The following is a 72,089-nucleotide window of genomic DNA, read 5'->3' as shown; positions in this document are numbered from 1 at the left end:
CCTGTTCCTGCTCCCCGCACCAAGTCTGTGGTGCGTTTCGTCAGCCCTGTCCGGCCCGTGCCTGCTCTCCGCACCAAGGCTGTGGTACGTGTCGCCAGCCCGGTTCGGCCTGTTCCTGCTCCCCGGCTCAAGTCTGTGGTGCGTCTTGTCAGCCCTGTCCGGCCTGGTCCTGCTCCACGCACCAAGCCAAGGGTGCGTTTCGTCAGCCCTGTCCGGCTCGTCCCTACTCTCCGCACCAAGTCTGTGGTGCGCGTTGCCAGCCCATTCCGGTCCGGTCCTGCTCCACGCACCAAGCCAGGGGTGTGTATCGTCAGCCCGGTCCGGTCCGTTCCTGTTCCACGCACCAAGCCAGGGGCGCGTGTCGTCGGTCCGGTTCCGGCCAGCGGGGCTGGACAGGACCAGGGGTACTTTGGGGGGTTGGAGAGGAAGTGGGGAGGAAGCCCGGAGCCGGAGCCGCCGCCGAGGAGGAATGCCCACCCAGCCCTCCCCTGTTTGCTTGTATTTAGGCGCGGTCGCAGTTCGCGCCTTTAGGGGGGGGTACTGTCACACTCTGGCTCTGGGACTTTTTATGTTTAGTCAGGGTGTGTAGATTTCCGTGTGTTTTGTACTGTGGGTAGTGTCTAGGTGTTCGCGTTCTATGTTTGGTCAGTGACTCCCAATCGGAGGTAACAAGTGTCAGCTGTCGGCTCGTTATCTCTGATTGGGAGCCATATTTAAATGTCTGTGTTCACCTTGTGGTTGTGGGTTTTTGTTCTATGTTCAGTCGGTGTACTGAGGACGTTACGGATCGTGTTTTGTTTTGTCGTTTATTCAACATTAAAGTCATCATGTTCACTCCCAACGCTGCGCTTTGGTCCTACTTCATTGGCGATCGTGACACCGCCAATCTAATATCCCAAAATTATTTTTGGCTGTAGGTAAGAATGGAAGAAATATTCTGAGCAAATAATATAAAAAATGACAAAAATAATAATAATAATGCAAAGTTGGCTAGGAGCTAGCCATCGTGCCTACTTACTAAGATCTCTAACATTTACAAACAAGTTAGCTTATTAGTTATATGTTGATTAATTCAACTTTTTTCAATTGTTAACTTAAAACTACTATTCTCTCCCCCCCCCCTCCTCCCTCTCTGTGAATTTTGAAAAGAAGGTTGACGACATCCGATCCTCCTTTGTTAAGTCAAATGACACTGCTGTTCCTGCTCACACTGCCCTACCCTATGCTTTGACTTCTTTCTCCCCTCTCTCTCCAGATAAAATCTTGCGACTTGTGACGGCCGGCCGCCCAACAACCTGCCCACTTGACCCTATCCCCTCCTCTCTTCTCCAGACCATCTCCGGTGACCTTCTCCCTTACCTCACCTCGCTGATCAACTCATCCTTGACCGCTGGCTATGTCCCTTCCGTCTTCAAGAGAGCGAGAGTTGCACCCCTTCTCAAAAAACCAACACTCCATCCCTCTGATGTCAACAACTACAGACCAGTATCCCTTCTTTCTTTTCTCTCCAAAACTATTGAGCGTGCCATCTTTAGCCAACTCTCTTGCTATCTCTCTCAGAATTACCTTCTTGATCCAAACCAGTCAGGTTTCAAGACTGGTCATTCAACTGAGACTGCTCTTCTCTGTGTCACAGAGGCTCTCCGCACTGCTAAAGCTAACTCTCTCTCCTCTGCTCTTGTCCTTCTAGACCTGTCTGCTGCCTTTGATACTGTGAACCATCAGATCCTCCTCTCCACCCTCTCCGAGCTGGGCATCTCCGGCGCGGCTCACTCTTGGATTGCGTCCTACCTGACCGGTCGCTCCTACCAAGTGGCGTGGCGAGAAGCTGTCTCCGCACCACGTGCTCTCACCACTGGTGTCCCCCAGGGCTCAGTTGTAGGCCCTCTCCTATTCTCGCTATACACCAAGTCACTTGGCTCTGTCATATCCTCACATGGCCTCTCCTATCATTGCTACGCAGACGTCACACAACTAATCTTCTCCTTTCCCCCTTCTGATAACCAGGTGGCGAATCGCATCTCTGCATGTCTGGCAGACATATCAGTATGGATGACGGATCACCACCTCAAGCTGAACCTTGGCAAGACGGAGCTGCTCTTCCTCCCGGGGAAGGACTGCCCGTTCCATGATCTCGCCATCACGGTTGACAACTCCGTTGTGTCCTCCTCCCAGAGTGCGAAGAGCCTTGGCGTGACCCTGGACAACACCCTGTCGTTCTCCGCTAACATCAAGGCGGTGACCCGATCCTGTAGGTTCATGCTCTACAACATTCGGAGAGTACGACCCTGCCTTACACAGGAAGCGGCACAGGTCCTAATCCAGGCACTTGTCATCTCCCGTCTGGATTACTGCAACTCGCTGTTGGCTGGGCTCCCTGCCTGTGCCATTAAACCCTACAACTCATCCAGAATGCCGCAGCCCGTCTGGTGTTCAACCTTCCCAAGTTCTCTCACTTCACCCCGCTCCTCCGCACACTACACTGGCTTCCAGTTGAAGCTTGCATCTGCTACAAGACCATGGTGCTTGCCTACGGAGCTGTGAGGGGAACGGCACCTCCGTACCTTCAGGCTCTGATCAGTCCCTACACCCAAACGAGGGCATTGCGTTCATCCACCTCTGGCCTGCTGGCTCCCCTACCTCTGCTGAAGCACAGTTCCCGCTCAGCCCAGTCAAAATTGTTCGCTGCTCTGGCACCCCAATGGTGGAACAAGCTCCCTCACGACGCCAGGACAGCGGAGTCACTCACCACCTTCCGGATACATTTGAAACCCCACCTCTTTAAGGGATATTAGCCATGTGAACCCATTTTGCATCTTATCATAATGGCATGCATCATCAATGCAGCCATAGGCCTACAGTATGATGTCATTGGTTGCCTTATGGGCATGTGCAATGCGCCCTTGTCATCTGAAGCAGAGAATAGCTAAACTCACACATTGTTTGTATATTGTTGAGCTAGCTATATGTTGTCAATTTAAAATGATACCAGTAGATAATGTATATGAGGCTAACCATAAACCAGATTTTCTACATGATTTTTCCGACATATGAAATTGTTTAGTGTAATCCAACCCTTGTATTCTACTGCACATGAAAATAAGGAGCTGACAATTTGTAGGCTAATTAAAATGTCAAAAATGAAAATAATCGGTTGTGGGGAGCGTTGTAATTATACCTCGTTTATTTGCTGAGAATGATTTCAGAATACAGAGATACAATCAGGTCAATGGCATGGAGGACGATTGCAGAGATTGTTGGTGTTGATGGTGGGCGAAGAGAGATTTTCACAACAATGTTTGTTAGTCAAAGCCACAATTTCATTTACCCAAAGTACTCATTCATGTGTATTTTACATGTAGGCCTATGTATTTTACAGGAAGTGACCTATAATCATCAATGTCATGACACAGGTATAACGAAAGAGCCATAAACTATAATATATGAGAATAATCATGTTAAGATACCATAATCCATATGGTAGCATATTACATGGGAAATTCATGCTTAGTGTTTAATTTACAATGTTATAATGTCTGTTCCTTTTTAATTCTATGCTTTGGTGGGCAAATTTCACAATTTAATTTAGTCAACAAATTCACAAATGGTGGCTTTTATCACAGTTTTGAAGTTTAGGTTTTGGTTGATTGAGGTTCATAGCTAGCTCGCAGCACAAGCAAACATTGCAAATCTCTCTTCACCCACCATCAACACCAACAATCTCTGCAATTCTCCTCCATGCCATTGACCTTCTGATTTTGTCTCTGTATTCGAGCAAACGACATCAAATAGAATTGGATGATTGGCTTTCCTCTATCTTTTTTGGTTTTGCTTGCAATTGACAGACAAACAGGCAAACAGCTGCTCCTCACCTGATTGGTTAACGGCAGCAGTGGCTGTGTGACATTTGCATAAAGTTGAGCAGAGCTGAACCACAGAGTTTCTAAACCCAGAGGCACAACATCGCAAGTCTTCCAGGAACTTGACCAAGCAGACCAGGCCGGGGTTTGGGGTTTGAGAAGTCAATGCGAAAAGTGATCTAGATTCGAGCCAATGCTGGTTGAGAGAATGGACAAGTTGAGAGAATGCCAAGAGTGTGCAAAGCTGTCATCAAGGCAAAGGGTGGCTACTTTGAAGAATCTAAAATCTAAAATATATTTTGATTTGTTTAACACTTTTTTGGTTACTACATGATTCCACATGTGTTATTTCATAGTTTTGATGTCTTCACTATTATTCTACAATGTAGAAAATAGTAAAAATAAAGAAAAACCCTTGAATGAGTAGGTGAGTCCAAACTTTTGACTGGTACTGTATATATACATACAGTTGAAGTCGGAAGTTTACATACACCTTAGCCAAATACATTTAAACTCAGTTTTTCACTATTCCTGACATTTAATCCTAGTAAAAATTCCCTGTCTTTGGTAAGTTAGGATCACCACTTTATTTTAAGAATGTGAAATGTCAGAATAATAGTAGAGAGAATGATTTATTTCAGCTTTTATTTCTTTCATCACATTCCCAGTGGGTCAGAAGTTGACATACACTCACCTATACCACCACCTGTTGTTATGTTGGGCACCTACTGTCCCCCAAAATATGTTTTAAAAATGTTTTTCCTCAATGACATGTATGGCTACAATAAAGGTTTAAGGAAATACAGTACAAGACAAAACAGCTCGCTCAATCAATCATGAGAATAAGAGAGAGTGTGTGAGAGAGATAAATCAATCTCATAACTTCACAGCTCACATCCCAAATTATTAGTATTGAGCTGAAACTTTCCACTCATACATGTTCTTCTCTTCTGCGTGTTCAGCGGAAAGTCAACTCTGGAGCACCTCCCAGAGTCAACCTGTGGTCAGGACAGAACAGGAAGAGAAGGCTCTGTGTTGTCTGTAGTTGTGATGGTTGTGGCCTCATGAGTTTTGCTACTGGCTGGCTGGCATCGAAAGAGCATCATTTCATAAGAGAGAAAATATGATGACTCAGTAATGATCAAGAATAATTTATACATAAATAAGAAATTACAAGTAAAATGTAACCATCACTACTGCTTTATGGAACAGCCAAACAGGGTAGAATGGCTTCTCCAAATAGAACCTTGAAAGTTGTTTTTATTTATAGTCATGGAATGCAGTTCACCTGTCATTCCTGTCATGTTATGTTCATGAAGACTGTGACAGGGGCATAAACTTGCACATAATAATACATAATGCACATAATAACTTACACTGAGTGAACAAAACATTAAGAACACCTGCTCTTTCCATGACATAGACTGACCAGGTGAATCCAGGTGAACGCTATGATCCCTTATTGATTTAATTTGTTAAATCCACTTCAATCAGTGTAGATCAGTGGAGGCTGCCGAGGGGAGGATGGCTCACAATAATGGCTGGAATGGAGCAAATGGAATGGCATCAAACACATGGAAAACATGTGTTTGTTGTATTTGATACCATTCCACTGATTCCGCTCCAGCCATTACCACGAGCCCGTCCTCCCCAATTAAGGTGCCACCAACCTCCTGTGGTGTAGATGAAGGAATGAGACAGGTTAAAGAAGGATTTGTAAGCCTTGTGATAATTAAGACATGGATTGTGTATGTGTGTCATTCAGAGGGGGAATGGGCAAGACAAATATTTAAGTGCCTTTGAACGGGGTATGGTAGTAGGTGCCAGGCGCACTAGTTTGTGTCAAGAACTGCAACGCTGCTGTTTTTTTTTACAGTCAACAGTTTTCAATGTGTATCAAGAATGGTCCACCACGCAAAGGACATCCAGCCAACTTGACACAACTGTGGGAAGCATTGGAGTCAACATGGGCCAGCATCCCCGTGTAATGCTTTCGATACCTTGTTGAGTCCATGCCCAACGAATTTAGGCTGTTCTGAGGGCAACTCAATATTAGGAGGGTGTTCTTAATGTTTGGTATACTCAGTGTATAACCCTGCACTGTTATCAGTTTACATTACCTGATTCATGACTATGATAGATTTTCGGATATTTTTCCTCCAATACAGGTAGCCTACAGGTAATTCAAAATGGAATGTTCAATCAATCATTTTAAGGGCAACTTCTAATGGCATATTCCATTTGTTAGGCTTACTCACCACCAGAAAGAGCTATCCACAGATGGTTAACTGGCTATTTGGCGCCCTCTAATGGACCATGTAAAGCGTCGGCAGGACATGTCCCGTTCCCATTCATTTTCAACGAGGGCACGCAGAGAAATGGGCAGACCTGGCTCTCAAGAGAAGACAGGCTATGTGCACACTGCCCACAAAATGAGGTGGAAACTGAGCTGCACTTCCTAACCTCCTGCCAAATGTATGACCATATTAGAGACACATATTTCCCTCAGATTACAGCGATCCACAAAGAATTCGAAAACAAACCCAATTTTGATAAACTCCCTTATCTACTGGGTGAAAAACCACAGTGTGCCATCACAGCTGCAAGATTTGTGACCTGTTGCCACAAGAAAGGGCAACCAGTGAAGAACAAACACCATTGTAAATACAACCCATATTTATGTTTATTTATTTTCCCATTTGTACTTTAACTATTTGCACATTGTTACAACACTGTATATATACATAATATGACATTTGAAATGTCTTTATTCTTTTGAAACTTCTGAGTGTAATATTTACTGTTAATATTTATTGTTTATTTCACTTTTGTTTACTATCTACTTCACTTGCTTTGGCAACGTTAACACACGTTTCCCATGCCAATAAAGCCCTTAAATTGAAATTGAAATTGAAATTGAATTGAAATGTGAGGGGATTGTGGGAAGGTTAGCGGCGAGAACCCTGCTATTAGAGCGGTATAAAAGGTTTAGCTAAAGACAGTACAGAATGGAGATAGGCAGAAACTGCTTCACCAATAGAAAAATCCCCGATCACACTTTTTGGCGATGTCCATGACCACGTTCGGCTAGCTAAATTCATGCGCTGATTGACGTCATCGTGTCTAACGGTCGTCACGCGCCGAATTACGCATGTGCAGGCCGTCAAACCAAGGCACTCCTATATAAAGTTGTTTTTTTACGAAAATTTAAACAGTTCGTCATTTTCCCGAGGTTGTAGTAAGTACATGTTCAACTACTTAAGACATTGGCTCGAATCTAGGTTGTGTCTTTAGAATTTCATGAAAAATATTTGGTACTTTTCGCATTGACTTTTCAAACCCCAAACCCCCAGTCTGATCTGCTTGGTCTGTTTCGCAAACGTTCCCGGAAGACTTACGATCTTGCGACTCTGGGTTTAGAAACTGGTTCAGCGCTGCTCAACTTTATGCAAACTTTACACCAATCAGGTGAGGAGCAGCTATTTGCCTGTTTGCCTGTCAATTGCAAGCAAAACCAAAAAAGATAAAGGAAAACCAATCATCCAATATTTATGATGTAGCTTTGCTAGAATGCAGAGACAAAATCAGAAGGTCAATGGCATGGAGGAGGATTGCAGAGATTGTTGGTGTTGATGGTGGGTGAAGAGAGAGTTGCAAAGTTTGCTTGTGCTGCTAGCTAGCTATGAACCTCAATCAACCTAAACCTAAACTTTAAAACAGTGATAAAAGCCACCATTTGTGAATTTGTTTACTAAATTAAATTGTGAAATTTGCCCACCAAAGCATAGAATTAAAAAGGAACACACACTATAACATTGTAAATTAAACACTAAGCATGAATTTCCCATGTAATATGCTACCATACCAGATGGGATGGCGTATCGCTGCAGAATGTTGTGGTAGCCATGCTGGTTAAGTGTGCCTTGAATTCTAAATAAATCACTGACAGTGTCACCAGGAAAGCACCCCCACACCATCACACCTCCTTGTCCATGCTTCATGGTGGGAACCACACATGCGGAGATCATCCGTTCACCTACTCTGTGTCTCACAAAGACATGGCGGTTGGAACCAAAGGACAGATTTCCACCGGTCTAATGTCCATTGCTCGTGTTTCTTGGCCCAAGCAAGTCTCTTCTTATTATTGGTGTCCTTTAGTAGTGGTTTCTTTGCAGCAATTCGACCATGAAGGCCTGATTCACACAGTCTCCTCTGAACAGTTGATGTTGAGATGTGTCTGTTACTTGAACTCTGTGAAGCATTTATTTGGGCTGCAATCTGGGGCTGCTAACTCTAATTAACTTATCCTCTGCAGCAGAGGTAACTCTGGGTCTTCCTTTTTTGTGGCGGTCCTCATGAGAGCCAGTTTCATCATAGCGCTTGATGGTTTTTGCGACTGCACTTGAAGAAACTTTAAAAGTTCTTGACATTTTCCATATTGACTGACCTTCATGTCTTAAAGTAATGATGAACTGTTGTTTCCCGTTGCTTATTTGAGCTGTTCTTGCCATAATATGGACTTCTTCTTTTAGCAAATAGGGCTATCTTCTGTATACCACCCCTACCTTGTCACAACACAACTGATTGGCTCAAACACATTAAGAAGGAAAGAAATTCCACAAATTAAATTTTAACAAGGCACACCTGTTAATTGAAATGCATTCCAGGTGACTACCTCACGAAGCTGGTTGAGAGAATGCCAAGAGTGTGCAAAGCTGTTATCAAGGCAAATGGTGGCTACTTTGAAGAATCTCAAATATATATGTATAATCTCAAATATATAGTGTGTGTGTGTATATATATATATATATACACTACCAGTTAAAAGTTTGGACACACCTACTCATTCAAGGGTTTTTCTTTATTTTACTATTTTGTACATTGTAGAATAATAGTGAAGACATCAAAACTATGAAATAACACATGGAATCGTGTAGTAACAAAAAAAGTGTTAAACAAATCAAAATATATTTGAGATTCTTAGGGCCTAATGAATTCATTTCAGTTGACTGATTTCCTTATATGAACTGTAACTCAGTGAAATCTTTGAAATTGTTGCATGTTGCATTGATATTTTTGTTCAGTATAGTTAAAATATATATATATATCAACTGTTACTAATGATCCTCAGCAACAACCACGTTTACAGTGGAAGCAAATAAAGATAAACGAAACAATGTAATTAAATGGAATGATAATGTAGGCCATACCAACTGAAGGGAACTAACAGTAAATTGGCAATTTAATATGTGAGGTTATTAGGTTTACTGATGGTCAATAGTGATAGTGGCTAATATTTAATATGATAGAAATAGGAAACAGAGAAAGTCGGGGTAGCCTATAATTAAGACATTCGAGAGCTTCCACTATGCTTCCGCCATTTTAAAGTAGTCAAAATAGTCAACTGGGTGGGGATTTGATTTGATTCCTATGGGTTGAAGCCTCAATGGCACTGTCCATGCTGTCACAGACGCTGTAATGGCACAGATATAAAGATGAGTCTTTTATCTAACTCTATGGTTTGGCTCTTTTTACTAACTCTTATCTTTTCAACTCGTTCAGTAAAAATAACGATTATTTTTCACTAATTTTGTTCATTTGAGTCAGTAATGCCCAGAGCATGCAGGGCCCCTACTGTCCAACGATGAACTGAAAACTCGAAAGAGTCATGATTCTATAAGCCTCTCGTTCACCATAAGGGGCTTAATGGAGCTGTCATTAAGGACTGAGACTTTAAACAATGTACATTTGTGAATTATAGGCATACAAATAGTATTATTTCTTGATACATTTCAAACAAGGTCTAGTTGTGGCCGCAACTGGACTATATTGTGAACAACTTTTGGCGGAATTTTGATACCGCATAGGGCTGCAGGCCAGAAGGTTGTGGGTTTGCAGACCACCTTGGACAAGAGTAGGGGTGGAAATATCTTTATAGTAAAAGCATTGCATGAATCTTTTAGACCTGTATTAGTTGACTAATTGGGTTCAAGCACTGGTGCAGACTTTGTAGGTATGTCATTTGGAGCTGAAGTACAGGTGTAGACCTGGTTTGTATGAATATTCGGGCTGAAATGCAGAAGTACACCTATTTTTATGACAATTGGGGAGGACATATAGCAGTAGACCAGTTTAAAAAAAAATCTACGTATATTGGGTTAGATGTGCAGGTGTACTCAAGTGTAGACCTCGTTTTTATGAATGTTGATGCTTCGGCACTGGGATAGACCTGTTTTCTATGAGTATACCAATGGATGGATCTGGTTTATATGAGTAATGGGGTGTAGGGATACACAATGCTCATACAGGTAATGGGTCCAGATGGATGTCTATATAAGTTTGTGGTAAGAAAAAAGTAAATGGGGATGGGGCACTGTACCACTGTACTATGAGTTTATCTATGAAATGATTAGCATATACAGGTCAGAGGTCACAGGACTAAGATATGCAAATAACAAGGTTGGGGTGTTCAGCGAATAGCTGGATATAGGTTACTGTTGGTGACTTGGGGAATACAGGCTTAAGGGAAGTGGGTAACAGGGCTGAGATAGGCAAGTAACACAGATGAGGTGTATTGGCAAAGGAACTCGGGTCTATGAGTAAGAAATAGGGCATTTAAGGGTAGAATATGGGTGTATCGGTACTTGATTGTGTCAATATTAAGGTATTGTCACGTGGGTGTTAGGGCATTGGGGTAACAGCAATATGTATTACATGTTAGGGTTACTAATGGCTGTCACACCCTGATCTGTTTCACCTGTCTTTGTGCTTGTCTCCACCCCCCTTCAGGTGTCGTCCATCTTCCCCATTATCCCCAGTGCTATACCTGTGTTCTCTGTTTGTCTATTGCCAGTTCGTCTTGTCTCGTCAAGCCTACTAGCGTGTTTTTTGTACTCCTGTTTTCTTGAGCCCTGTTTTCTAGTTTTCCCGGTTTTGATCTTTCTGCCTGCCCTGACCCTGACCCTGACCCCGACCCTGAGCCTGCCTGCCGTTCTGTACCGTTTGACACTGCCCTGGATTACTGACCTCTGCCTGCCCCGACCCTGAGCCTGCCTGCCGCTCTTTACCTTATGGACTCTGCCCTGGACTACCGACCTCTGCCTGCCCTTGACCTGTCCTTTGCCTGCCCCCTGTTTATATAATAAATGTCCGTTATTCGAACTGTCTGCATCTGGGTCTTTTCCTGAGGCGTGATAATAGCACAATATTTGCATAGTGGCATGTCTGGGATTTGTTGGTTTTTTCTTTTTTACAAATGGGTTAATTTACTTGCTCCTGGGTAAGTACATTGTAAATACATGTATATCCCTTGTAACGACACTAATTACAGAGTTGGTTGTTAAAGATTGTTAGATTATAAATACAATATAACTAAAAGGGTTATAACTAATGTTCTCCTGTCTCCTAATTTCTCCTGGTGAGCACCACCAACACAATGAATGGGGAAATTGATTTAAATGGAACTCCTTCTGCTGGTGATTTGCTGAATGTGCAATCTTACAGGAGGACTGTGATTGGTTAACGACATATAATGTCAGTATCTATGTATTAAATGGATCCTTTCTTTAAAAGTAGCAGAGAGCCCTCTCTGGAAATGTTATGTGTTTGAAGAGTATATTGTTCCAAACATAAGCTAAATAAATATGGGTACTTTTGAGATATTAATGATAATATTTTTAATGTAGAATCAATTAATGTGATAATTTTTGCATATTTTAGAGCACACTATAAGGACTATAATGACACCAAGATGTTGTCTGTACAATGTACGGTTCATGGATCATGGATCATGGTCTAACACAGGGGTGTCAAACTCATTTTAGCTCAGGGGCCACATGGAGGAAAATCTATTCCCAAGTGGGCCGGACCGGAAAAATCATGGTATATATAACTTAAAAACAACAACTTCATATTGTTTTCTTTGTTTTAATACGATCAACATACAACATAAAGCTGGAGCCTGAGGACAGTGTGTCCAAAATAGTACAAGCACAACATCAGTATTAATCATAAAACACGTCAAGTTTATTTGAAAATTCTAAAGAAAAAGAACACACAAACACACAATGCCTCAGTGATTAACAGAACTGTTTCACAAATCACAGAACTATATCAGGGTGTCATTTCTCAGGCAGAAATGTAGATAAAAATAATGAAATCCTGTTCCCCAAACAAGTGCAAGAACCACAGAGTCAAGAATAGGTTAAATATACAAATAAAATAAAATCAATTAAAAACAATAGCACATCAACATAAAAACATATAAACATAAATCTGAAAGCGTTGCTTAAACTCCCGTAACAGTCCCGTTATTTTATCTTTGAACCGCTTCATGTCTGCCACATGTTGGGTCGCGCACACATTTTTCAGACAGGGGAAGTGAGCTGCATCACCACCGGCAAGTTGCGTCTCCCACAATGACAGCTTCAACTTGAAAGAACGTATGCTGTCATAATACTGCGTGACAACTTTGTTGCGCCCTTGCAGCTGTTTGTTCAAGTTATTCATGTGCTCTGTAACATCCACCATAAATGCAAGGTCCTGCATCCATTCTGCGGAATGAAATTCTAACACTGGTTTGCCCTTTTCTTCCATGAACTGTTCAATTTCTTCTCGTAAATCAAAGAAACGCCTCAGCACAGCACCTCGGCTTAACCATCTTACCTCAGTGTGGTATGGCAGGCCATAGATGTGGTCTTTCTCTCTGAGAAGGCTGTCAAACTGACGGTGATTCAGGCTTCTGGATCGGATGAAATTAACAGTTTGGATGACCACCTTCATGACGTTATCCATCTTTAATGACTTGCAACACAAAGCCTCCTGGTGCAAAATACAGTGAAAAGTCCAAAAATCACGTCCTCCATTTGCAGATTGCACTTTCTCTCTGAACTTTGTCACAACGCCTGCTTTTTTCCCGATCATTGAGGGCGCACCATCTGTAGCCAGGCTGACAGCGCGGGACCAGTCCACTCCGACCCTGTCCAGCTCGCCGACGAGTGCGGTAAAAATATCAGCTGCTGTCGTTGTATCTGTCATCGGCACCAACTCCACGAACTCCTCGGTGACGGTCAATGTGTCATCAACTCCGCGGATGAAAATGGCCAGTTGTGCAACATCTGTAATGTCCGTGCTTTCATCAATTGCAACCGAAAACGCAATAAATGACTTTACTTTTTGCTTCAACTGGCTGTCCAAATCCACTGAAAGATCGGAAATCCTGTCTGCAACTGTGTTTCTTGTCAGGCTGATATTTGCAAAAGCCTGCCGCTTTTCAGGGCACACAATCTCCGCTGCCTTCATCATGCATGTTTTTACAAATTCACCCTCACTAAATGGTTTTGAAGCCACTGCGATTTCATTAGCAATGAGGTAGCTAGCTTTCACTGCAGCGTCACTGATGTCTCGGCTGTGAGTAAACACAGACTGCTGTTTCTTCAGACCCGCCAACAGTTCATTCACCTTCTCTCATCTCCGCTGTCTTTGAAAGTTGTCATATTTGTCGGCATGAAGACTCACATAGTGGCGACGAAGGTTATATTCTTTCAGCACTGCAACATGCTCTGAACACACCAAACATACAGCTTTCCCATTCAATTCCGTGAATAAATAGGATGACCATTTTTCTTGGAACACTCTGCACTCTGCGTCCACTTTTCTCTTTTTTGACAGAGACATATTGGGGCAATGAGGGTGCCAATGCACATAATGTTAAAAGTAGAAGCCGTAATAAATATTGCGGGCAAAACAAAGTAGCTCATTGGCTGCACGTGCTTGACCTACTTGCTCTGCCCCGGTATAAACAGTTTGCTTGCTTAACACAATTGCTATTGCGCCATCCAGTGGACGCAATTGGAACAGCAGTTTATTTTATAGAAAAATTGCAGCGTATTTTTATACTTTACAATTTTTTTTTTTAAATTTTTTTTTATCATCTCGCCGGCCAGATTAAACCCGTTTGCGGGCCTGATACGGCCCGCGGGCCGGACGTTTGACACCCCTGGTCTAACAGGAGGCATGTGTAAGGATGAGAATTGGATGTTCATCATTGATTACTAATTGCAGACCTATGTCTATAAATTCATCTGTGTCACTAATTGAGATGGTGGTCGCATGTCCTGGAATAAAGTCATGTCCTGTTGAGCTCCATATGATGTCTCATGTCCAAGTCTTATCTTTCCTATAGCTGATGGTCCACTCTATGGACCCTCCAAACGACATGTTACATTTGTGGCAGCGGTGTTTGTTTTTCCATTTTTTTTGTGGAACTAAAAAGGGCCTAAAATGTCCACTTTCGTCATAATTTTCTCAAAAATGGATGTGATACAAATGTAAAAAGCATTTTAAACATCCTTTCTCCCAATGCTGTTTTTATGTGAAAATTGCCAGAACAATACAGTATGTGATACCGAAAGTATTTTTGGACCATGCTGGCATGGAATTGTCCTTTCATAGTCTGTAAGGGTCCCCCTGACTCTCCTCTCATGGATTACAGCAGTCACTTAGGCTTAATTTACCCATGGTGCACTAGCTCACTGTGGTTCAGTCTCTAACCTTTGTATAGTATATATTTCGCACACTCTTTCCTTCTTTCTCTGTTTAGGTGTGTCTCTTTCTCTATTTCTCTCTTTCTCTCGCCCTCTCTCTTTCTCTCGCCCTCTCTCTTTCTCTCGCCCTCTCTCTCTCTCGCCCTCTCTCTCGCCCCCCCCCCCCCCTTAGGCTTAATTTACCCATGGTGCACTAGCTCACTGTGGTTCAGTCTCTAACCTTTGTATAGTATATATTTCGCACACTCTTTCCTTCTTTCTCTGTTTAGGTGTGTCTCTTTCTCTATTTCTCTCTTTCTCTCGCCCTCTCTCTTTCTCTCGCCCTCCCTCCATCTCTCTCCCCCTCTCTCTCCCGCTATGTCTTACCTCTCTTTCTTTCTTTCTCTCTCTCTCTCTCTCCCTCCCTCCCTCTCTCTCTCTCTCTCTCTCTCTCTCTCTCTCTCTCTCTCTCTCACCCCCCCTCTCTCTCTCTCTCCCCCCCCCCCCTCTCTCTCTCTCTCTCTCTCTCTCTCTCTCTCTCTCTCTCTCTCTCTCTCTCTCTCTCTCTCTCTCTCTCTCTCTCTCTCTTGCTAACCCACTGCCCAGAAGATGTCACACACTCCACTAACAGGAAGCATCTGCTCCGCTACGGTCTTGCGTTAGATAAACAAAAAGAGGAAAATCATTTGTTTAGATTATCAGTGACAGCTCATTCAAAAACAATCAAAGTAATCCCACTGGCTGAAACTCCCAAAAGTTATATACAATCATTTGACGATGATTTAAATGCACTGTAGCCTACATTACAAACACAATACATCTATGGGCAGGGATCTGTTTAGTCATTGATTTCCCAATACAGTATGCAGTTCATAGACATACACAACTCGGAAATATGTTGCACATGTTTGATCAGAAGTAAGCATTGAAATGAGGAGTAGAGAAGATTTAAACTGAATTGCTCCGTTTCATTATAGTGTGAAAAGAGTGAATAATTCAGTTTGGTTCCAGGCTAGATAGAGAAGGGGGAATGCCATTGTGCAGTGTGCACTAGCAGTGAAACCCTGCATACCCTGCATTTCACTATAGTTTAAAGTCTAGATCCAGGTTATAAAAGAAGGGGGGAATAAGAATGCCATTGTGCAGTGTGTGCACTAGCAGTAGTGAAACCCACCACATGCTATACTACCCTACATTCCCCGGGTCGGGATCTGGGTTTGAGGGGAGATTAAAGAGGTCGGCATCTGGATCTGTTTAAGCTAAAACACGCCTTCTTCTTCGTACTAAACCCAATCAAGACGTAACGCTGTATATTAGTTTTAGTTTCCAAACTCCTTACAGAGAAAATAAGAAAAAGCCAGATCTGACTGTTGAGGAACTACGAGTGAGAGAGAGAGAGAGAAGTGGGACAAGAAGAGAAGAGAGGGTGGGTCTAGAACTAAAACTGCCATACCTGAAGGATAGCTGTGTGAAGGGGGGAGGAGTGGAAGAGAGGAGTGGAGGAGAGGACGGGGGAGTGGGGGGGCAGGCTGACCACCCTGGACTGCCTCTTCCTGACAGCCCCGCAGCTCACAGAGACAGGAAGTAGAGACACACAGAAAAAGGGGAGGGGGAACGTGAGAGAGAGAGAGAGAATAATACTTTTCTTGTCACCTAATTTCTTGCAAACTGTGCTGGACTGGAGCATGAGAAATAAAGATTTAGGATAGGAACATGGTGTAAAATAGAAAAGGTAGAAAAAGGATATCGGAGAAAAGAGAGAAGGACTTGGAGTTCTCAGGCTACCAACATGAATTGTTCCAGTGGAGTTGTGTGTAACTGACGCAGGGGTTGGTTTGGAGTCCAAACGACATAATTATGAAACCAGCTGTTCTTGCTAAGGAAATCCGAGCATCTGCTGGCTGGGTATGTACAATCTGTTGTAGAACTAGAAGGTCTGCTGGGTATGTACAAACAATCTGTTGTTGAACTAGAAGGTCTGCTGGGTATGAACAAGCAATCTGTTGTAGAACTAGAAGGTCTGCTGGGTATGTAGTAGAAACAATCTGTTCTTGAAGGCCAAACTGTGTCCTAGAAGGCCTAAAAGGACAGGCGTTTAGTCTGTGCAACTTGAGGCTCAAGGCCTCGCCCTCTTTTCTAAACCTAAGAGGAGAAGACATTTCTTTTCTAAACCTAAGAGGAGAAGACATTTCTTTTCTAAACCTAAGAGGAGAATACATTTATTTTCTAAACCTAAGACGAGAAGACATTTATTTTCTAAACCTAAGAGGAGAATACATTTATTTTCTAAACCTAAGAGGAGAAGACATTTATTTTCTAAACCTAAGACGAGAAGACATTTATTTTCTAAACCTAAGAGGAGAAGACACTACTTCAACAACCGTTTTGGTTGTGTACTTCTATTTGAACAATCCTAACTTTGCCAAAGTTTTTGAAAAGCTTGTGTCAAAGATAGCCCGCCCTTAGCCACATGATAGCTTCAAAGCAAACATATCACGTATAAATAGTATTTGATACATACACAAAGCTTTATAGGATATAATTAAGTAAGGACTGCCTGCCAAGAGGTTGGGGTGTGTGGTCTAGATGAAAACGAGAAGAGAGCAGCTTCAGGGGAAAATTGGTTTTTAGATGAACTGAATCTACTGAGAATGGGGGAAAATGTTCCTAACTGGAGAGGAGGATTGCAGACTGGCATGCATGAGTCATGGTTTACATGTTTTTTCATGATCTCTCTACTACCTATGAGAATACTGATCTTGGATCTCTTTGTATTTTAACTGCTAGCCAGAGATATTTCCCAAGTATTTCAGGCATAGGTGCATTATGTACTGCACATGTGACTAATATACAATACATGCAGTGGTATAAAGTACTTAAGTAAAAATACTTTAAAGTACTACTTAAGTAGTTTTTTTTGGGTATAATAATAAGCCATTTTGCAGACGCTTTTATCCAAAGCAACTTACAGTCATGTGTGCATACATTTTTATGTATGGGTGGTCCCGGGGATCAAACCCACTACCCTGGCGATACAAGCGTTATGCTCTACCAATTGAGCTACAGAGGTATCTGTACTTTACCTTACTATTTATATTTTTGATAACTTTTACTTGTACTTCACTGCATTCCTATAGAAATGAATGTACTTTTTACTCCATGCATTTTCCCTGACACCCAAAAGTACATTTTGAATGCTTATCAGGACAGGAAAATTGTCAATTTCACACACTTATCAAGAGAACATCCCTGGTCATCAATACTGCCTCTGATCTGGTGGACTCACTAAACACACATGCTTCATTTGTAAATTATGTCTGAGTGTGCCCCTGGCTATCCGTAAAAAATAAAAAATAAAATTGGTGCCGTCTGGTTTGCTTAATATAAGGAACTTGAATACTTTTTGACATTTACTCAAGTAGAATTTTACTGGGTATTTTTACTTTTACTCAAGTATGACAATTAGGTACTTTTTCCACCACTGAGTACATGATATACACAGCCATTGGTAATATAACCATACGTTACTCATGGCTAAGGGACATTAGTGAGGAAATCTAATCTCTCCCTCACTTCTCTCCATAGGGTGAATGCTGAGCCTCGCTCCCCACCTAGACCCCCCCTCACCCCTAACTTATCCTCAGGGTCAACAGCACCGTTCCCTCCACCTAGACCCCCCCTCACCCCTAACTTATCCTCAGGGTCAACAGCACCGTTCCCTCCACCTAGACCCCCCCTCACCCCTAACTTATCCTCAGGGTCAACAGCACCGTTCCCTCCACCTAGACCCCCCCCCACCCCTAACTTATCCTCAGGGTCAACAGCACCATTCCCTCCACCTAGACCCCTCCTCACCCCTAACTTATCCTCAGGATCAACAGCACCGTTCCCTCCACCTAGACCCCCCTCTCCTCAGGACCACCCCTGATGACTCCCCCGACTCTCCCCTCTAAACCCTCCTCTCCCCCTGTCTCACCCCCACCCCCTGTCTCACCCGCTGACCCCACTCCCTCACCCTCCTCATCCACAACACCCCTTCTTTCAGCATCTGAACCGCTCCCTCCTCAAATTGACTTGGCCATTGACGTCACTGACACCACTGATGTCCCTCATGCCACTGTCCCAGAGGACTGTACTCCCCCACTCCCCAAACCCCTAGCACCTGATGTCCCAAAGGCATCCACTTCCCCCCTCCCCACACCTGTACCACCTCAAGTCTCAGTGCCCTCTACACTCCCCTTTCCTGATATCTTGGATGCCTCTTCAGTCCCAGAGCTCTCCTCTTCAGAGCCAACCGTACCAGCACTTTCCTCTCACCCAGTCCCAAAGCCCTCATCTATGCCCCTCTCTGCTCCCATCTCAAATCCCTCCTCACTTCCTCTCTCCTCTCCCCATGTACCTCCTATAGCAAAACCCCCTACCTCCACTCCCCCCATTCATCCTCTCTCAAAACCCTCCTTATCTCCATTCTCCTCTCCCCCTGTTCCTCCTGTCTCAAAGCTCTCCTCACCCCCTCTTTCTAGACCCTCAGCACCTCGAAAACTCTCCGGTCCGTCCCAGCCGAGACCCCCTGTTCCTCACCCTCACTCGATAGCCAAGCCCTCCTCCCCTGCTCTCCCCAGACCCCCTCTTCCATCTACCAAGCCCTCGTCTCCCCCTCTCCCCACCCCACTAGTCCCTCTTGCACCCAAGCCCTCCCCAGCCCCAGCCTCCTCACCAGCCCCAGCCCCAGCCCCAACCCCAGCCACAGCTCCACCACCTAGCATCAGTATCCTGGAGAAGCTGATCAAAACGTGCCCTGTCTGGTTGCAGTTAGCCATGGCCCAGGAGAAATCCTCACTTATACTGAAGAAAGAAACTCCTGGAGTGAGTGACAGACAAATTATCTTTACGCAAACACACAGGCACATGTTGTAACTGTCTGAGCATAACTAGCCTCACACTTTTATTAATCTATTACTCAAACACCTTCTCATAGACTCGCAAACATAGACGTCAAATACATACACACACAAACACATGAAGGGCCAGACATCTTTATCTGACATAAGGGAATATCTCTACAGTGATGTTTGTTATGATATTGATAGCGTGACTTTGTGCACCCAGATCTTTTTAGTGCGTAAAAGCCCAGACCAGAAGGCCATGGTTCTGTCAGTACGTATTTCTAACCAGCAGGGGGAGCCTCAGGTCCAGGACGTTCTGGTTAAAGAAGAGAAGTCATGTGAGTATCCTAACAAGAGATGATCTATAATGTTGTAATGCCCCTTGTATCAACTTTGTCGTAACCTTTCACAGTTTCCCACTGAAAGGGGATGTCTGTTTGTGTTCTGTCCTCAAACCCTAGTGAACAGTCAGTGGTAAATAGATATGGGGACTATCAGTGTTAAAGCCCTTGGTCCTGCTACCCCATCCATCCACACACACAGAACACATGATGCTAGCCTATCCATCCACACACACAGAACACATGATGCTAGCCTATCCATCCACACACACAGAACACATGATGCTAGCCTATCCATCCACACACACAGAACACATGATGCTAGCCCATCCATCCACACACACAGAACACATGATGCAAGCCCATCCTTCCACACATCTATCCACACACACAGAACACATGATGCTAGCCCACCCATCCACACATCCATCTACACACACAGAACACATGATGCTAGCCCACCCATCCACACATCCATCTACACACACAGAACACATGATGCTAGCCCATCCATCCATCCACACATCCATCTACACACACAGAACACATGATGCTAGCCCATCCATCCATCCACACATCCATCCACACACACAGAACACATGATGCTAGCCCATCCATCCACATCCATCTACACACACAGAACACATGATGCTAGCCCATCCATCCACACTCACAGAACACATTTTTACAGCTGCTATTTGTGACATGTGTGACTCCTGTGGTGGAGATCGGAAGGTGAGGGTATTCACTGTGTCACACACAGCAGACTTCCTGTCCTCTGCTCTTCTGGGCTGTATGTCGACCATACAGGACTTCCTGCTATTCTGAGCTTACCAGATCCTGGCCGCATGTAGGGAGGTATGTGTGTGTTTGTATGTGTGTGTGTGTGTGTTTGTGTGTGTGTGTGTTTGTGTTTGTGTGTGTGTGTGTGTGTTTGTGTGTGTGTGCAGCCTGGTCTCATAGACTAGACAACAAAATAAATATAAATCCAAGCCACCCTACTTTAGTTTTTGCCCTACGTAACCTTCTGTCTTATGTAACCATACCAAACATAACTTATCATACATACTATGTTATGTTTGGTATAGTTACATAAGACAGAAGGTTACGTAGTGCAAAAAAACAAAAGTAGGGTGGTTGGTCGGGGATGGATGGGTAGACATATAACGTGAACGTCTAGCAATTCAAAAGGTTGTGTGTTCGAATCTCATCATGGACAATTTAAGCTAATTAGCAACTATGCAAATACTTACACATTTTAACTACTTAGCATGTTAGCTAACCCTTCTCCTAACCCTAATCTTAACCTTTTAACCTAACTCCTAACCCTAACCCTAACCTAACCTTAACCCTAACCCCTAACCCCTAACTCATAATACATACCATACAAAACGCAACAGACAGTATCAGGCTAATTGGAGTGTCCTGGATTTACATTTACTATGTTACGTCTACCCCTGAGTCCAGGTTGGTGTGTGTGTGTTTGTGTTTGTGTTTGTGTGTGTGTGTGTGTGTGTGTGTGTGTGTGTGAGTGTGTGTGTGTGTGAGAGAGAGATGTCCAGATATGTAAAGTATCCAGTATAACAATATCTGCATGTTCAGAATCTATACAGTAGCTTGCAAAAGTATTCACCCCCCTTGGCATTTTTCCTATTTTGTTGCCTTACAACCTGGAATTAAAATTGATTTTTGGGGGGTTTGTATCATTTGATTTACACAACATGCCTACCACTTTGAAGATGCAAAATATTTTTTGGGGTGAAACAAACTAGAAATAAGACAAAAAAACTGAACTTGAGCGTGCATAACTATTCACTCCCCCAAAGTCAATACTTTGTAGAGCCACGTTTTGCAGCAATTACAGCTGCAAGTCTCTTGGGGTATGTCTCTACAAGCTTGGCACATCTAGCCACTGGGATTTTTGCCCATTCTTCAAGGCAAAACTGCTCCAGCTCCTTCAAGTTGGATCGGTTCCGCTGGTGTACAGCAATCTTTAAGTCATACCACATATTCTCATTTGGATTGAGGTCTGGGCTTTGACTAGGCCATTCCAAGGCAATTAAATGTTTCCTCTTAAACAACTTGAGTGTTGCTTTAGCAGTGTGCTTAGGGTCATTGTCCTACTGGAAGGTGAACCTCCGTCCCAGTCTCAAATCTCTGGATGACTGAAACAGGTTTCCATCAAGAATTTCCCTGTATTTAGCGCCATCCATCATTCCTTCAATTCTGACCAGTTTCCCAGTCCCTGCCAATGAAAAACATCCCCACAGCATGATGCTGCCACCACCATGCTTCACTGTGGGGATGGTGTTCTCGGGGTGATGAGAGGTGTTGGGTTTGCGCCAGACATAGCGTTTTCCTTGATGGCCAAACAGCTCAATTTTAGTCTCATCTGACCAGAGTACCTTCTTCCATATGTTTATGGAATCTCCCACATGCCTTTTGGCGAACACCAAACGTGTTTGCTTATTATTTTCTTTAAGCAATGGCTTTTTTCTGGCCACTCTTCCGTAAAGCCCAGCTCTGTGGATTGTACGGCTTAAAGTGGTCCTATGGACAGATACTCCAATCTCCGCTGTGGAGCTTTGCAGCTCCTTCAGGGTTATCTTTGGTCTCTTTGTTGCCCCTCTGATTAATGCCCTCCTTGCCTGGTCCGTGAGTTTTGGTGGGCGGCCCTCTCTTGGCAGGTTTGTTGTGGTGCCATATTCTTTCCATTTTTTTTATAATGGATTTAATGGTGCTCCGTGGGATGTACATGTGCACGCACCACTTTTCCGTTATTAATTTTTTAGAATCTTTTGAAATAAGTTATTTTTTTCATTTCACTTCATCAATTTGGACTATTTGGTATGTCCATTACATGAAATCCAAATACAAATCCATTTAAATTACAGGTTGTAATGCAACAAAATAAGAAAAACGCCAAGGGGGATGAATACTTTTGCAAGGCACTGTATTTGTGAAGGAGTGCATGAAATGCACTTGGTATGCATGGCCTTGTAGCTACTGTATGTTCAGTAAATGTGTTGGCTTAGAATTGGAACGTGCTGTTATCTTTTGCTCATCTTTGGGTGAGTTTAAGTTTCACTTTGCACATTGATAGTGACCACAGTATGGTAATACATGATATGAGAGAGAGAGAGAGAGAGAGAGAGAGAGAGGGGGGGGGGGGGGGGGGGGAGAAAGGAACACACACTCAAATAGCAAACAGAGAAAGAAGGAAAGAGTGTGCGAAACAGATAGTATACAAAGGTTAGAGACTGAACCATAGTGAGCTAGTGCACCATGGGTAAATTAAGCCTAAGTGACTGCTGTAATCCATGAGAGGAGAGTCCTTGTAAGGGGGACCCTTATATATATATATATATAAGAGAGAGAGAGAGCTTACCAAATTACCGTACAACAGACCACGTATTCACCCTGCACACCCTAATTGACAAACAAGCAAACCAAAACAAAGGCAAAGTCTTCTCATGCTTTGTTGATTTCAAAAAAGCTTTTGACTCAATTTGGCATGAGGGTCTGCTATACAAATTGATGGAAAGTGGGGTTGGGGGAAAAACATACGACATTATAAAATCCATGTACACAAACAACAAGTGTGCGGTTAAAATTGGCAAAAAACACACACATTTCTTTCTACAGGGCCGTGGGGTGAGACAGGGATGCAGTTTAAGCCCCACCCTCTTCAACATATATATCAACGAATTGGCGAGGGCACTAGAACAGTCTGCAGCACCCGGCCTCACCCTACTAGAATCTGAAGTCAAATGTCTTCTGTTTGCTGATGATCTGGTGCTTCTGTCACCAACCAAGGAGGGCCTACAGCAGCACCTAGATCTTCTTTACTGTCAGACCTGGGCCCTGACAGTAAATCTCAGTAAGACAAAAATAATGGTGTTCCAAAAAAGGTCCAGTTGCCAGGACCACAAATACAAATTCCATCTAGACACCGTTGCCCTAGAGCACACAAAAAACTATACATACCTCGGCCTAAACATCAGCGCCACAGGTAACTTCCACAAAGCTGTGAACGATCTGAGAGACAAGGCAAGAAGGGCCTTCTATGCCATCAAAAGGAACATAAAATTTGACATACCAATTAGGATCTGGCTAAAAATACTTGAATCAGTTATTGAACCCATTGCCCTTTATGGTTCTGAGGTCTGGGGTCCGCTCACCAACCAAGAATTCACAAAATGGGACAAACACCAAATTGAGACTCTGCATGCAGAATTCTGCAAAAACATCCTCCGTGTACAACGTAAAACACCAAATAATGCATGCAGAGCAGAATTAGGCCAATACCCGCTAATTATCAAAATCCAGAAAAGAGCTGTTAAATTCTATAACCACTTAAAAGGAAGCGATTCCCAAACCTTCCATAACAAAGCCATCACCTACAGAGAGATGAACTTGGAGAAGAGTCCCCTAAGTAAGCTTGTCCTGGGGCTCTGTTCACAAACACAAACAGACCCCACACAGCCCCAGGACAACAACAACAACAACAACAACAACACAATTAGACCCAACCAAATCATGAGAAAACAAAAAGAGAATTACTTGACACATTGGAAAGAACAAACAAATAAACAGAGCAAACTAGAATGCTATTTGGCCCTAAACAGAGAGTACACAGTGGCAGAATACCTGACCACTGTGACTGACCCAAACTTAAGGAAAGCTTTGACTATGTACAGACTCAGTGAGCATAGCCTTGCTTTTGAGAAAGGCCGCCGTAGGCAGACCTGGCTCTCAAGAGAAGACAGGCTATGTGCACACTGCCCACAAAATGAGGTGGAAACTGAGCTGCACTTCCTAACCTCCTGCCAAATGTTTATTGTTTATTTCACTTTTGTTTACTATCTACTTCACTTGCTTTGGCAATGTTAACACACGTTTCCCATGCCAATAAAGCCCTTAAATTGAATTGAATTGAGAGAGAGAGAGAGAGAGAGAGAGAGAGAGAGAGAGAGAGAGAGAGAGAGAGAGAGAGAGAGAGAGAGAGAGAGAGAGAGGTTGAAAATGTGTGCAACCTCTCGGCCCCAATCTATCCCTACTACATGACTAAGGGATCATTGTGATGTAGAATGGTCCTCTGTAGCTCAGTTGGTACAGCATGGCGCTTGCAACGCCAGGATAGGGTGTGTCGTCCGATCCCTGGGACAACCCATAAATATAAAATGTATACACGCAGAATTGTCGTAAGTCGCTTCAGAATTGATACAGTATCAGTATCTAATATCAGTATTGATACAGTATTGTGTTATAACATCCTTTCCCTCCCCTAACAGTGATCTACCTGGAAGGGTCTGTCCTGGTCTTTGACAACATCTTCAAACTCATCTCCTTCTACTGTGTCAGCCGGTAAGACAAGACTATCCTTCATACCCTACTGCCTGGCACTCAAAATATTCACTTGTTATAAATTAATAATGATTCATTATCTTCCAGGGATATTCTCCCCTTCACTCTGAGGTTGCCTGAGGTCATCGTCCAGGCAACCAAGTATGAAGATATAGAGATGATATCAACATTAGGTTCAGGTACTTTGAATTTGAAATAAATGCTGTATTCACTTTTATATAGGTGTGTCTATGGGGTAGCATCACATTATCTCACAGTAAGGCAAAAAAGTGTAAGAGCATTTTGGTGAAATAGAGGGGAAGTGTTACAACCGTGTTGCTGTGTGAGTGAGCGGATATTCAGACAGTGAGGTGTCCTGTACTAAATATATTATGGCAAGCTTCCTCCTTTAATAGCCACAAAACACAACCCTCCAGATAAAAACAAAACCCCATTTATATTCTCTCTGATGCTTTTTGTTAATTGTAATGACTGATTCTTCATCAACAAGGAGTATAATTTGAACATAAGAGTAACATGAAAGTCTAATGATGGTAGTGTCAGTTTGGGGTTCAGCTCTCTAGTGATAGCGTGATGGTAACTCTCAGTTTCTCCTGTCAGATTTCTGGGTCTCTCAGATGAACAGTTCCTCTGAGGAGCCAGGACAAGGGAGCAGACCAGTAGGGCACGGCCAGGGCCAGGGTCACAGCTCGTCCTGTGAGATCCAGCTGTCCACTGGGACCGGTAACGACCGGCTGTGGTACGTTAACCCCATATTCATAGAGGAGTACTGCAGCAGCCTGGAGGCCTCCACCCCCGTCGCTGCTCCCATCCTCAGGAGCCAGAGCCTGAACACCCCAGGCTCAGGGCAGGGGCAGGTACCCCCCAAGTTCAAACGCCCCCCACCCCGACCCCCTAATGTCCCTGAGGGATTGTTACTGTCACAGGGGGCCAAGCAGGGGAACAGAGGGACGTCTGATTCCCCCTCCCCCCGCTCACCACCCCCACCTATTAGAGTCACAGCCAAGCCAGGGCAGAAAGGAGAAGGAAACAGCAGCAAAGGCAGTGGGGAGGGAGAGAAAGCTGCTTCTCAACTTGTCTCAGAGAGAGAGGTGTCAGTTACAGCTACTGACCCAGTAGCAGCTACTCAGCCTCTACAGCATCTGTCACCGCATGGAGCAACAGCAGGACATCGGCACCCAGCACCCCGGCCACCTCCACACAGGATCCCACTTGTGCCCCTACGGCGGATGCCCTCAGAGAAGCGTCCCCCACCCCCAGGACAGGAGCCGCCCCAGCCGGATGGGGGCACCCTGACCCTCACCACACCCTCAAAGAAGAAGGATGAGGGCAGTGTTGGCATAGTGCCTGTTGCTTCACTGGTGTGCATCGACGTCACCACCAACATGGCAGACGAGGAGAAGGAGTTAAGAGTGGAGCCCTATGCTGGTGAGATAGAGACACTGCAGAGGCAAGGGACATCAGAGACTTCAAACAGCAGTGAGGCTGTTACCGTGGCTATACCAGCCCCTCTGACGAAGAGGGCCGCACCGCCAGTCCCACCTCCCAGAAAGAATAAGCCCTCCCAGGCCACGCTCACTACACCTCTCGCCCCAGACATGATAGGTGGAGGACTTCTTTCAATCAATGCATCATTGGACATCCCCCAGACCTCCAGCACCCCCTTGCCAGCCCGGATGGCCATTTCCATCCCCGAGGGGGAGGTGAGGGAGGCCAGAGGGGCAGATGTGTCCCTGTATGCTCCTGATGGTGGTGCGGCCCTCCCTGCACTGGACCATGACTCTTACTCTACCAGCAGCACAGAGGAGGAGGCTGACACTGTGGCCAGTCGGGCTGGAGGGGCCGTTGGGACCAACAATACCAAAGTATATATATTAATTATATTTATTTATTCAACCTTTATTTCCCATGGAAGTCCCATTTAACATTATTATGCAGCTTAGCTGTGTAACTAACATCATCCTAACTACAAGCTTAATTTGCTGCTGTGCCTTAGTTACTGTATGAGAATTTGTATTACATTTTCCTGTAAAATAATCCAAATAAAATACTTATCATTAAAAACCAGGTGTCAATGAAGAGGACCCCTACCATCATGCTGGACCGGGCCAAGCAACGCCTCTCCATGGTCAACTTCTCCAGTGTGTTCACCAACTTCATGAGCGCTGACCATAAGTTGCAGAAGAGGATCGTGGAGCTGTCCCGGGACGGTAGCTCCTACTTCGGGAACCTGGTGAAGGATTACAGGTAGGGATCAGTTCATCACAAGTTTTTCAGAATCGCTTAGTTGATGGGCTGATTAGGGCCACACATATTTTAATTCAAAGCAGAATCTTGTTAATTTCAACTCATATCTCTGTCCAGCCATGGAAAATGTATCTTAAATTTGTTACATTTCCCCCCCAAAAAAGATCCCTTCAGAAACCCTCAATCGACTAATTAATTAATCTATCCCAGGGTGTATATTCTGGAGACCATGGTGAAGCACAGCTCCAGCACTGAGCTGCTGCAGGAGATCAGGCAGATGATGACCCAGCTGAAGAGTTACCTCATCCAGAGCACTGAGCTGCAGAACCTACTGGAGCCCAACGTCTACACAGAGGAAAAACTAGGCAACTGCTTATTTACTTAATTCTCCTCGATATACTCAACATTCATCTGTCAAAACCCAGCGTTAAAAACTCCATTCTGTAGACTCTTTACATGCTCAAAGTTCCACTTGCTCCTTACTTTAAATATCCTGTTTGACACTGAATATGGCGGGTAGGTTAATTTGAAGATTCATTTGAAGATTAGTGAGAACTGAAGCGTTCATAACATTTTTGGCAAACATGATGGATGTTCCCCTTATTCTCTGTCAAACAGGAGGAAGTTGTTTATCACAGTCTTCTCTTTGTGCGTGGTAAATTAGTCTTTGTAGTGACACCTATAAAATTACAACATGGACAGAAGACATGGTTGTTAGTGAGGGTTGTCTCCGTTGACATTTGATGGCTTAATTGGGTTGCTAGTATACAAGAAGTCCCCTTTGATATACAACTTATTTTGCCTCCAGCGTGAAATGCTGAATGTCAGGTTTTCCTTGCGAAAGTATTCACCCCCCTTGGCATTTTTCCTATTTTGTTGGATTTTTTTTGGGTTTGAATCATTTGATTTACACAACATGCCTACCACTTTGAAGATGCAAAATATTTTTGATTGTGAAACAAACAAGAAATAAGACAAAAAAAACAGAAAACTTGAGTGTGCATAACTATTCACCCCCCCAAAGTCAATACTTTGTAGAGCCACCTTTTGCAGCAATTACAGCTGCAAGTCTCTTGGGGGTATGTCTCTATAAGCTTGGCCCATCTAGCCACTGGGATTTTTGCCCATTCTTCAAGGCAAAACTGCTCCAGCTCCTTCAAGTTGGTGTACAGCAGTCTTTAAGTCATACCACAGATTCTCATTTGGATTGAGGTCTGGGCTTTGACTAGGCCATTCCAAGACAGTTAAACGTTTCCCCTTAAACCACTTGAGTGTTGCTTTAGCAGTATGCTTAGGGTCATTGTCCTGCTGGAAGGTGAACCTCTGTCCCAGACACAAATCTCTGGATGACTGAAACAGGTTCACTGTGGGGATGGTGTTTTCGGGGTGATGAGAGGTGTTGGGTTTGCGCCAGACATAGTGTTTTCCTTGATGGCCAAAAATAACAATTTTAGTCTCATCTGACCAGAGTACCTTCTTCCATATGTTTGGGGAGTCTCCCACATGGCTTTTGGCGAACACCAAACGTGTTTGCTTATTATTTTCTTTAAGCAATGGCTTTTTTCTGGCCACTCTTCCGTAAAGCCCAGCTCTGTGGAGTGTACGGCTTAAAGTGGTCCTATGGACAGATACTCCAATCTCTGCTGTGGAGCTTTGCAGCTCCTTCAGGGTTATCTTTGGTCTCTTTGTTGCCCCTCTGATTAATGCCCTCCTTGCCTGGTCCGTGAGTTTTGGTGGGCGGCCCTCTCTTGGGAGGTTTGTTGTGGTGCCATATTCTTTAATAATGGAATTAATGGTGCTACGTGGGATGTTCAAAGTTTCAGAACAGGTGTATATATACTGAGATCTTTTGACAGATCTGAAGGTAATTGGTTGCACCAGATCTTATTTAGGGGCTTCATAGCAAAGGGGGTGAACACATATGCACGCACCACTTTTCCATTATTTATTTTGTATACTTTTTTGAAACAAGTTATTTTTTTCATTTCACTTCACCAATGTGGACTATTTTGTGTATGTCCATTACATGAAATCCAAGTAAAAATCCATTGAAATTAAAGGTTGTAATGCAACAAAATAGGAAAAATGCCAAGGGGGATGAATACTTTTGCAAGGCACAGTGTACAATATACACTACCGGTCAAAATGTTGGACACACCTACTCATTCAACTTTGTAGAATAGTAGTGAAGACATCAAAACTATGAAATAACACATATGGAATCATGTAGTAAGCAAAAAAGTGTTAAACAGATCAAAATATAATTTATATTTGAGATTCTTCAAATAGCCACCCTTTCCCTTGATGACAGCTTTTCACACTCTTGGCATTCTCTCAACCAGCTTCACCTGGAATGCTTTTCCAACAGTCTTGAAGGAGTTCCCACATATGCTGAGCACTTGTTGGCTGCTTTTCCTTCACTCTGCGGTCCGACTCATCCCAAACCATCTCAATTTGGTTGAGGTCGGGGGATTGTGGAGGCCAGGTCATCTGCAGCAGTCCATCACTCTCCTTCTTGGTAAAATAGCCCTTACACAGCCTGGAGGTGTGTTGGGTCATTGTCCTGTTGAAAATCAAATAATAGTGCCGCTAAGCCCAAACCAGATGGGATGGCATATCACTGCAGAATGCTGTGGTAGCCATGATGGTTAAGTGTGCCTTGAATTCTAAATCAATCACAGACAGTGTCACTAGCAAAGCACCCCCACACCATAACACCTCCTCCTCCATGCTTTACGGTGGCAAATACACATGTGGAGATCATCCTTTCACCCACACCGCGTTTCACAAAGACACGGCAGTTGGAACCAAAAATCTCCAATTTGGACTCCAGACCAAAGGACATTGTCCATTGCTCGTGTTTCTTTGCCCAAGCAAGTCTCTTCTTCTTATTGGTGTCCTTTAGTAGTTGTTTCTTTGCAGCAATTCGACCATGAAGGCCTGATTCACACAGTCTCCTCTGAACAGTTGATGTTGAGATGTGTCTGTTACTTGAACTCTGTGAAGCTTTTATTTGGGCTGCAATTTCTGAGGCTGGTAACTCTAATGAACTTATCCTCTGCAGCAGAGGTAACTCTTGGTCTTCCATTCCTGTGGCGGTCCTCATGAGAGCCAGTTTTATCATAGCGCTTGATGGTTTTTGCTACTGCACTTGAAGAAACGTTAAATGTTCTTGAAGTGTTCCTTATTGACTGACCTTCAATTAACTTTTATGAAGGCACACCTGTTAATTGAAATGCATTCCAGGTGACTACCTCATGAAGCTGGTTGAGAGAATGCCAAGAGTGTGCAAAGCTGTCATCAAGGCAAAGGGTGGCTATTTGAAGAATCTCAAATATAAAATATATTTTGATTTGTTTAACACCTTTTTGCTTACTACATGATTCCATATGTGTTATTTCATAGTTTTGATGACTTCACTATTATTCTACAATGTAGAAAATAGTACAAATGAAGAAAAACCGTTGAATGAGTAGGTGTTCTAAAACTTTTAACCGGATAGATTTTTTCCTCCATAAAGAACTACAGTATAACTGCAGGCAAAAATACAATAGTTAGCAAAAACACTTTAATTAATCAGCTTCCATATTTGCACAAAGAGTATAATAACCAGCAGCATTGAGTTGCCACCTTCCAGTTTCCTCCTTTACTCTTTGCACTGCACAGAAGACTAAGTGTAGCCGCAATGTGCTCTCTCCTCAACTAGAAATGGAGCCCATTGATTTCTAACCAGGGATTTCTGTATTTTTCCTCTCCAGAGGTGATTATGGAAGCTGCTCTGTGCAAGGCTGTGCTGAAGCCTCTGCGGGAGGCTGTCTACTCCGGCCTGAAGGACATCCATGCCAGGGGGGGCTGTCTGAAGAGACTGAGGGAGAACCAGAGTGTGGTCCTGGGTACCACCACCACAGATCTGGGGGTCACCACCAGTGTTCCAGAGACCACTGTCATGGAGAAGGTAGACAGTTATGGGCTGCATCTGAAATTGCACATTATTCTCTATGTAGTGCATTACTTTTGACCATTTGATCACTTTCTATGGCTCCTGACTTTTTGTCTTGTACAGAGTGTGTGTTTTTGTCTGCTGCTGTATATCTACACTGGGTATCATACGTATTCACCCCCCTTGGATTTCTTCACATTTTATTGTGTTACAAAGTGGGATTAAAATGGATTTAATTGTCATTTCTAATCAATTATCTATTCAAAATATATTATTTTTTAAAGATGAATGAAAAATAAAACACTAATATACCTTGATTAGATAAGTATTAACCCCCTAGGTCAATACATGTTAGAAACACATTTGGCAGCGATTACAGCTGTGATTCTTCTTGGGTAAGTCTCTAAGAGCTTTGCACACCTGAATTGTGCAATATTTGCCCATTATTCTTCAAGGTGTTGGGGATCAATCAATCATTTACATTTTTACATTTTAGTCATTTAGCAGACGCTCTTATCCAGAGCGACTTACAGGAGCAATTAGGGTTAAGTGCCTTGCTCAAGGGCACATTTACGTCATTTAGCAGACGCTCTTATCCAGAGCGACTCACCAATTGGTGCGTTCACCCTATAGCCAGTGGGATAACCAGTGGGGGGGGGGGGGGTAGAAGGATTACTTTATCCTATCCCAGGTATTCCTTAAAGAGGTGGGGTTTCAAATGTCTCCGGAAGGTGGTGAGTGACTCCGCTGTCCTGGCGTCGTGAGGGAGCTTGTTCCACCATTGGGGTGCCAGAGCAGCGAACAGTTTTGACTGGGCTGAGCGGGAACTATGCTTCCGCAGAGGAAGGGGAGCCAGCAGGCCAGAGGTGGATGAACGCAATGCCCTCGTTTGGGTGTAGGGACTGATCAGAGCCCGAAGGTACAGAGGTGCCGTTCCCCTCACTGCTCCATAGGCAAGCACCATGGTCTTGTAGCGGATGCGAGCTTCAACTGGAAGCCAGTGGAGTGTGCGGAGGAGGGGGGTGACGTGAGAGAACTTGGGAAGGTTGAACACCAGACGGGCTGCGGCATTCTGGATGAGTTGTAGGGGTTTAATGGCACAGGCAGGGAGGCCAGCCAACAGCGAGTTGCAGTAGTCCAGACGGGAGATGACAAGTGCCTGGATTAGGACCTGTGCCGCTTCCTGTGTAAGGCAGGGTCGTACTCTCCGAATGTTGTAGAGCATGAACCTGCAGGAGCGGGTCACCGCCTTGATGTTGGCGGAGAACGACAGGGTGTTGTCCAGGGTCACGCCTAGGCTCTTCGCACTCTGGGAGGAGGACACAGCGGAGTTGTCAACCGTGATGGCGAGATCATGGAACGGGCAGTCCTTCCCCGGGAGGAAGAGCAGCTCCGTCTTGCCAGGGTTCAGCTTGAGGTGGTGATCCGTCATCCATACTGATATGTCTGCCAGACATGCAGAGATGCGATTCGCCACCTGGTTATCAGAAGGGGGAAAGGAGAAGATTAGTTGTGTATCGTCAGCGTAGCAATGATAGGAGAGGCCATGTGAGGATATGACAGAGCCAAGTGACTTGGTGTATAGGGAGAAAAGGAGAGGGCCTAGAACTGAGCCCTGGGGGACACCAGTGGTGAGAGCACGTGGTGCGGAGACAGCTTCTCGCCACGCCACTTGGTAGGAGCGACCGGTCAGGTAGGACGCAATCCAGGAGTGAGCCGCGCCGGAGATGCCCAGCTCGGAGAGGGTGGAGAGGAGGATCTGATGGTTCGCAGTATCAAAGGCAGCAGACAGGTCTAGAAGGACAAGAGCAGAGGAGAGAGAGTTAGCTTTAGCAGTGCGGAGAGCCTCCGTGACACAGAGAAGAGCAGTCTCAGTTGAATGACCAGTCCTGAAACCTGACTGGTTTGGATCAAGAAGGTCATTCTGAGAGAGATAGCAAGAGAGTTGGCTAAAGACGGCACGCTCAATAGTTTTGGAAAGAAAAGAAAGAAGGGATACTGGTCTGTAGTTCAGTGGGATCGAGTGTTGGTTTTTTGAGAAGGGGAGCAACTCTCGCTCTCTTGAAGACGGAAGGGACATGGCCAGCGGTCAAGGATGAGTTGATCAGCGAGGTGAGGTAGGGGAGAAGGTCACCGGAGATGGTCTGGAGAAGAGAGGAGGGGATGGGGTCAAGCGGGCAGGTTGTTGGGCGGCCTGCAGTCACAAGTCGCAGGATTTTATCTGGAGAGAGAGGGGAGAAAGAAGTCAAAGCATAGGGTAGGGCAGTGTGAGTAGGACCAGCAGTGTCATTAGACTTAACAAACGAGGATCGAATGTCGTCAACCTTCTTTTCAAAGTGGTTGACGAAGTCATCCACAGAGAGAGAGGAGGGGGGGGGGGGATTCAGCAGGGAGGAAAATGTGGCAAAGAGCGTCCTAGGGTTAGAGGCAGATGCTTGGAATTTAGAGTGGTAGAAAGTGGCCTTAGCAGCAGAAACAGATGAAGAAAATGTAGAGAGGAGGGAGTGAAAAGATGCCAGGTCGGCAGGGAGTTTAGTTTTCTTCCATTTCCGCTCCGCTGCCCGGAGCTCTGTTCTGTGAGCTCGCAATGAGTCATCAAGCCACGGAGCTGGAGGGGAGGACCGAGCCGGCCGGGAGGATAGGGGACACAGAGAGTCAAAGGATGCAGAAAGGGAGGAGAGGAGGGTTGAGGAGGCAGAATCAGGAGATTGGAGGGAGAAGGATTGAGCAGAGGGAAGAGATGATAGGATGGAAGAGGAGAGAGTAGTGGGAGAGAGAGAGCGAAGGTTGCGGCGGCGCATTACCATCTGTGTAGGGGCAGAGTGAGTAGTGTGGGAGGAGAGCGAGAGAGAAAAGGAAACAAAGTAGTGGTCAGAGACATGGAGGGGAGTTGCAGTGAGATTAGTAGAAGAGCAGCATCTAGTAAAGATGAGGTCAAGCGTATTGCCTGCCTTGTGAGTAGGGGGGGACAGTGAGAGGGTGAGGTCAAAAGAGGAGAGGAGTGGAAAGAAGGAGGCAGAGAGAAATGAGTCAAATGTGGACGTAGGGAGGTTGAAATCCCCCAAAACTGTGAGGGGTGAGCCATCCTCAGGAAAGGAACTTATCAAGGCGTCAAGCTCATTGATGAACTCTCCAAGGGAACCTGGAGGGCGATAGATGACAAGGATATTAAGCTTAAATGGGCTAGTGACTGTGACAGCATGGAATTCAAATGAGGAGATAGACAGATGGGTTAGGGGAAAAATTGAGAATGTCCACTTGGGAGAGATGAGGATTCCTGTGCCACCACCCCTCTGACCAGATGCTCTCGGGGTATGCGAGAACACATGGTCAGACGAGGAGAGAGCAGTAGGAGTAGCAGTGTTTTCAGTGGTAATCCATGTTTCCGTCAGCGCCAGGAAGTCGAGGGACTGGAGATTAGCATAGGCTGGGATGAAGTCAGCTTTGTTGGCAGCAGAACGGCAGTTCCAGAGGCTGCCTGAGACCTGGAACTCCAGGTGTGGGGTGCGTGCAGGGACCACCAGGTTAGAGAGGCAGCAGCCACGCGGTGTGGGGCGTTTGTGTAGCCTGTGCAGAGAGGAGAGAACAGGGATAGGCAGAGGCATAGTTGACAGGCTGTAGCAAATGGCTACAATAATGCAGAGGAGATCGGAATGAAATGAACTAAACATCTGGGAGAGTAGAGAGCAGGGCCTCCCTCACCAAAAACTTCTACCTCAGAAACTATAATTGTTTCACTGAACCACCCGAACAAAAACTCTACCAACTTCCACCTCTAGAAATCAGAATTGTTGTGAACCACAGCGGTTCAATGTTTAAAGGAATAGACTCAACCCACTTTATTCAGCTAGCTAACTATGACACCATAGCTAACTAGCATGCTAGCATCCAAAAACACACAGTTTAGCACCAACACTTGGTCACAACAAACCACTAATAGTGTGTTAACACACTAAGCAGATAATTCGTGTCCGTGTCTGTTGGCTAGCTAGCAATGGCCACTGTGTTGACCTTGTTTGAAGAACGGCTAGCTAGCTAGCTTCGTGCTACCCCCGGCACCGCCGAAAAACAATGCCAACCCACAGTAACTACCCACAACAGCCCACGATGCCTAGCTATGACGCCATAGCTAACTAGCATGCTAGCATCCAATAACACACAGTTTAGCACCAATACTTGGTTACAGCAAACTACCAAGAGTGTGTTAACACACTAAACAGATAATTCATGTCCGTGTCTAGTTCCTTTCGTAACGCAGCAAAAATTAAACGTTGGCTAGCTAGCACATTAACATTGGAAACAACTCTCCACCGTTGCACTAAACAGATAATTACCAATAAACGTTACCAGTAGCTACCCGCTAGCTAGCTAGCATACCAAGAGTGTGTTAACACACTAAACAGATAATTCATGTCCGTGTCTAGTTCCTTTCATAACGCAGCAGAAAAATTAAACGTTGGCTAGCTAGCACATTAGCTAGCACATTAACATTGGAAACCACTCTCCACCATTGCACTAAACAGATAATTACCAATAAACGTTACCAGTAGCTACCCGCTAGCTAGCTAGCCTTGTGCTTCGCCGGGCTCCGCCGTAACAATACTTAAACAATACGTAATCAATCAAATGTATTTATAAAGCCCTTTTACATCTGCAGATGTCACAAAGTGCTATTGTCACGATCGTCATAATGAGTGGACCAAGGCGCAGCGTGATATGCGTACATCTTTTATTTAGTACACACATGAACAAAACAATAAACCAAACGATACGTGAAGTCCTAGGTTAATACAAAACAAACCTTACGGAACAAGATCCCACGAATCACAAGTGCACAAAAGGCTGCCTAAGTATTGTTCCCAATCAGAGACAACAAGCAACAGCTGATTCTCGTTGCCTCTGATTGAGAACCACCCCGGACAACATAGAAACACATAACCTAGAACAGAACATAGGAAACGAAACATAGACACTACACAAAGAAACTAACACCCTGGCTCAACATACAAGAGTCCCCAGAGCCAGGGCGTGACAGTACCCCCCCCCAAAGGCGCGGACTGCGACCGCGCCAACATAAACCCAACAGGGGAGGGGCCGGGTGGGCATTCCACCTCGGAGGCGGATCCGGCTCCGGGCGTGACCACCACCCTCTAACAACCCCCCCGTAGCGCCCCTGGTCTGGTCTGGCCCCGCTAGCTGGAGCTGGACTGGACATCGGTGGAGCGGATTGCTTAGGCTCCGGTGTGGAGCAGCTGACCGGTACCAGACCAGGCACCGGTGCAACAGGCACGGGCTGTGCCGGACTGACGACGCGCACTACAGGCTTGGTGCGGGGAGCAGGAATGGGCCGGACCGGGCTGACGACGCGCACCACTGACTTGGTGCGGGGAGCAGGAACGGGCCGGACCGGGCTGACGATGCGCACCACTGGCTTGGTGCGGGGAGCAGGAACAGGCCGGGCCGGGCTGGCAACGCGCACCACAGGGTTGGTGCGGGGAGCAGGAACAGGCCATACCGGGCTGGCTACGCGCACCACAGGCTTAGTGCGAGGGGCAGGAACAGGCCGGGCCGGGCTGGCGACGCGCACCACAGGCTTGGTGCGAGGGGCAGGAACAGGCCGGGCCGGGCCGGGCTGGCGACGCGCACCACAGGCTTGGTGCGAGGGGCAGGAACAGGCCGGACCGGGCTGGCGACGCGCACCACAGGCTTGGTGCGGGGAGCAGGAACAGGCCGGGCCGGGCTGGCGACGCGCACCACAGGCTTGGTGCGAGGGGCAGGAACAGGCCGGACCGGGCTGGCGACGCGCACCACAGGCTTGGTGCGGGGAGCAGGAACAGGCCGGACCGGGCTGTGGAGACGGACTGGAGGTCTGGAGCGAAGAGCTGACACAACCCGTCCTGGCTGAATGCCTATTTTTACACACTCTGTGTGAGGCATCAGCACAGGACGTACAGGGCTGTGTACTCGTACTGGCACTACAGCACGTGACACTGGCGCAGGATATCCGGGACCGAGGAGGGGTACTGGAGGCCACGAGCGTTAAGCCGGCACACTCCGTCCTGGCTGCATGCCCACCTTAGCACGACACGTGCGTGGTGCTCGCACAGGACGTACCGGACTGTGCCGGACCACTCGCGGCACAGTACGCAGCTCCGCATACCTCGGAACATGCCCAGTCTCACGCTGCCTAGCCTGAGTACGGGGAGTTGGCTCTGATCTACCTCTAGGCTCCACCAACCTCCCTTCAAGCCCCTCAAACCCGGTGGCCTCCTCTCCTAATCCCCAAACTCGCCCCGTAGCTGCCTCCAGCAGCCCTGTCGTCCATGCCGTGTGCCCCCCCCCAAAAAAATTATTGGGGTTGCCTCTTGCGTGTCCGACGTCGGCCCGGTTGGCGCCGCTGCTCCTCTCTATGGCGCGCCTCCACCGTCTCCTCCCACGGACGGCGATCCATTCCAGCCTGGATTTCCTCCCAAGTCCAGGACCCCTGCCCATCCAAGATCTCCTCCCAAATCCAGGCTGTCTGCTCCTGGACACGCTGCTTGGTCCTGTTTTGGTGGGATCTTCTGTCACGATCGTTATACACAGCGGACCAAGGCGCAGCGTGATATGCGTACATCTTTTATTTAGTACACACACGAACAAAACAATAAACCAAACGATACGTGAAGTCCTAGGTTAATACAAAACAAACCTTACGGAACAAGATCCCACGAATCACAAGTGCACAAAAGGCTGCCTAAGTATTGTTCCCAATCAGAGACAACAAGCAACAGCTGATTCTCGTTGCCTCTGATTGAGAACCACCCCGGCCAACATAGAAACACATAACCTAGAACAGAACATAGGAAACGAAACATAGACACTACACAAAGAAACTAACACCCTGGCTCAACATACAAGAGTCCCCAGAGCCAGGGCGTGACAGCTATACAGAAACCCAGCCTAAAACCCCAAACAGCAAGCAACGCAGATGTAGAAGCACAGTGCTAGAAACGTAGAAACATAGGAAGAAACCTAGAGAGGAACCAGGCTCTGAGGGGTGGCCAGCCCCTTCTGGCTGTGCCGGGTGGAGATTATAACAGTACATGGCCATTAAGGCCAGATCTTTCTCCAAGATGTTCAAACGTTCATAGATGGCCAGCTGGGTCAAATAATAATCACAGTGGTTGTAGAGGTTGCAACAGGTCAGTACATCAGGAGTAAATGTCACTTGGCTTTTCATAGTCGGGCATTTAGAGGTTGAAATAACAGGTGCGGTAGAGAGAGAGAGCATTGTAGAATTTTCTTTTCACCTTGACATTATGTAGTATTTTGTGTAGATCAATGACAAAAAAAATCACAATTGAAGATGCACTATGCAGAATTCGCTCCACCATTTCCTGGTTGCTAAAATTCAAATAGTTCGCTTAATTTCAGTTTATGTGACAAGTACAGTGTGTAGAATCATTGCACCATCTAAACCGCTGTGAAATATATTTTCCATAACCCAAAATATATTATTTTCAGCTGTTTGAAGCTGGTGTACAAAACTGAAAGTAAAAGACGCAAAAACAAAACTTAAGATTGGGAAGCATAGAAATAGTGCATATAGAACAGATCTTTCAATGAGAATGACATATCTATAACACACATTTCTATGTGAATTTGTCTGGGTAGCCCAAAAAGTTACATATTGCAGCTTTTCACAAAATGTGAAAAAGTCCAAGGGGGGTGAATACCCACTGTATATCTATCTATCTACTGTATTTATCTATCTTAGATCCAGCTGAAGCTGATGACCCTCCACTTGGAGTACTCCCCTCAGAAGAAGATTGATCTGCTCCTCAAGACCTGCAAGATCATATATGAGTCCATGTCTATAGGCTGCCCAGGTGAGGCACTGTCTTTGTTGCCTGGTAGATTTTGGTGGTTAAATTATAATGATCTTTGTCATGTTTGCTAGTGTAACAGTAGTCTCACAATGCCATCCTCCCAAGTCTTGTTTATTACTCGACTACCTCCAAACGAACGTCAGGAAGCATGGAAATCAAGGCTAGTATAAGAGTGCAGATTGAAGTTGATGATGATTGATCATTACTGCCTGACGACACCAGTGTCTACAAATACCTGACTGTCGCGTGAACTGATTGAGATGACGGTTGACAGGGAGAGCCCATGGCGTAGATGACTTCCTCCCAGTGCTGATGTACGTCCTGGCCAGGAGCAACATGGCCTTCCTGCTACTGGATGTAGAGTACATGATGGAGCTGATGGACCCTGCACTACAGCTAGGAGAAGGTAGGGACAAACGAAATGCCATACACACACACACACACACACAAAGGCAAGATCACATACACAGCCCACACGCAAACACACACGCGGACACGCACACACATTAACCACTGTACCCAAACACACAGATAGTACCCCTGTTAATGGTGACTATCTTTTGTGTGTGTGTCACCAGGCTCCTACTACCTGACGACCACGTATGGAGCGTTGGAGCACATAAAGAACTATGACAAGCAGGCGGTGACACAGCAGCTCAGTCTGGAGATCCAGGATTCTATCCACCGCTGGGAGAAGAGACGCACCCTGAACAAGGCCCGGCTGTCATGCTCGTCTGTACAGGTCCGTTTGGGCCACCATATGAATAGAATACAATATGTCACTGCAGTATTGTGATATTGGATAATTATGACTATATAAGTATTCTTTGAAATTGTAATTGGCATTACAAAAATCTGATGTCCTCCCGCTTTTTGCTCTGGTCCCATTCCAGGACTTCATCAACGTGTCGTTCCTGGAGGCGGGGTCTAACACTAAGACCCTGGGAGTCCACCCCACCACCACGGCCCAGGATCTGTGTGCCCAGTGTGCTGACAAGTTTGAAGTGCTGGAGCCAGAGTCCTACAGGTACATTCTCCTGCCGTTGTGCCCTTGAGCAAGGCATTTAACCCCTAAACACTACTCCATCTCCATCCAGGCGCGCTGATCTGTGACTGACCCTGTGCCTGTCAATACTGTATGTGTATGTTTCTGGGGTGGTTGATGTAGGCAAAAGACACATTTCCCTTTCTCACAAAATGAACAATAAAGTATATATTCTATTCTATTCTATTCTATTCTATTCTATTCTATTCTATTCTACAGCCTGAGTGTGCTAGTGGAGGGCCACTACCAGCCCCTGGCCCCTGAGGAGTTCCCCCTCACCATCAAGTCTAGTCTCCACCACAGTGAGCCCCGCAAGGCCTTCTACTTTGTCTACCGGCCTGGAAGGACAGAGTCAGAAGGGCAGGAGGCAGAGAGTGAGGAGACAGCTACCGCAGCGGAGCCAGAGCCTGACGAGGAGAATAATCTGATCGAGATATGATATTAAGGTGTGTGTGTGTGGTGCATGCATGCATGCAGGGCCTAGGCGAAGCTCAAATGATTGAGGAGCTGCCCAAGGGAATACAATGGCATCCTCCTCAACCATAGCAGACATTTTAAATGAGACATCGATTTTTGCTTTAGCGGAGCAAAATGGATTGAACTCCAAAATGGACATGATAGTTCTACCAAACCATACAATCTTCAATATAATGCAATCTTCAGGTTTGCCATTGAGAACATGTGGAGACTTGGTGAAAGAAGAGAACCATCACCTCACCTAGGACCTCAGGTCTAAATATCACTCAAGTTTACTTTGGCTTTTGTATGACTTCTATGGTGACTCATCTTGCTCAGTGAGTCTCTGCAAGGCTGCTCAAAGCTACAGCGATAAAGGGGATATTATCCTCCTCTAGTTTGAAAGGGTACAATGACACGGATAATTAAAAGATAAAGGATCAGGACAAGGAGTCTCGGTTTGCATCCCAAATGGCACCCTATTCCCTGTGTAGTGCACTACTTTTGACCAGGGACCATAGGGCACTATGCAGGGAATAGGGTCTAATTTGGGCCTCATACCATGTATCCTGTCTGGTAGGTGTTAGTTTTCATATTCAACAGTTCAAACAGACAATGAGCTGTTCAATGGTTTTGCTAATTGAATTTTGCATGACAATATCCTTGCCAATATTATCTGAGTAGGTTTATATGCTCAAGAAAGACTGCTACTCTCTGTATATCGATATTTGCTGTACTGGATTTGTATACTCTTGCAGCTGTGCTGTGGCTAGGTTTCATCAATGTCCTGAAATAACCTTTGATGTTTCATTCTAGAGGGGATCTGCTCCAATACCATCCATTTAGGTCAAATGCAATTCCCTTAAGTCTACCAGGCACTCATGGTTTACATTGGTTAATGGTGCAAAGTCATATTATACTGTAATTAATGAAACTGTCATCATGACTTTATGTAACATATGTATTTTATTGTTTTTCACATTGCTAAGTGAATTGTGTCGTTTTTCGAAGGTGAAATGTTTTTATGTAGACGTATTAGGAGATGAAACGCTGGATTAATGTTTTTATCCTTTCTGAAATTCCAATGTGGTATCGATAGAATTGAGCCACACACTGAATAACAACATCCCTAATTTACCCGTGTAGAATTCTCTGGGAAATTATGTAATATTGGGTTGCTTTCCAAAAAATCTGAATGAAGTGAAATGTTGAGTTACAAAAGGAGACAGGACAAGTATATATCAAGTTATTTGTGTTGGTGAGTGTATGTGAGATATCTTTCCCTTTGTGACGTTTTGGGGGTACAAAGAAATGAGGGGGTGTGTTGTGTGTCTGTCAGACGGAGAGAGGGAGAGATGGAGAGAGGCAGAGAGGGAGAGATGAAGACCAAAGTATTGCTACGCTAGATGACGTCTAAGAGGTTACCAGTTTTCACATGTAACAGAGTTCAAGCTAGAGTCCTTAATTGAAAAAATAACAAAGCGTCACCCCGCCTTTGTTTTGCTAACAAGCTGATGGATGGGACTGGAGAAATGTAACCACTCTCAAATTCATAGACAGAGCTATGGATGCAAGGACTGACCATCCATGATATCAAAAGCATAGTTGTAACTATGTTTTGAGGCTACACAGTGTTTGTTTACATTTACAGTGTTTACAACCATTGAAGTAAAACAAGCTTATATTCTGGGATCTGATGGGGTATGACAATCGAACTAAGCTCATGAAACATTTATACGTTATATTCTTCAAGAATCAATGGGTATTATATCATTGATTTATAAGTCCAAAAATGGATATAGCAACTAAGGATTCTAGCTTTAAGAACTTGCTGAAGCTCACTCCACAGCTAGCTTGAAATGTCGCCAATGGATCTATCGAAGTCGATTTTTTTTATAGCTCAATTGGTTGTTACGAGCAGAGGATCACTAGTTCGAGCCCGGTATGGGGACAGGGACAGTGGAGGAAGCTATACTGTTAACAGTATCAATCTAGTTCTTGTAGAATTGAGGAGCACATTTTCCAAAAAAGCACACAATTGTATGTACTTATGGGAGCTTGGTGGCGTAAGCTGTAAGGTGAACAGTAGAAGAACACTGTCAAGGATGTTTTGAGATCAGGAAATACGATACAGAGATTTAGAGACGACATGGTTTCAGAATCATTGAATTGGTATTGTGCCACTCTGTAATCTCCTCTAAATGTCTTTCTTTTCTTCTCTATTTGGAAATGTACATTTTAATTTGATTGGATGAAGCTAACAACAGTAAGGAGACAGCACAGAGAAGCTTACAGCGAATAGATGATGGGCGATATAAAAAGATGAAGTAAAAGAGAGACAAATAAGAAAGAGGGTGAGGTTAAGGCTAAGTGGGCGTCATAAGAGTGAGTGTGTGTTGAAACGAGTTGAGTCAAACACATCACACTTACTTATCCTTCTTCTTTCTCTATTCGTCTTCTCTCTTTTTCAGGACTACATTTTTTCGTGCCAGACCCATAGTTACTTCTGTAACAATGACTCTCTCTTAGTCCTGCTCTGCTCGACACAATGACATTGTAAGGAGGTTTTAGAATAGTGTGACCCCAGCATGTCTTTGTAAGGTGGCCTCCCGTTTACTACTAACCCCTCATCACCTTGCTTATCTTGTCCTCTCTCTCTCTCTCCCCCTCTCTCACTTTTACTCATTCCCCCTCTCTTTCTGTCACGATCTCTATCTACCCAAGTGGGAAAAAAAGTGTATTTTAATATATTTAAACCATACTAAAGTATACTTAAATATACTAAAAATGTCAATAATATACTTCAAATACGAGATGTATTTTTCTAGTATATCTAAAGTATAATCTAAAAATAATATCATTACACCCCAATACACTTATTAAAAGTGTACTTTATATTAATAGTTTTTTCAGTCTTTTAGTATACTATAAATATGCTATCATCACACTCCAATACACTTATTAAAAGTATACTTTAAATTAATTGTTTTTCAGTCTTTAAGTATACTATATGTTCACTATCATTAAACTTAAACACACTCATTAAAACTGTACTTCAATTTCAAATGCTTTAATTGTAATTTAGTATTAATTCAAAATACACTTGGAGTTGTTTTTAAGTTGAAGCATTGATTTTTTTTTATGAAATGCTGCTTGTGAGTGATCAAGTACAGTGAGGGGAAAAAAGTATTTGATCCCCTGCTGATTTTGTACGTTTGCCCACTGACAAAGAAATGATCAGTCTATAATTTTAATGGTAGGTTTATTTGAACAGTGAGAGACAGAATAACAACAAAAAAATCCAGAAAAACGCATGTCAAAAATGTTATAAATTGATTTGCATTTTAATGAGGGAAATAAGTATTTGACCCCCTCTCAATCAGAAAAATGTCTGGCTCCCAGGTGTCTTTTATACAGGTAACGAGCTGAGATTAGGAGCACACTCTTAAAGGGTATAAAAGACACCTGTCCACAGAAGCAATCAATCAGATTCCAAACTCTCCAAAATGGCCAAGACAAAAGAGCTCTTCAAGGATGTCAGGGACAAGATTGTAGACCTACACAAGGCTGGAATGGGCTACAAGACCATCGCCAAGCAGCTTGGTTAGAAGGTGACAACAGTTGGTGCGATTATTCGCAAATGGAAGAAACACAAAATAACTGTCAATCTCCCTCGGCCTGGGGCTCCATGCAAGATCTCACCTCGTGGAGTTGGAATGATCATGAGAACGGTGAGGAATCAGCCCAGAACTACACGGGAGGATCTTGTAAATGATCTCAAGGCAGCTGGGACCATAGTCACCAATAAAACAATTGGTAACACACTACGCCGTGAAGGACTGAAATCCTGCAGCGCCCGCAAGGTCCCCCTGCTCAAGAAAGCACATATACAGGCCCGTCTGAAGTTTGCCAATGAACATCTGAATGATTCAGAGGAGAACTGGGTGAAAGTGTTGTGGTCAGATGAGACCAAAATCGAGCTCTTTGGCATCAACTCAACTCGCCGTGTTTGGAGGAGGTGGAATGCTGCCTATGACCCCAAGAACACCATCCCCACCGTCAAACATGGAGGTGGAAACATTATGCTTTGGGGGTGTTTTTCTGCTAAGGGGACAGGACAACTTCACTGCATCAAAGGGACGATGGACAGGGTCATGTACCGTCAAATCTTGGGTGAGAACCTCCTTCCCTCAGCCAGGGCATTGAAAATGGGTCGTGGTTGGGTATTCCAGCATGACAATGACCCAAAACACACGGCCAAGGCAACAAAGGAGTGGCTCAAGAAGAAGCACATTAAGGTCCTGGAGTGGCCTAGCCAGTCTCCAGACCTTAATCCCATAGAAAATCTTTGGAGGGAGCTGAAGGTTCGAGCTGCCAAACGTCAGCCTCGAAACCTAAATGACTTGGAGAAGATCTGCAAAGAGGAGTGGAACAAAATCCCTCCTGAGATGTGTGCAAACCTGGTCGCCAACTACAAGAAACGTCTGACCTCTGTGATTGCCAACAAGGGTTTTGCCACCAAGTACTAAGTCATGTTTTGCAGAGGGATCAAATACTTATTTCCCTCATTAAAATGCTAATCAATTTATAACATTTTTGACATGCGTTTTTCTGGATTTTGTTGTTGTTATTCTGTCTCTCACTGTTCAAATAAACCTGACTGATCATGTCTTTGTCAGTGGGCAAACGTACAAAATCAGCAGGGGATCAAATACTTTTTTCCCTCACTGTACACTGTAAGCATACAGTGCCTTGCAAAAGTATTCATACCCCTTGTATTTCATCAAAATGTATTGTGTTAAAAAGTGGGAATAAATTGATTTAATTGTCATTCGTTGTCAACAATGAACTCAAAATACTCTGTAATGTCAAAGTAAAAAAGAAAATAGATTAATAAAAATTTGATAACTAAAATATAGTAATTGCGTAAGTATTCAGCCTCTTTGTGTAGGTAAGCCTAAATTAGTTCACGAGTAAATTGTGGCTTAACAAATCACATAATATGTTACATGGACTCTCTGTGAAATAATAGAGGTTGACATGATTTTCTTATGACTAACCCTTCCTCTGTCCCCCATACATACAACATCTGTAAGGTCCCTCAGACAATAATTGAATTTCAACAACATTGTAGTGACTCCACAATAAGTATTTAAATGACAGAGTGAAAATACAGCAAATACAAATATACACAATACAAATATTCCAAAATATACATCATGTGCACAAATGTGCATATTCCCCAGCATCCTTTTCTGTAGCATTCAAATGTTTTGATGTTCATTTTCAAACTGAATAATGTTGTACTTTTATTTGCACATTACATATTACACATTACACATTACCGTAATGTGAACAACTAAAGTGTGAAATGCCAATTGTGCACAGTTCTCAAAGCGTTACTTGTAAATTGCTGCTCCAGCCACAACTGCTTTGTAAATAGCATGTTAACGTTGGCTAAGAAGATGCCTTGGTCAATCAAGGTAACCTTTACATGGCAAGTTAAAATAGCTAATGTGGTTCAAAAGTGTACTTGTAAAAGTATACTTGAAACACATTATAAATAAGTATACTTTTTTGTAAAGAAAATACAGGAATTCTAATTTAAATACCATTTTAGTATATTTCTAATTTATGAGAAACATACATCAAATGTACTTAAGGTGTATTCAAAGTATATTTGTTTTGCTCTTTATCTAATATACTAAGAATATACTTAAGTACAAAAAAGTGTCCCAATTTAGATCATTTTAAATTTATTTAATATTCTTAAATGCTAATAAAATATAAATAAAATTGACATTAAATGCATTAAAGGTATAAAAAATGGTTCCAATTGAGATAATATGTAATATACTTAAAATGTGTTAATTAAGTATGATTTAAGTATATGAAGAAAAAAACGGTTCCCTGCTTGGGTATCTCTATCTCTCTCCCTCTATCTTTTCATTTTCCCATCTCTCCTACTTTCCCTCTTTGTCTTTCTTTCCACCTCTCCTTCCTTCCGCTCTATCTGTACATAATGAGCATCAGGTAAGGAGGTATAAGGACCTGTTCTTCTGACTAACAGCTCCTTCCATGCTGACCATTATTTTTAAATGACTACCTAATGAAGTTCCACCTGGGTAACGAGACCAGGTCTATGAAAATACATTTTGATCGTCTCACAAAGAGGAGAATGTCCAGTTCTTTGGCCATCAATCAGACCTGTTCTGCTTCTATGACTAACGTGTTCAGTGATGTTGAAATATAGGTATGGGCATAAGTGTAGGTGTTGAAACGGTACATCAGGCTTTTTTTGGGACATATTTATTTATTTGATTGGCCAATAGATAGCTAAAGAAACCATTTACAATGTGAAGTGTAAATGGTACGTCATAGTTGTCACATACACATTCACATTCTGTGTGAATGTTTTCTGGTGTGTGTGTGTGTTTGCTGAGAGTGATTTGTCGTCTTTGACAGGTGTCTAAAGGGACTCTTCAATTTTAACGAGACCAATGCATCGCTTCTCCCTGCTTCCCCGTATTCCAAGGTGTGTGTAGGCAGTAGACAGAATTAATGCAACATACACCATTCTTATGTATTCTGTATTCTGTGTTCCCTTTGAGTCAAGCCCTTAGCCCCTATTTTGTCCCCCTGATATTCCAACACGGGGAACGAGGACTTCCAGGGTCATGGACTCAACATGTGTGTTGCAATTAGATTAAAACGCTTTTTAGATTTCCCAAGACATCATTATGTTCTGTGAGGTACAAGCTAGGCTTCCTCTCTCTCTCTCTCTCTCTCTCTCTCTCTCTCTCTCTCTCTCTCTCTCTCTCTCTCTCTCTCTCTCTCTCTCTCTCTCTCTCTCTCTCTCTCTCTCTCTCTCTCTCTCTCTCTCTCTCTCTCTCTCTCTCTCTCTCTCTCTCTCTCTCTCTCTCTCTCGCTCTCTCTCTCGCTCTCTCTCTCTCTCTCTCTCTCTCTCTCTCTTTCTCTGATTCCTCCTGTCTCTATTTTAAGAATCGTACGAAACAGGACACCCATCCAGCGGTGTTGTCTGTGATGTTTCAGGTCTGTTTTAAAGGAGACAATGAGATGTGGCCTTTTATCTCATACCATCTACCATCCCTACCTCCATACATCATCCCTACCCCCCGTCAGAAGCAGAGGTATATAAGCAGGCAAACTCTGACTCCCTTTATTGTGGGCTGTACATACCCCTGGGCACACACACTCACACTTGAGAGTACCTCTCAACTATACACACAAACAGTAAGAGACCCACTCAGAGAGGTTCACCTGTGGTACTTTACCTGAGTCTGAGCTAGAGCCCAGGGGCAGGAGACTCAGGTCACCACTGGAAGAACATCCAAACATTCTTCAACACACTGTATGGCAGAAGAGCTAACCAGCCTGAAGTCAGAAAAAAGCTGAAGACTTCATTCCTGACCACAACGTACTGGAGACAAGGCGCTGCTCATCAACAAAAGTAAGTGAAACATTTATTAAATGACTTGGGACATTACTTAGTAATACTTTAATGTAATTGATTTATGAAATATGTTAATTACAGAATTTGTAAAGCTCAGCAATTTATATATATATATTTTTTTTTTTACAGAAAGGTAAGTTCTAGACCTTTCTGAAACTATGCAACATTACAAGTTATTGTTTATGGCCATCTCATGAAAAATTATTACATTTGAGTATGTCTATTTAGGCGGAAATCTAAATGTTGCCCTATCATTCAAGAAGTTAATGTATTTTTTTTGTTGCTTTTTTGTATTTTTGGTTTATTTATTTATAGTATTCTAGTTAATATGATGATTTTAATCTGCTCTCTGGTGTCTTTGGGATTGCTTATGTTTTAAAGCAGAAGAAAAGTAACAAAGAAAAGTCACACAAAAACAACAACAGAAGAAATAGAGAAATACTATTGTAGAAATAATAGTAGAAATACTATTGACAGCAATTTAGCCCTTATTTCTTAGCACAGCACATTACTAGGTAACACAGGTATTTATTCACAGTGCATGTGGATTTCCAAACTGTGTGACGTGAGCGTTAACTCATGCTACACCAGTATGTTAATGAAGGTTATTTAGAATTCAGTGATAATTCCAAATGTTTTATAATTCAGTGACAATATCTAGTGTACTGATAGCATGTGTGCATTATATTTTTTCTTTCTTGATTGCTAGACAGTTGATGTTTGAAAAGGTACTGAGTACATGCCTAGTAAAGTAGGAGCTTAAAGTGTATGACCTTCTCAATTTTTTCACTGAATATAAATGTGAAAGAGTTATTTCAAAGAGTGAGTGACTATAAATGTACTGTATGGTAAGATAATAAAACACTAATATGTGCTACTCTGATTGGCTGGTTGTGTTGCCGGTCAGGCCAGTCGTGTGGGTTTAAGGATGGCTGGTTTGGCTCCTCCCCCTGCCTCACGCCCCGCCCTCCTGCTGTTCACCCTTATGGCCATGACCCTGGTGACCTCCAGCTACCCACAGCCACGCCTCCGACCCATACACAGGTATGACCAGAGATACTGGATATAATGACGAGATGCTTGTGTCCCCTATCCTCCGTCCTCTCCATGTCTCCTTTTCCAAATGTCAGAGGGAAGTGTGGAGAGGATTTGAGGACAGAACTCGTTTCACTCTGACATTTTGAAAAGGAGGCGAGGTGAGGACCCTTCTCCCCAAAAGTGTACGCTCCTTCATCTGAATCTACCCTTTTACTAATGTATTTTGAGACTGAGACACAATGTTATGGAGATCAATCTTTCTATGGTAGTGAGCACTATTATTCTTATATGCTAGTTCTATCCATAGAAATGGTTTCATTGTTCCTAATGAGATCTATTGTTCTATCATCCTGTTCTTCTCTCTGCTTCTAGAGGCTCTTCTCCAAGTGATCCAGGAGACTCCAACAAGAGGGAGGAGTGGGAGGTCCTCTACCCTTCCATCTCGCTCCGTGATTGGAGCATGCAGATGATGTCAGCCCCAGACTTTGGTGAGGCCAAGAGCAAGGCAGAGCTCCTGGGGGAGCAGTGGCTCCCAGTGGTGGGCCTGTGGCAGATGGACGAGGATATGGCCAAGGACTGGCTGGGCGACTGGGCTCCGCAGGGCTCCAACAATGAGGAGAAGAGGAACATCGTGGTGGCGGATGATGCAGCTTTCAGAGAGAAGAGTAAGCTGCTCACAGCTATGGAGAGACAGAAGTGGCTCAACTCCTACATGCAGAAACTGTTGGTCGTCAACTCCCAGTAGTAAGATGACTGCCAAGCCTACATAAAAATAACGGAACCTGATTTAAATAAAATGTTAATAACATACCCTGATTTAAAAAAAATATGTATAACATACTAAATACAATTTGGAAACAATTATTCAGAATTTAAAAGTCAATCAAGATTTTTATCAGACCTTTGTGTGACGTTTGATGAAGAATTAACTATGAATATAAATGATTTACATGCCTATGTATATATGATTGTTTTGATCCAGTTGAATTATTGATTGAGGTAATAAATACATTGAGATACTTCCACTGAGATGGCACCGTTGGGGGGTACTGTTGTACTACTGAGGGTCTACCATTGGACTGTTCATACATTGTTATTATTAATGAGTGTGAAATAAAGCAAATAAGTGATAATGTCTTGTATTGATATGGTTATTGTTCCTCTAAGTTCAAATGTTTGAGTTTATTTTTGTCAAACAGACATTTTCTAGTTTTTTAGCTGATGCACCAAACTGATGCCCTCTGGTGGAAGGTATAATGTACAGCAGAGTTAGGGTCAATTGAAAAGCAATTGTAATTTCAGTTTACTGAAGTAAACTGGATTCAATCCGAGGCGGGTTGCAGGATGCTTCATTTCAAGGTACTTTCCGAATGAGCCGACATCTGCCGCATGTATCGTGAATGTGATCTCTACTAATGCAGGAACATTGCCTTTAAAAAGCACATTGTCGGCAGTGCTCTACAAAGCGACTCAAATTTAATCTCGGCCTGAATTGAAATGGATTTGACCACAAACCTGATGAACAATATAGTGTTGGTATTTGTATTTGTATTTATTATGGATCCCCATTAGATGCTGCCAAGGCAGCAGCTACTCTTCCTGGGGTCCAGCAAAATTTTGGCAGTTATTGTCAGGGCGACGTGTATGCGGTGAGCGAAGTCAAGCGCAGGACACCGAGCTACTGGCAGACGAACTTTACTAGCACAGTAATCAAAATACAAACAAAACCTCCAAACAGGGAGGAAACAAACTACGCATACACCCGAACACTGCCGACCTCACGGAAAACAATCACACACAATAACCAATGAGAGACAGGGGGTTATAAAGGGAATACAATATAACATAATGGGAAACAGGTGAAAACAATCAGGACAAACTAGACAAACACCGAAACATAGATCGGTGGCAGCTAGTACTCCGGGGACGACGAACGCCGAAGCCTGCCCGAGCAAGGAGGAGGGGCAGCCTCGGCTGATTCCGTGACAGTACCCCACCCCCTTGACGCGCGGCTCCAGCCGTGCGCCGACCCCAGCCTTGGGGACGGCCAGGAGGACGCGGAGCAGGGCGAATCGGATGACTCCGGTGGAAGTCCCTCAACATGGAGGGATCTAGGATGTCCCTCCTAGGGACCCAGCACCGTTCCTCCGGACCGTACCCCTCCCACTCCACGAGATACTGCAGGCCCCCCATCCGACGCCTCGAATCCAAGATGGAACGGACTGAGTACGCCGGAGCCCCCTCGATGTCCAACGGTGGCGGAGGAGCCTCTCGTATCTCACTCTTCTGGAGTGGACCAGCCACCACCGGCCTGAGGAGAGACACATGGAATGAGGGGTTATTGTGGTAATTAATGGGCAGTTGTAACCTATAGCATACCTCGTTCAATCTCCTCAGGACTTTAAATGGCCCCACAAACTGCCGACCCAGCTTCCGGCAGGGCAGGCGAAGGGGCAGGTTTCGGGTCGAGAGCCAGACCCGATCTCCCGGTGCATACACCGGAGCCTCACTGCGGTGGCGATCGGCGCTCGCCTTTTGCCGCCTGATAGCCCGCTGCAGATGGACATGCGCAGCGTTCCAGGTTTATTCCGAGCGCCGAAACCACTCGTCCACCGCAGGGGCTTCGATCTGGCTCTGATGCCAAGGTGCCAGGACCGGCTGATAACCTAGCACACACTGGAAAGGCGTAAGGTTAGTGGAGGAGTGGCGCAGTGAGTTTTGGGCTATCTCTGCCCAGGGAATATATCCTGACCACTCCTCCTGCCGGTCCTGGAAATAGGACCTCAGAAACCTACCCACATCCTGGTTCACTCTCTCCACCTGCCCGTTACTCTCGGGGTGAAAACCTGAGGTAAGGCTAATCGAGACCCCCAGACGTTCCATAAACGCCCTCCAGACTCTAGAGGTGAACTGGGGACCCCGATCAGACACTATATCCTCAGGCACCCCGTAGTGCCGGAAGACGTGTGTGAACACGGCATCAGCAGTTTGTAGGGCAGTAGGGAGACCTGGCATAGGAATGAGACGGCAGGCCTTCGAAAACCGATCCACAACGACCAAGATCGTTGTGTTCCCCTGGGAGGGGGGAAGGTCTGTGACAAAATCCACAGATAGGTGAGACCACGGCCGTTGTGGAACGGGTAGGGGTTGTAACTTCCCTCTGGGCAGGCGTCTAGGCGCCTTACACTGGGCGAACACCGAGCAGGAGGAAACATAAACCCTCACGTCCTTAGCTAAAGTGGGCCACCAGTACTTCCCACTAAGGCAGTGCACTGTCCGACCAATACCAGGATGACCAGAGGAGGGTGACATGTGAGCCCAATATATCAATCGATCGCGAACCTCGAGCGGCACGTACATCCGACCCTCTGGACACTGTGGGGGAGTAGGATCGGTACGTAACGCCCGCTCGATGTCCGCATCAACCCCCCACACCACCGGTGCCACTAGACAAGACTCCGGGAGTATGGGAGTGGGCTCAATGGACCTCTCCTCTGTGTCATATAGTCGGGACAGGGCGTCTGCCTTAGCGTTCTGTGACCCTGGTCTATAGGTGAGCTTAAATACAAATCGGGAGAGAAACATAGACCACCTTGCCTGGCGAGGGTTCAGCCTCCTCGCTGCCCGGATGTACTCCAGGTTACGATGGTCAGTCAGAATGAGAAAAGGGTGTTTAGCCCCCTCAAGCCAATGCCTCCACACCTTCAGGGCTTGAACCACAGCTAAAAGCTCCCTGTCCCCCACGTCATAATTGCGCTCCGCCGGACTGAGCTTCTTAGAATAGAAAGCACAGGGGCGGAGTTTTGGTGGCGTACCCGAGCGCTGAGACAGCACAGCGCCGATCCCAGCCTCAGACGCATCCACCTCAACTTGGAACGCCAAAGAGGGATCCGGATGTGCCAGCACCGGAGTCGAGGTAAACAGGTCCTTCAGATGTCTAAACGCCCTGTCCGCCTCAGCCGACCACTGCAGACGCACCGGACCCCCCTTTAGCAGGGAGGTAATAGGAGCTGCTACCTGTCCAAAGCCCCGGATAAACCTCTGGTAGTAATTGGCAAAACCCAAGAACCGCTGCACTTCCTTCACCGTGGTGGGAGTCTGCCAATTACGCACGGCAGAAACGCGGTCAATCTCCATCTCCACCCCTGACGCAGACAACCGATGTCACAGGAAGGAGATGGACTCCTGGAAGAACAGACATTTCTCCGCCTTCGCATACAGGTCATGCTCTAACAGTCTATCAAGCACTCGACGCACCAGGGACACATGCTCGGCTCGTGTAGCGGAGTATATTAGAATGTCATCAATATACACCACTACACCCTGTCCATGCAAGTCCCGGAAAATCTCGTCCACAAATGATTGGAAGACTGAAGGAGCATTCATTAAACCGTATGGCATGACGAGGTACTCATAGTGACCCGAGGTGGTACTGAATACTGTCTTCCACTCATCTCCCTCCCTAATGCGCACCAGGTTGTACGCGCTCCTGAGATCCAATTTTGTGAAGAATCGCGCCCCGTGTAATGACTCCGTCATACTAGCAATCAGAGGGAGAGGATAGCTGTATTTGATTGTGATCTGATTGAGACCACGGTAATCAATACACGGGCGTAAACCCCCATCCTTCTTCTTCACAAAAAAGAAACTCGAGGACGCAGGGGAAGTGTACGGCCGTATGTATCCCTGTCTCAGAGATTCCGTGACGTATGTCTCCATAGCCGCCGTCTCCTCCTGAGACAGAGTATACACATGACTACGCGGAAGCGCAGCGCCTACTTGGAGGGCTATTGCATAATCCCCCTGTCGATGAGGTGGTAATTGAGTCGCCTTCTTTTTACAGAAGGCGAGTGCCAAATTGGCATACTCAGGTGGAATGTGCATGGTGGGAACTTGGTTCGGGCTTTCCACCGTCGTTGCCCCTACGGAAACACTTACACACCGCCCGAAACACTGATCAGACCATCCCTTGAGAGCCCTCTGTTGCCATGAAATGTTGGGGTCATGAGATGTTAACCAGGGAAGCCCCAACACCACGGGAAACGCAGGAGAATCAATCAAATACAAACGTAGTATCTTCTCATGGCCCTCTTGCGTTTTCATCCTGAGAGGCGCTGTGACTTTCCTAATCAATCCTGACCCCAAAGGGCGGCTATCTAGGGCATGGATGGGGAAGGGCACATCAACAGGTACAATAGGAATCCCTAACTTATAGGTGAATTGGCGATCGATAAAATTCCCAGCTGCGCCTGAATCTACTAGCGCCTTATGCTGGGAGTGAGGAGAAACCTCTGGAAACACAACTTTAATACACATATGCGCAACAGAGAGGTCTGGGTGAGTTGGGTGCCTACTCACCTGGAATGACTCATCAGTGCGCTGCCTACTGCCTCGATTCCTAGGAGACCCTCCCCAGCACCGACCAGCAGTGTGTCCTCTGCGGCCACAGTTGGTGCAGGGGACGGCCTCCCTCCTGGTCTCTCTCCTGGTCTCCCTAGCACCAGCACCTCCGAGCTCCATAGGGGTCGGCTCGGAAGTGCTGGGGGATGGAATGGACGGCCCTGAATCCGAACGTCTGCGGGTAGCCAACAGGGTATCCAGGCGAATGGACATGTCCACCAGTTGGTCGAAGCTGAGGTTGGTGTCCCTGCAGGCCAATTCCCGACGCACGTCCTCCCTCAGGCTACAGTGGTCGATGAGGGCCCACTCATTCCATCCCGCGTTGGCAGCCAGCATCCGGAAGTCCAGCGCGAACTCCTGTGCGCTCCTCCTCCCCTGTCTAAGGTGGAATAGACGCTCACCCGCTGCTTTACCCTCTGGTGGATGATCAAATACTGCCCTGAAGCGGCGGGTGAACTCTGCATAGTTGACAGTAGCGGCATCTATTCCCCCCCACTCGGCATTGGCCCAATCCAGCGCCTTGCCGGACAGACAGGAGATGAGGGCGGACACGCTCTCGTATCCCGAGGGCACCGGGTGGATGGTTGCTAGGTAGAGTTCAACCTGGAGCAGGAAACCCTGACACCCGGCCGCTGTGCCATCATAAGCCCTCGGGAGCGAGAGCCGAATCCCACTGGACCCCGGAGGTGAAGCTATGGGCATCGCCGATGGTGGTGGTATCGTTGGAGGAGGCATAGGCAGACCCCCTCTTTCCCATCGCTCAATAGTGCTCACCACCCATTACATGGTGGTGCCGAGAGCCTGGATCATGGCCGCTTGGTGTTCGACGCGTTCCTCCATTGATCCAGCTGGCACCGCCGCTCCTGCTGACTCCATGAATGGTGTCTGATTCTGTCAGGGCGATGTGTATGCGGTGAGCGAAGTCAAGCGCAGGACACCGAGCTACTGGCAGACAAACTTTACTAGCACAGTAATCAAAATACAAACAAAACCTCCAAACAGGGAGGAAACAAACTACGCATACACCTGAACACTGCCGACCTCACGGAAAACAATCACACACAATAACCAATGAGAGACAGGGGGTTATAAAGGGAATACAATATAACATAATGGGAAACAGGTGAAAACAATCAGGACAAACTAGACAAACACCGAAACATAGATCGGTGGCAGCTAGTTCTCCGGGGACGACGAACGCCGAAGCCTGCCCGAGCAAGGAGGAGGGGCAGCCTCGGCTGATTCCGTGACAGTTATACATTTTTAAAACATTACAATACATTCATAACAGATTTCACAACATATTAAGTGTGTGCTCTCATGCCTCTACTCTACTACCACATATCTATAACACAAAATCCATGTGTACGTGTGTCTAGTGCATATCTTATCTTGTGTTTTTATCCATGTGTCTATGTTTGTGTTGCTTCACAGTCCCTGCTGTTCCATAAATTGTGTTTTTATCTGTTTTTTAAATCAAATTTTACTGCTGGCATGAGTTACTTGATGTGGAATAGAGATCCATGTAGTCATGGGTCTATGTAGTATTGTGCGCCTCCCATAGTCTGTTCTTGACTTGGGGACTGTGAAGAGTCCTCTGGTGGAATGTCTTGTGGGGTATGCATGGGTGTCCGAGCTGTGTGCCAGTAGTTCAAACAGACAGCTCGGTGCATTCAACATGTCAATACCAAACCACAAGTAGTGATGAAGTCAATCTCTACTCCATTTTGAGCCAGGAGAGATTGACATGTTAGCTCTCTGGTATGATTCACACCGGTGAAGAGAAAGAGACAGACTTCAAAGGAGAGGTAGTCAGATCTGCAGGGTGATAAAGGAAGGTGGTGGTGGTGTGTATGTGTACACGTGTACATGTGTGTGTGTGCGTGTGCGAGTGTGTGTGTGTCTCAGGGGGCACAGAACCTTAGCCAAGACCTTGGACTGCAGATGATGATCAATTCCCCCAACACCCTGAGTTATGATGTGTTTAAAATTGAATATTTTAATAGACTTATGGCTGAGAAAATAAATGGGGCCACAGCTAAATACACCAGCCTGACCCCATTACTTACGGCGAGTGGGCCATTCATTTGGTGATGTGACAGACCTGTGATTTATTAGTTAATCTTTTCTCTCTCTCTCTCTCTCTCTCTCTCTCTCTCTCTCTCTCTCTCTCTCTCTCTCTCTGTCTTTCTCTCTCTCTCTGTCTCTCTCTCTCTCTCTCTCTGTCTTTCTTTCTTTCTCTCTCTCTCTCTCTCTCTCTGTCTCTCTCTCTTTGTCTTTCTCTCTCCTCTCTCTCTCTCTCTCTCTCTCTCTCTCTCTCTCTCTCTTCTCTCTCTCTCTTTCTTTCTCTCTCTCTCTCTCTCTCTCTCTCTCTCTCTCTCTCTCTCTCTCTCTCTCTCTCTCTCTCTCTCTCTCTCTCTCTCTCTCTCTCTCTCTCTCTCTCTCTCTCTCTCTCTCTCTCTCTCTCTCTCTCTCTCTCTCTCTCTCTCTCTCTCTCTTTCTCTCTCTCTCTCTCTCTCTCTCTCTCTGTCTTTCTCACTCTCTCTCTCTCCCTCCCTCTCTGTCTTTCTCTCTCTCTCTCTTTCAATTCAATTCAATTTGCTTTATTGGCATGATGTAACAATGTACATATTGCCAAAGCTTACTTTGGATATTTACACTATTAACATAATTAAAATAATAATAATGAATATTGTCAACGGGACAACAGCAACAACAATAACCAAGGGTCAAAATAACCATTTGAACAATAACAATATAGAGGACGTGTGCAGGTTGGCTGGTCTGTCAGACACTGTCCCTCATCTTATGGCAGGCAGCAATGTCATGTGCTGCCAACCCACAGCTCTATGCGTCCTCCCCCAACAGGACGGGTAGCCTATCCTCATCAGAGAGGTATTTGAAACCTTGAAAAACTGTTTCAAATTTGGGGAAATGACACTCTCTAATTGTTTTATATTTTAAAAAATGTGTCAGGAAATGCAGCTTTGTCTCAGGTTCTGCTGTGGTGCAGTGGTTACACAGCCTTTCCTCTACAGGGAGCCAGGTTTTCCTGTGTCTACCCTTCTCAATGGCAAGGCTCTCTCTCGCTCTTTCTCTCTCTCTCTCTCTCTCTCTCTCTCTCTCTCTCTCTCTCTCTCTCTCTCTCTCTCTCTCTCTCTATATATATATATATATATATATATATATATATATATATATATATATATCTGTCCCTTGGCTGGGCTCTGTCTCTCACACTCACTCTCCTCCTCTCTCTCAGCTGGGCTGGTCTTTCTCTTCCTCTCTATCTCACCCCATCATGTTTATTATCATGTTTTACATGTACTCATGACAATAGAGGCAGACTTGTGGCTTGTGTAAGCTATAATGTGCAGAGAGCTATCATTCAACGATGATGAGCCATGTACGTGTATGTGTGTTTGTTTGTACACTATATACAAAAGTATATGGACACCCTTTCAAATTTGTGGATTTGGCTATTTCAGCCACACCCATTGCTGACAGGTGTATAAAATTGAGCACACAGCCATCTCCATAGACAAACATTGGCAGTAGAATGGCCTTACTGAAGAGCACAGTGACTGTCAACGTGGCACCGTCACAGGATGCCACCTTTCCAACAAATCAGTTCGTCAAATTCCTGCCCTGTTAGAGGTGCCCCAGTCAACTGTAAGTGCTGTTATTGTAAAGTCGAAACATCTAGTAGCAACAACGGCTCAGCCACGAATTCGTCTGTCCTCGGTTGCAACACTCACCACTGAGTTACAAACTGCCTCTGGAAGCAACATCAGCACATTAACTGTTCGTCGGGAGCTTCATAAAATGGGTTTCCATGGCCGAGCAGCTGCACACAAGCTTAAGCTCACCATGTGCAATGCCAAGCGTCGGCTGGAGTGGTGTAAAGCTCCCTACCATTGGAATCTGGAGCAATGGAAACGCGTTCTCTGGAGTGATGAATCCCGCTTCACCATCTGGCAGTCCGACGGACAAATCTGGGTTTGGCGGATGCCAGGAGAACGCTACCTGCCCCAATGCATAGTGCCAACTGTAACGTTTGGTGGAGGAGGAATAATGGTCTGGGGCTGTTTTTCATGGTTCGGGCTAGGACCCTTAGTTCCAGTGAACGGAAATCTTAATTCTACAGCATACAATGACATTTTAGACGATTCTGTGCTTCCAACTTTGTGGCAACAGTTTGGGGAAGGCCCTTTCCTGTTTCAGCATGACAATGCCCCCTTGCACAAAGCGAGGTCCATACAGAAATGGTTTGTCGAGATTGGTGTGGAAGAACTTGACTGGCCTGCACAGAGCCCTGACCTCAACCCCATCGAACACCTTTGGGATGAATTGGAACGCCGACTGCGAGCCAGGCCTAATCGCCCAACATCAGTACCCAAACTCACTAATGCTGTTGTGGCTGTCCTCGCAGTCCCCGCAGCAATGTTCCAACATCTAGTGGAAAGCCTTCCCAGAAGAGTGGAGGCTGTTATAGCAGCAAAGGGGGGACCAACTCCATATTAATGCCCATGATTTTGGAATGAGATGTTTGATGAGCAGGTGTCCACATACTTTTGGCCATGCATATGTGTGCGTGCGCATGTGTTTACATTTATGTGTGTGCAGGGCTTTTACTAGGGCTTTTACTTTAAAAACCTTAGACTGACCTCCTGTATTGCCTCCTTATTGTCCAGGGGGAAGTGGCCACAGAATCAGCATCAGCTAGTGACCCAGAGGCCCGGCCTGTGCTCTGCTGTGATGTGATGGACGAGCGGACACAGGCTCACAGAGACTATTTTTTATCACCGGACCCAGCGGTGCTACCTGGCAGACTCACCCAATCAGCCGACGCTAAATTGCTTTCTGCAACCCACTGATTCTCCTCCACTGATGCTGCTTCTCTATCCGACTATACTCAATCCTTTTTTTATGTCTTCTCTAATTGCAGTAATCTGTTCTCTCTCTGGTTCTTGCTACTGTATAGCGAGCGCTGGTTGTCCTTTTCATACTCCTGGGCCACAGCACCCAAAGAGTCATTTACAGAACTAAGTAAGAGTTGAGCATCTTATTGTGCATGGTACTGTTTAGCCTGGGTCCTATAGCCTACATTAGTGGTCCCCATAAAATTCAAATTTGGAGGTAGTCAGTCATGCATACCGGTAATATTATATGTTGCTATGTTGTCATCCATCACAGATAGCAGATGCATAATAATACCTGGACCAGGCCACTGGAAATATGATGTTTTCCTTGATCAGAATGAGAAGTAAACACTGTGTGTATCTCTCAGCTAAACACATATTTGGTATTGTGAGTGTTGTTTGAGAGTTAGGCCTTTCATGTTTTATGCAACAGATTATGCATGCATGTTTCCTGCCAAAGAGAGAGCATATTAATATTATAAAAGATTATTTTTCATGGTAGATATAGTTTATATGATGTGTGTATCACACACAAACAAACACACACCACACATGCCAACACACACACCCAAACACAGTACACACATGTATAATGCTAAATAGGCACACAGACTTAGACACATTGAGAAACTATAGGTCCTGTGAACCTTCTTTATTCCTCAATCTACAGATATTGCTGAGCTCAGTGAAACACACAGGTCTGTAAATCACCTGTTATTACAGCCTCTGAGTCACAAGGAGTTGATATAGTCAGGACCCATATTCACAAAGTATCTCAGAGTCGGTGTTCTGAACTAGGATCAGGTTTCCCCACTTATTAATTATGATTTATAAGGCAAACCTTTTTCCTAGATCAGCACTCCTACTCTGAGATGCTTGGTACATACAGGCCCTTGTGTCTGACAATAACGTCTTGTGACTCTAAGGCTGTCCTAATATGGACACTGTACATATGGTCTGGTCGCATACTTTAAAATCCACACAGTACCAGGGACATCCCCTTTTGAGAGGCTTACACCTCCAACCCTCCAACCCTCCAACCCTCCAACCCTCCAACCCTCCAACCCTCCAACCCTCCATCCCTTTATCCCTCCATCCTCCCACCCACACACACTGCCCATCTCCCCAACCCTCCCCCCCCCCACTCCCACCCTCACCCTCCCTCCATCTCTCTCTCTCTTGCTTTCTCCTCCACCCCCACATACCAACTCTCCGTCTCTTTGTTTCCCTCTATCCATCCTTGCTCTGCAATTCTCTCGCAGAGGATAGAAATCCTCAAATGAATGCCACTTCAATGACAGTGGCTATATATACATATCTTTAAAATGACAAAGAGAATCACAGCAGCACACCAACACATAAAAACATAGCCAAAAAGTCAAAAAAGTCAAAAAAGACAGGGAGTTTACAGTAGACCTGGCTTCAAATACTACTTTAATTAAAAAATACACTTTTACTGTTTGTTCTAGTCTGCCTGGAGTGCCAGATGGGTGTGGTTTTCACTCTTGCTACTATTCCATTTGTTCCATTTGTGTCAGGCAAGCTCAATCAAGTCCAGATAAAGTATCTGACATTATTTCAAATAGTATTTGAACCCAGGTACGGTTAACAGGTAGACTATGAGCTCATATCTGCTGAGCTGGGCTGGGTTTTGTCTCTGAGGTCACCTGTATTTGTCCCTCTGTCTGTTAGTCCACCATAGAGAAGTATAGAAACACACACAATAGAATAGAAAACACATCAGTCTTTATCAGAATGATCTCATCAGTTCATCTGGGAGGCTGGCTGGCAAGGCGCTGGGCCGTTTTCCTGAGCTGGAGTGATATCAGTGAAACGTGTTGTTTCTTTCTGCCACCCCATAGGACCGGAACAGTCTTGGTTGAGGTCATACTGAGCTCTGAGAAGTCTAGTCCACTCTAGCTGAGCTCAGGGTCAGACACTTACCACCCTTTTCACACTACTGAGCCAAGCTAAGCCAAGCTGTACTGCGATGGTAGTTGCTGAACCTGTGCTGGTAAGCACAATGTAAAAGGTCAATATCACAACATGGATCCGGTCGACATAATAGTGTGAAAAGGATCTAACTATCCATGGGCGAGGGTCATGTGTCTATGACCTCGGTCGGTGATGGTTCGTCAGAGAGGCTAGTGGTGGCATTGGGCAGGGTCTGGTTGTGCCTGTGGCTGTGACCCACAGAGTTCCCTTGCTGCAGCTCCAGGGCTATACCTACCATGCTAGGGTCCTGTGGAGGGAACTCCTTCACCTGCCTCCTATACTCCAGGAACGTACAGGCTTTTGTGGCTATAGCCACCACGTTCTTCCCTATAAAGATGGTAGACACCCTACTATCCTGGAACAGCACCATGTTAACCCCGCGGATCAAGATCGTGACTATGTTTATAGTAACTAGACTAAGAACAGGGTACAGCATCATCTTCTGGGGCGAGACGTGCTCCCCCTGGACACTGATCTCAGAGAGGGAGACGCAGGGCAGGGTGAGGAGCAGGATGTAGCAGTAGAAGAACATCAGTCCCTCGGCCCAGATGGGCAGGCCGGTCCGCTGGGGCTCCCACAGGTTGGCCTGGATGTCCAGAACATCCAGCAGGTCCAGGGCCACCCAGAACAGCTTCCCCCGCATGTCCTCCTTTTTCCTGAAGGTCCTCACGTATTCCATGCTGTCCAGAGCCACCAGGACCAAGTATAGCCCCGGGACGCATACAGAGAGGAGTAAGGTTAGAGCCTTCCGGGCCACTGTCTCCAGGCTCTTCCTGTCCGCCTTGTAGTTCTATAAGATATAAGATATACTTTATTGTCACACAGATACTGAAACGTGTCTTTTTCAATATCTCTGTGGGTATCCCCCCACCAAGACACACACATACAGTGCATTCGGAAAGTATTCAGACCCCTTTTTCCACATTTTGTTACGTTACAGCTTTATTCTAAAATGGATTAAATAAAAAAGTTTCCTCATCAATCTACACCCAATACCCCATAATGACAAAGTGAAAAAAGGTTTTCAGAATTTTTTGCAAAGGTATTAAAAATAAAAAACAGAAATACCTTATTTACATAAGTATTCAGACCCTTTGCTATGAGACTAGAAATTGAGCTCAGGTGCATCCTGTTTCCATTGATCATCCTTGAGATGTTTCTACAACTTGATTGGAGTCCACCTGTGGTAAATTAAATTGATTTGGAAAGGCACACACCTGTCTATATAAGGTCACACAGTTGACAGTGCATGTCAGAGCAAAAACCAAGCCATGAGGTCGAATGAATTGTCCCTAGAGCTCCGAGACAGGATTGTGTCGAGGCTCAGATCTGCAGCATTGAAGGTCCCCAAGAACACAGTGGCCTCCATCATTCTTAAATGGAAGAAGTTTGGAACCACCAAGACTCTTCCTAGAGCTGGCCGCCTGGCCAAACTGAGCGATCGAGGGAGAAGGGCCTTGGTCAGGGAGGTGACGAAGAACCCGATGGTCACTCTGACAGAACTCCAGAGTTCCTCTGTGGAGATGGGAGAACCTTCCAGAAGGACAACCATCTCTGCAGCACTCCACCAATCAGGCCTTTATGGTAGAGTGGCCAGACGGAAGCCACTCCTCATTAAAAAGCACATGACAGCCCGCTTGGAGTTTGCCAAAAGGCACCTAAAGGACTCTCAGACCATGAGAAACAAGATTCTCTGGTCTGATGAAACCAAGATTGAACTCTGTGGCCTGATTGCCAAGCGCCACGTCTGGAAGAAACCTGGCACCATCCCTACAGTAAAGCATGGTGGTGTCAGCATCATGCTGTGGGGATGTTTTTCAGAGCCAGGGACTGGGAGACTAGTCAGGATAGAGGGAAAGATTAATGGAACAAAGTACAGAGAGATCCTTGATGAAAACCTGCTCCAGAACACTCAGGACCTCAGACTGGGACGAAGGTTAATCTTCCAACAGGACAACGACCCAGCCAAGACAACACAGGAGTGGCTTTGGGACAAGTCTCTGAATGTCTTTGAGTGGCTCAGCCAGAGCCCGGACTTGAACCCAATCGAACATCTCTGAGAGACCTGAAAATAGCTGTGCAGCGACGCTCCCCATCCAACCTGACAGAGCTTGAGAAGAATGGGAGAAACTCCCCAAATACAGGTGTGCCAAGCTTGTAGCATCATATCCAAGAAGACTCGAGGCTGTAATCGCTGCCAAAGGCGCTTCAACAAAGTACTGAGTAAAGGGTCTGAATACTTATGTAAATATGATTTCAGTTTTTTATTTTGAATAAATTAGCAAAAATTTGCTTTGTCATTATGGGGTACTGTGTGTAGATTGATGAGTTTAAAAAATGATTGAATCCATTTTAGAATAAGGCTGTAACATAACAAAATGTCGAAGAAGTCAAGGGGTCTCAAAACTTTCCTAACGCACTGTACACCAGTGTTAGTCGTAGTGCAGCGTCTCTCGATCAGTTTAGGGGTTAAATATCCTGCTCAAGGGCACAATGGAAGGAGATTGTACTGTATATGGGATACTGATGCCAGCAACCCTCTGGTTACCGGCCCGCTTCCCAACAGAATTGTATATAGTCGGTGCTGGGATTCGAACCGGCAACCCTCTGGTTTCTGGCCCACCTGTCTAACGTTTAGGTTACCTACCTGGAAGACAAAGTAGAGCTTGATTTCCAGGACGAAGATGTAGAGGAACCAGAGGATCATGGCGTAGCCGCGTTTGGCGGTCTTCACCTCAGCCCCGACCCACACTGCCACGTAGCGCAGCACGATGAGGAAACAGATGTCTCCCACCAGCACGATGATGCACACCCCGATCTACAAATGCACACCATATTGTATTTATGTAACGTGCATTTAAAATAGTAACACAGTTGTTACAGTTAAACAATACATTAAATGACTTTTTTTTTTAAACAATTGAGAGACAATGAAAGAGATGTCAAACCACAAAGGATGTCAAAACAGTAAAATCATTCATTAAAATATAAAATAATATGTTTCTTAAAGTGTAATTCAAAGCTACAGTCTGCGATTGGTACATCTATTGTTGGACTTTTAAAATTTGTGATGTATAGCTTTCTTCTTTTTTAAATCCCAGACAATGGTCGCATTCCCCTGCTCAGACGTTGCATGCATCAACCCAACCTAATCAAACGCATTATATTTGACTAAAATCCATGCCACTCCATTTAGTATGGTATGTTAATTTACGTTAGGTTACATTACATTGGCCTACCAATGTAATAGCAGTCGTACAGTATAATACGAATTGTAGGACGTATAGTATCCTACGTTTTGAACTTTTAGTATATATTATGTTCGACTGCTTAAGTATGATATATTACGTTCGACTGCTTTAGTATGATATATTACATTTGACTGCTTTAGTTTGATATGCTACATTCGACTGCTTTAGTATAATATGCTATGTTCGACTGATTTAGTATGATATGCCACGTTCAACTGCATAAGTATGATTTGCTACGTTCGACTGCTTTAGTATGATCTGCTACGTTAGACTGCTTTAGTATGATATGCTACATTTAACTGCTTTAGTATGACATATTACGTTAGAATGCTTTAGTATAATATATTATGTTCAACTGCTTTAGTATGATTTACTAAGTTTGACTGCTTTAGTATGATATGCTACGTTAGGTTATGGGTTAAAGTTAGGAGTTAGGTTAAAGGGTTAAGGTTAGGGTTAGAGTTAGGGGAAGCGTTAGCTAACATACCAAGTAGCTGCAAAGTAGTAAGTTATTGCAAAGTTGCTCAAGTTGTCTGTGATGAGATTCAAACACGCAACCTTTGGGTTGCTAGACGTTTGCGTTATACATCTACCCAACCACCCCGATCAACCACCCTCCTTTAGTTTTTGCCTTAAGTAACCTACTGTCATACCAAACGTAACATATCATCCTAATTTGAGTGTCCAGGATTTACATAGGCCAATGTAATGCAACCGAATGTAAAGTAACATATCACACTAAATGGAATGGCACGGATTTTAGTAAATATAACACGTTTTACTCTGAGACCAGGCTGATCAACCAATGGTTGCGTGCTACGTCATTGACTGACAGATTGCTATAACATATGATGTGGTTAGCTTATATGTAAAATAAAGTACCTATCCAGGCGTTGTAAGATCTGGCAGGCATCAGCAACGCCTGGGCAGAGGAGCGAGCCCAGTAGTTGTGTTCCCCTGCTCAGGCGAGGCAACGCAACAACCAATGGGCTAATTCCTGCCAGTTCACGCTGGGTTCATAGCCGAAAGAAGTATCCCAGCTGTTCTAAAAAATCATGCAGCAATTCTGCTCAAAGAACAACGGAATGGTTGTAGGGAAAGAGATGCCGAGCAGTGTTATGCTAATTATTGCCATCTATATGGGAGGTGTGAATTGCAGACAATTACCACGTGCCATGTGCTCAGATAGAAGCCATTAGCTATAGCTATTAGCCCAAACATAGAAAACCATGTTTCAAAGTTGATACATGTGCATCCAGGTATATACTTATGTGGGTGAGTCAACTTATTTGATTGACATTATTTCATTTGATTTAATATTTTTAACAAAGTCTGCTCCATTTGAAGTAGAAATCGAAAATCAACTTTATTACACGAAACAAAACATTTAATCATTTGGAGACTACAGGAAATAGGTTGACTTCTATGTTAAACAACTGCAGTCATGTCTGCTTTGGTTGTCAACAGCCTTGTGGCTATTGTAGTCTTTTGACTGTAGAAAAACAGGAATCTCTAAAGTTGTCCCAGGTGAGGCAAGCATGCGAGGGAGGGGCAACTTTGACTGCGCAATAAAGCATCTGAGCAGGGGTATGGACCCTATAGCTTTAAAAATGATAAAAACCAAATGGCCTCTTACCTTCCTGGGTCCCTGGTTCTGCTCTACCAGATAGGCGTCCATGAAGGCCATGCTGGTCATGATCACCATGGTGGTCAGGCACACGTGGCACTTGTCTGGCTGCGGCAACACCATGGTGGGTAATGGGGGTTGTAGTTCTGCTGAAATGAACTTCCTGTTGTAGTCCCACAAAAAAAGTGATGTTGTTCTACTGCATTTGTAGTCCTATTGCACTTGTAGTCCAATGGACCTGTTGTATTGTAGTCTTACTACACTTTTTTGTAATCCTATTACGCTTGTAGTCCTAGTGCTCTTGTAGTTCTACTGCACTTCTAGTCCAACTGCACTTGTAGTCCTACTTTACAGTTTTCTGATTGAGTTATTTTAGGGGCAAATGTCAAGTGTACCTGATCAATCCCTATTAGGGTAACAAATAGCCTACATTCCAATTTCTTTTACATTATTGGGAAAATGCACTCCCACTCCTTAGCATGACGCAATGAGTCCTCCATTAATGCGTTTGAGAAAGACAACACTCTTAGGACCAGAAGGGCAATGAGACGAATCCAGGTTAGGATGGTCCCATGTAGCTCAGTTGGTAGAGCATGGCGTTTGCAACGCCAGGGTTGTGGGTTCGTTTCCCACGGGGGGCCAGTATAAAAATGTATGCACTCACTAACTGTAAGTCACTATAGATAAGAGCGTCTGCTAAATGACTAAAATGTAAAATGAGAATCGCACTGATATATTATGGTCTGTTTACGCCATACAGACTGGTGCATCCCCTCAGCGCAGTTCCATTTAGTCTGCTGTGCTACTGCTGTGTCAGCTACTGCTGTCATCAAGGCCTAACAACCCAACTCTGAGGCTCCATAACCCTGGAATCCTCTCAGTAATATAGCAGTTGGGGTTTATTGCTCCATGGGAAAATGACAAAACCATATATCTTCAGTTGTAGACTTTGTAGTGGCCGAGTCCTCATGGAAAGACCATGTCATTGGTGTCAACTGATCATGTGAGTCAGCATCTGTTAGCAGCATGGACTAGAATAGGACAACAACAACAGTACATTTCCTGCAATCAATGTGTGTGCTTGCTTCAATTTTCCAAAGGTATCAGAGAGAGGTCTTCTAAAGTGGATCTACTGATGAGGAGAGAATGGAGTTCCACCCACTGCTGATGAGACGGACCTCTGAGAGTGATGTGTAGTTCCTGTGATACGCCTGTCCAAGTCCAGAGGAATTGTTTCTCCTCTCTCAGTCTGTAGAGTCTGGGGAAGAGAGAAGAGAAAATGGGGTTAGCTTAGCACAAACTGTGTTGTAGCCAATTATGTATATAAACTCTGGATTGCTGATGCTAAGTATTGGCAGGGCTGGTGCCAGAGCTAATCAGTTGGATGGGCATTCCATTTTTTTTCACGGGACTTCCTATGTGTGATATTCAAGTTTGGGGAAGCTTACAATTTATCCTACATTTCTACCGATTTGTGTGCCAGTTATGATTTTCATATGCGTATTTTCATGGAACAGTTTCATTTCAATAATAACGTTTAAGTTTCTCAAAATCTATGTCACGTGGTTAATCATAAAAATCTGAATTAAGATTTATAAAAATCTAAAAGTTAAAATTCAACAAATACGAGAGCACCAGTCTCTGCTATATGGACACATTGATACACATTGTTACACCATGGAAAAATGTACAGGTAATATATGACGCTTTCACTGGATATATGGGTTCACCAGATCATGCAATTTTTACGAGGTTTGTTGATTATCGAAGCCGGGAGAGTGTTGGAAAGATTTTTCAAATACTGTGAGGAACTATTATCATTCGCAATGGATATAAAAAAAACTGAATTCATTGACTTACTGTGTGAGGTGAAGAGAAAATGACTGGGAAGCTCAGCTTATTAGTGGTGGATGTGGTGAGTGTCACGCCCTGGCTCTGGGGACTCTTGTATGTTGAGCCAGGGTGTTAGTTTCTTTATGTAGTGTCTTTGTTTCGTTTTCTATGTTCTGTTCTAGGTTATGTGTTTCTAGGTTGGCCGGGGTGGTTCTCAATCAGAGGCAACGAGAATCAGCTGTTGCTTGTTGTCTCTGATTGGGAACAATACTTGGGCAGCCTTTTGTGCACTTGTGATTCGTGGGATCTTGTTCCGTGTAGGTTTGTGTATGACCGAGGACTTCACGTTTCGTTTTGTTGTTTTGTTATTTGTATCGTGTTGCTAAGTACACTATTAAAGAGATGTACGCATATCACGCTGCACCTTGGTCCACTCATTATGACGATCGTGACAGTGAGTTAAGACAATCACAACTCAATCATCCCCAAATGGACACTTTCCTGTATTTGCGTGCAGCCAGGTACTTCTATGCATGCTCAGGTCCGTGCGCTCCCAGACTCATGCTAATTGGTCACATGGAGCACTCCAAACAAAAGACAATACATGTTTTTACAAAACTCATAAATTATGGTTATGAAATAAACCAAAACTTGTTTCTCACAAGGTTGTGAACTCTGCAAACAATGTTTACCACTCTGAAAAAGAAAATGGTAAATGACTGTAATTAATACATGCATTAACAGAAATGAATATAACCAAATGACGGGGATTAACGGTACATTTACTAGGCCTACTGGTGACATACTTTATGTAATGAGGAATTGATAAAAAATGTAACAATCAAAGGGCAAACAATTCACAAAATGAAACCATGAACATGGAAGAATTGGAGGGAGACAGCTGAGCACTTTCTGGAGAGCTGAGTGCATGCGTTCTGGAGTGAGACGTGCCATATCCTAGCCACACACGCCTCCTTTCATTCTTGTCTCAACATTTTAAATTATACTCAAGACACATTATCTTCACACATATTTTAGATTATTTTCACTGACAGCCGCAAGTCAATAATCAGCTAGGCCTATTGCCACGCAGGCTTCCCATAGGCCTTCACGCTTTTGATTTGAAACAATCCACAGCCATTTAAAAAAAATAAGCTAATGTTCCTCTGTGGCTAAGTCATGCTCTCTGGTGAAGTATTTTGAATGATTTTATTTAGACAGGAGTAATTATATAATTTTGCCAATTTACTTTAGGGGAAGCCAGCATCCGAACAGTGCACTGTGCACACGCCAACATTCCTTTCTAATTCCCAAGTGGCTTCCTGAAACCAGAGATCTGTATATAATGACGAGATGCTCATGTCACCGTCCTAACAATGGGAGTTGTTGTCCCAAAGGCGGGAAGGTAGGTGACAAGCTTATGTCTGCATATTAAGCCCATAGAAACGCATTGGGCTTATTCTGGACAGATTCTGGTGAGAGTGAGCCCTCTCGCTTTGCCTGTTCCTCTCTGCTGAAACTATCTCACCAGAGAAAGCATCCGAGCGAGCGAAACTGCACCCCTCTGTCTCAGTATGCGTAGCCCATGTATCTGATGTTGTCTGGCCAAAAAGAGTACGACATGCCATACTCTTTTTGTCCAGACAGCATCAGATACATGGTCTACACATACTGAGACAGAGGGGCGCTGTTTCGCTCGCTTGGATGCTTTATCTGAGATTGAGGCATCTTTCTGTCGGCGTCTTGGTCAAATAAATGAATGAAATTCTACAGTATTTCAATTAAATGTTTCATGGACAAAATTACATGTATTTAAGTATTTATTTTTTGCTGTAGTGGGGACAGCAACATTGGTAAACTCAAAAAATTATACTTTGAGGAAAATGTTTTCATATATATTTTTTCATTTAAAAAAAAATCTTTAGCTCACATAATATAATAAAAAAGTATGCATTAAGGTGTCTGTAATACTATACATATGGCAAACATGAATATGCATATAAATGCCCCCCGTGGTCCCGTGTAGCTCAGTTGGTAGAGCATGGCGCTTGCAACGCCAGGGTTGTGGGTTCCACGGGGGGCCAGTATGAAAATGTATGCACTCACTGTAAGTCTCTCTGGATAAAAGCGTCTGCTAAATGACTAAAGTGTCATTTCTATAGCTTCCAAAATCTTTTTTAAACCGGTGGGGGAGTGCCAAGATGGAGGCACAGTGGCTTCAACACAGCACCCCTATAAGTCATCTAGTGTTTATATAAATCATTGGTTGTAGGCTGCTTTGTCTAAACTCCAGTGATTTCAAATCAAATCAAATCACATTTTATTTGCCATATGCGCCGAATACAACAGGTGGAGACACCCTTAACCAACAATGCCGTTTTTGAAAGAACAATGTAAAATAAAAAAGTGTTAATTAAGAAAACTTAAAAATAAAAGCAAATAGCTAAAGAGCAGCAGTAAAATAAAATAGCAGTAGGGAGGCTATATACAGCGGGGTACCGGTACAGAGTCAATGTGCGGGGGCACCGGCTAGTTGAGGTAATTGAGGTAATATGTACATGTGGGTAGAGTTAAAGTGACTATGCATAAATAGTAAACAGAGTAGCAGCAGCGTAAAAGAGGGGGATGGGGTGGGGGGGTAACGCAAATTACTCTGTCTCTCACTGTTCAAATAAATCTTTATAGACTGATCATGTCTTTGACAGTGGGCAAACGTACAAAATCAGCAGGGGATCAAATACTTTTTTCCCTCATTGTATACACCTGTGTTAATCCGCTTTAGTAGGTTGACAGTGAAAAAACGCTCTCACTCTCCCTCTCCCTCTCTATAGTACTGTGCTGTGAGGGTTCTTGGGCTGAGGCTTTAAATCAGCAGTTTAATTAAAATGGCAGGACACATGGGGGCCAGAGCGAGGATGTGGCATAGCAGTACATAGCATCAGAGCAGGCTAAATACATTTGAATTAAATCGCTTTTTGACAGCATCCCTTTTGATTTAAAGTGACATTTTTGACCTGAGGACCACCAAGCCATAAGACTCCTGAACAGCTAATCAAATGGCTTCCCAGACTATTTGCATTGTCGCCCCCCCCCCCCCCCCCCCCCCTGCAACTCTCTGTTCATTATCTATGCATAGTTCCTTTACCTCTACCCACATGTACATATTACCTTAATTACCTCGACTTATCTGTGCCCCTGCACATTGACTCTGTACCGGTACCCCCTGAATATAGCCTCGCTACTGTTATTTTACTGCTGCTCTTTAATTATTATTTACTTATCTATTTTTTACTTAACACTTATTTTTCTTAAAACTGCATTGTTGGTTAAGGGCTTGTAAGTAAGCATTTCACTGGTATTTTCAGCTGTTTGAAGCTGGTGTACAAACCTGTTGTATTCGACGCATGTGACAAATATAATTTGATTTGATTTGATATGGTATTTTCAGCTGTTTGAAGCTGGTGTACAAAACTGAAAGTAATTGGAAGCAAAGAAATAGCGCACATAGAACAGAACTGATGCTTCTTAGATTGACTTTCAATGAGAAAGACAAATGTATAACTCACATTTCTTTGTGAATTTGGTCTGTTCAAAAAGTCACATATTGCAGCTTTAAAGGTTAAAAAAGGACTACATTTTTTATAAAAAACCTTTTCCCCAGAAATCATAAAATAGTTTGACATCCCTGTTTGTAAGCTTTTAAATTATATCAATCTCAACCGTTTATCTTTTCCAATGATGAAGACATGGATAACTGGTATGGTGGGGTATGCAAAATGTACCTTCATCGGTTGAATGTTTTGGAGTTCAGGTCCAAAAAGTCACTTTCTGAGCACTTCTACAAAGGGCAAATATGTATGGAAGGTTTCGTTCAAATCAAAAGGAGTGCTGTCAAAAAGTTATTGAATTCATGGATTTACCTGGCAATCAATTTTCACACATCCACGTACGCACACGCGCATGTGTGTATGTGTAGTCTCATCTGTGATAAGTCAGCCATGTTATTTGACTTT

At 44.5% G+C, this 72,089-nt stretch overlaps 3 protein-coding genes across 3 annotated transcripts; 2 read left to right on the top strand and 1 right to left on the bottom strand.

The window, feature by feature from the left end:
- Positions 1 to 18,310: 18,310 nt before the first annotated feature.
- LOC311145472 (ras and Rab interactor 3-like) lies at positions 18,311 to 41,673 on the top strand (the record flags this gene model as incomplete). The annotated part of the gene is made up of 13 exons (XM_084181716.1): positions 18,311 to 19,249; positions 19,493 to 19,607; positions 24,905 to 24,977; positions 25,065 to 25,156; positions 25,578 to 26,842; positions 27,046 to 27,224; positions 27,435 to 27,589; positions 30,983 to 31,179; positions 38,924 to 39,035; positions 39,310 to 39,441; positions 39,614 to 39,777; positions 39,929 to 40,062; positions 40,300 to 41,673. The coding sequence occupies 13 exons, from the start codon at positions 18,311 to 18,313 to the stop codon at positions 40,517 to 40,519; spliced, it is 3,777 nt and encodes a 1,258-aa protein (XP_084037842.1). The 3' UTR covers positions 40,520 to 41,673.
- A 7,265-nt stretch (positions 41,674 to 48,938) lies between these two features.
- Positions 48,939 to 49,793, top strand: LOC311145259 (tuberoinfundibular peptide of 39 residues-like; the record flags this gene model as incomplete). The annotated part of the gene is made up of 2 exons (XM_084181495.1): positions 48,939 to 49,054; positions 49,421 to 49,793. The coding sequence occupies 2 exons, from the start codon at positions 48,939 to 48,941 to the stop codon at positions 49,791 to 49,793; spliced, it is 489 nt and encodes a 162-aa protein (XP_084037621.1).
- An 11,678-nt stretch (positions 49,794 to 61,471) lies between these two features.
- LOC311145541 (transmembrane protein 121-like) lies at positions 61,472 to 66,366 on the bottom strand (the record flags this gene model as incomplete). Its single annotated transcript, XM_084181810.1, has 3 exons — positions 61,472 to 62,155; positions 64,013 to 64,183; positions 66,253 to 66,366. The coding sequence occupies 3 exons, from the start codon at positions 66,364 to 66,366 to the stop codon at positions 61,472 to 61,474; spliced, it is 969 nt and encodes a 322-aa protein (XP_084037936.1).
- Between the last annotated feature and the right edge of the window lie 5,723 nt (positions 66,367 to 72,089).

The sequence above is a fragment of the Coregonus lavaretus genome, assembly GCF_964263955.1.
Source record: "Coregonus lavaretus genome assembly, chromosome: 18".
NCBI classification, from domain to species: domain Eukaryota; kingdom Metazoa; phylum Chordata; class Actinopteri; order Salmoniformes; family Salmonidae; genus Coregonus; species Coregonus lavaretus.
Note: the sequence above shows the minus strand (reverse complement) of the source record. Positions and strands in the feature narration are given on the sequence as shown.